We start from the raw sequence: 60,849 nt of genomic DNA on the forward strand, positions 1-60,849 counted from the left end.
AACATTTCAAAGCAAACATTTACAGCCTGGATTTAGCCCATAGGCGATGAATAGAAATTAACTACACTTAGTGTATATGCAGACAGTTAAATTCATCCCCAAAAGGAGTCAGCATTGTGTGTCTCAGACACAAATATTAAGCAGGTCTACTCTTTTGTTAACCAGAACTTAGATTATAAAACAGAATGCAAAGCACATAAATAAAATTAAAGACTTGCAAGAAGTGTAATTTGAGAAACTAGCTTTCCTCTGCTCCCTCATATACATATTTAGGCAATTTGCAAATCCCTTGGCTGATTGAGAGATGTAATCACTGCCTAGTGCTGCACGCTTGCACACACTCCTCACTATGTAGTCCTTGTGACTGAGGAAAACAATCTCTGGAGAAAGAGGTCAAAGATCTCCGGGGTAACAAGTTCAGCTTCAGCTACACTGGGGGGGGGAAAAAAAAAAAATACCCAGTTAAATCCTGACTGAGTAGCATGCCTCAGATGACAAAAAGCAGTCTGGGTATATAAATATTTACAGTTCAACTGCCTTCACATATTTACAGCACTTGCAGCTGTTTGAGATGTCATCACCCAAGAGCTGTAGCTGCAACTGTTGGACTATTGTGTGTCAATGATCTCACAGTCCATTTCACCTCGAGGTGGCACCAATGACTGCTCCACTCAGAAGTTATACCTCAAACTGGTGTATTGATTCCACTCAAGTTCAGTTTACGAGCGGCTGTGGGACATCAGGGACTAACGAGGCAAAGAAGGCCTTGAAAAAAACCCAGGCTGTTGAGACTAGGGGGATTCGCTGTGGCTCTGCCAAATCTGCCATCTGGGAAGGGGGATGGTCACTGTCCCCCTCCTCCACTGTATCAGCCTCCCTAGCAGGGACATCCACCTGCCAGAAACAAGATGGGGTGGGGAAAAGAGAGAAATCTATTAGCTTTCAGAGCCTTTGCACACAACATATGGGCCTATTTTTGGTTTCAGTCTTAAACTCTGCTGAAATTCTATTAATGACCAAAACAAGCATATATTCATTGAAGTCAGACAAATTCTGACAGAGGACACTTTTGATAAATGAGTAAATGAAACATTTTGAATCATGTTAAAATGCTATAACACTGCAGATTTTGCAAAGATGGTGGCACTCCAACAATGTATGTTCTTTTGGACAACTCTTCATTTTTTGCCAGCGTTTACTTGAGTGAGTTTACCTGTTCTTGTTCTCCGTTCTGGGGGTTCTGGACAGCCTCCGGGGCTTCATCACGTGGATGCAGGACTGGAGGCCCCCTACGTCGGAAAGGAAACCAGCCAGCTGTGTGCCTGTAACCCAAGAGCATGCGAGTGTCAGTGGGGATAAAAACCACACACATTCAGAAGGAAAGTTACTGGAAGACCTAATCAGCAGTGGAAGGAAACCTTGATCTGCCAAATACATTCCTCCAGGTTAAACACTGAAACCTGTGTCAGGAACAAGCGACCTCTCTGTCCCCCTCCTTGCTTGGGAACCCCTAGCCCTTGACACAGAACAGAATGTCATCCTATCTCATACACGCTCCTGACATGGGTCTCCCACAGAAGTATTACAACCACAGATAAGGAGATCCTAGCAGGAGGGAGCACACACTCCTCTGCAGAGGAGTAGCACAATTGAGGTGTGTTAATCAGTAAACAGCAAAGCCCTTGAACTAAATATGATATAGGATATCAAGGCCATATCTGCAGGAAAACCATGTACTTCCCCCTCTCATTAAAGAAAACACCACACTCACATGCAGACTGACAAGCAGTTGGACACAAGATTAAATTCTGAGGGGTGGTGAAAAAGAACAGGTTGCTAGTCTCTCTCCCTCTCTTCAGTTATATACTCTACTGATCAGCTTGGCAGCCCAGAATTCCTTTAGTTTACAATTTGCAGTTTAATAAAGCTCAAAAAGGGAACAGTGTGTAACTGTGAAAATAGACAACTTTGGTTTGTGAAGACAGCTTTCCTGGCAATCTTTACAGAACAATTAACAGCTCCTCTGACCCCCAGAACATTTTGCTCTTGAACAGTGTGGTGAAAAACACAAAGATGTTCAGTTTATTCATTTTATCCTGAAAGTTTCAGCAGCACTGTAATGAAATAACCCAATTCACTCTAAATGAAAAACATTTAAGAAAAAATTGATAATCAAACCAGATGGGTCATCAATGAATGCTACACCCACATGCAATAACTTCACACTTACAGGTACATGAAGATCAGACTGCTCATCACAAGGATGAATCGGCTGATGCTGGAGTAGAAGTACACGATGCTCAGTAACACAGAAAAGCGGGCAGCCGTGTACAGCCAGTCCAGCCAATCTCGCTCCACATCCTCCTCTTCTTCCATCACCGGTCCACCCTGGGCATTCATGCGCAAGTTCTGATTGTCACCTCCAGGGTTTACCAACTGAGGGGCTGCAACATCCTGATTGGCAGGAAGGTCAGGAAGGGCCACAGGGGCAGCAGCAGGTTGGGTGTCAACAGGCAGGGACTGAGTGGCACTGGGGCTCACAGGAGTCCTGCCAGATGCAGCAGCAGCAAGGGCTGCATGGCTACAGGGTAAGCAGAAAATTTGAGAATATAAAGCCACATTTACAGTGCAATTCAGAAAACATGTCCTATAAAGCAGACATTTTCTTGGCAAATTCATTTTTGCTGTGTAATTTTAACACAGTAAGTAAGTGTGAAAAATTTCCACTAGAATCCTATGTCACCATAAAACCTAATAGAATTGCAAAAACTAATTAAGACTGACATGATTTGGTGTACACCATATTAAGACCAAAGCAAAGGCTTTTTTCATAAGGTAGAAAAATCTATACCTGAAGTATGATTAAGAATTTCCAGAACACTAAATAAAAGGGGAATAAAACAGATGGATGCACACTGAACGACTACCTGCAACTGCCCTGTCCACTATGTATATAAAAGTAAAGTACTTACTAGTGCATGTAGTACTGCTGGGCATATACCTGCTGCAACCACAGCAGCTGCTGGGGACTGTACAGGGAGTAGGTTGGGAACACCGGATGAGTCACTGCTGCCTCGAGCCTGCAGCGAGAAAGACGATCGTAATCACCATCAAAATGCTCAGAGTAGAAGCACACAGTTACTAAACAACTCCGATGGAAGCGAGTTGTTTTTAATTTAGTAAAAAGCAAGCAAATGCTTTGCACCTTAATGTCTCTCTGTGACTACTTACCCTGGGGAAGTGGCCTGGGTTGAGGGCTGGTCCGCTGGACATCGTCTGTTCCTGAGCCTGTCCCCTGGGAGCACGGTGGGAGTCTCCACGACACCTCTAGGTGTGCATCCAGTTACTGATGGGGAGGGGCCCGCTGTGTGATCGTTACCTGCTGTCACCTGAACATGAGACAACAGGAAGTCTTAACACCCACACACCAGCAACAGCCCCAACCTACTTTTTTTTTTTTTTTTTTAAAAAACCAGTATTTTCCCTTCCCAGTTTTAAAAGACCACACAGCCTTAATCAAAAGACAACCTGTGTCAGTTGCCTATTCTACCAAGATACCACTGACAAAGAGGAAAAACCAGGACAGAACCACAGCACAAAACATTTTTTTGGGTTCCCCTCCATAGTCAAAAGACTTGTTTGAGTGGCTACTGCCCACGGCGTGCGACGCAGAGCGCTCGATCCACAGCGCTGACGTCGCCGGGATTCGGACACAGAAGCCGTAAAGGAGGGTCTTACCCTGGGCACGGTCCCCTGCTGACCTCCAGGCTGCGGTTTAAAAGCACACACCAAGTGAAGGGTGGGTGTGGTGTTTGACTGGAAGGAACAGAATGAGCAAATGGTGAAGGGCATCATCATCCGTGACGTACAGTAAAGACAATCGCGGGCCACCAAGACCGACTTTCGCTGCGGCCGCGAGACGAGAGCAGCGGTACCTTTGCGAACACGTCGCTGAGGACTTGGGGATCCTGCAGAAGCTTCCCGCAGTAGATGAGCCTCTGCTCCTTCTCAGCCTGCAATGCAATGGAGGGAAGGGTGAGACGAGCTGCGGGAACACCGCGGACCTTCTGGAAACGATCATTTTATCTTTTATTTTCACGACGACAACAGACTGAAGCTGCGCTGCAGAAAGCGGAAGTGGGAAACCGAGAGGAGGGCAACGGGAGCAGCCATTTCCGCCCGCCTAAACTAGCACACAAAAACAAAAGTATTTAAAACATGTTAAAGTAAATAGTTGCAAAGTGAGCGCTAGGGGTGACTTAACCTACCTAGGAGTAAGGACACTACTACTAGAGACAAGAGAGACGTAAAGGAGGAAACTCAGCTACTCACGGGCCGGCTCGGGTACACCCGGGACAGGTGGCTCTTCAGCTCCTTCACGGTCCAGCTCGAGGAAACCCCACCGACGGTCTGATCCTCGCAGATTCCGGTCGGGCTTTTAACGATGAGAGTGAGCGCGATTTGTTCACGGCTACCTGTGTCTTGCATTTCTACTGCGCAGTCGCTTCCGCACCACACTTCCTGCTCTGTGTCTGCGTGTGTTCTGTGTGTTCTGTGTGTTCCGTGTGCCCGCAAAAACAACCCGGAGCCGTTCAGCTGTTTACAAACGTCAAGTGTTTTTTAAATTAAATAAAATAAAATAAAAAAAAAAAAAAGAGAATCGTTTCGCTTACAAGTTTATATTGAACAAAGTGTTAATAAAGGAGACTAAAGGTTGTGATTTATCCGCTAAATCACACGGTCTTAAGCCTCCGAGTACTGTAGACAGACGTCAACTGCGAAGAAGTTTCCGCGATCCGCGAAATAAATTCCGGGAGGGGGTTGTTTCTGAACACGCTGTGGCGGCCTCTCATTGGCCCGTCGGCGCAGCTCCATTAACGTGGACGCTCAGCAGGACAAAACACCACTGCGCAGACTCCGCAAACCGCAATGACGCAATAGCGTCGCGAGATTGAGAAGCTGTCTTTCGAGTTCTGGTTTGTTCTTTGTGGTTTCTGTGCAAGTTTATAGAGAAGTGTACAGTAACAGGGTAAACAGTGGCGTGTTTGGTTCTGGAGTGACCAGTGTGGAGTTAGACTGAGAGAAAGATGACATGATATCGAAAGAAAAACTCTTTACTAGTTTTTTGTAGCTTATAGGGATGTACTTCTGTCAGTACACACACAAGTCAACTACTATTCATTTGAATCTTAGTAGTTTCAGAATGTGGTCTTAAACTTTAATAATAAGGCTTCGAACATATTTAAGGTCTTGTTGTTTTGACCATCCAGGCCCTGATAATCTGGTTACCGTGTTTGTCCAGTTGTAACTTCTGTCAGTTTGACTTGATTGAGTAATTTATTGACAGCGCATACCGTGTTTTTCAGCTGTTTTCAAAGGAACATTGACATTGTGTCCCATTGTAGTCATGGTGATTACAAGTTATTAAATGTAGGTGTTTCCCCAGCTATGTGTTCTTTTGTACTGTAGTCCGAGTGTGATTTAAATTATATAATAAACAAATTCAGGCTGCTACTGTTCTAAAGCTCAATACCTGTAGCTACTGATATTTCATTACCACAGATGTATTAGTCCTTTTTATTAAATTACATATAAGCATATAACCATCAAAATACTGAGTATGTTAAAATACGGTACTTTATGTACTCATTCAAACGTACTTTGTGTTCTGCTGTAATTAAATCAAAGCTCAACTCCAACACCTACTCATCACCCTCTCTACAAATAAATACAGATTGCAGTAGACAGCAGTGGCTTCTCACAGTGTTATTCACAAGCATAGATATAGCAACACTAAATCTGACATCCCATTTAATGAAACAGCTAAATGCATTCCATATAGGCTTTGTAATACTTTATGCAGCATTATAAAACCAAGGTGGAAGTGGTTTTTAGCTTTTACATTTGAAAATATTTGGATAATCACACGTTCAACTAATTTAACACAAGCATATCAAATATAAATATGCAATATTGGATATGATGGCCACTTCATATTCTAGACAATGCAACATACACAGTGCTCATAAACATAATAGAAATATTTCTCTCTGTCACTGAAAGACAGAAGGAGATTGGCAACTTTAAAATCTTTAAGAATCCCATTATCTTAAAAGAAATCAAACTGCTGGTTAAATGCAAAACTGCAAACAATCCAGATAAATGCACCAATACCAGGCAATTTTATGTCATGACAATTGTAAAGCATTATTACGACCATTGTTTTATTTCATTGATACCATGAGTAACATCCTCAAAGTGCTAAACATTTCTCACACTAAAATCAACAGACAGAAGAAAAACTGAGCAGACATGGGCTACTGGCAGTAGAAAGTAAGTACATTCTCCTGGTTTCCTCTGACCAGCAGGACAGGGGGTCGGAGGTCACAAGACAGGATGTCCAGCCAGGCCATGTAGAGGGCGCTGGGACACGCCCCCCTCCGTCCCACAGGCATAGTTCTGATAGAGAGACAAAGATAGAGCCTTCTTTAGACAAGTGCGCCACTGCGGTTGTTTCTTCTTAGACTGATCTGGACATGGGCCAAACCCAGAATTACACAGATAATGTTTTGCTATGCAGATTAAACTGTTTTCATCCTCCTTTCTAGGAAATGAAATGAGCAGTTCTTTTACCCTTAGTACAGCCCAGATTTCCCTGTTTCTGTGTGCTGAGTCTATAGCAATTTGCTTCTCTCTAAATGAGGTGGTGCCAGCCACTGACAAGTAGATGGGCGCTCCTCCATCTCACACCCTGGTGATGTACTCTTTTTTTTAAAACACAGGGGCGACCACAGCCAAAATATGAGTGACCCGCCCCACCGCTGGTTGCTCCAGTTGAATGCTGCCATTCGGTGCTTTCACTCATATGTCCATTAGAGAGGGTCTTATTTTAAAGTGTTTCCAATTTTTTGGAATAGCTGCAACTTACGTTATAATCAGTGCTGCATCTCTGGAGTAATCCAGTAAAATTTCATTCAGACGGATCTGTCGAAGGGACTGCAAAAACAGACATTTTTATAAAAGCAATTTGAAAAGTTTTTAGAATCTAATAAAATCCATAACAAGCAAGTAAAATGTCATTATTTCTGAGTCTTATCAGCTTATGGTAAAATGAACAGTACCATGATACACTAAATGATGCCGTCTTAGATACTACATCATATGATACTGTATTCAGAACTGCTCAGCATTGCGATGCTGGTCCTATTGTTCTCACTACTGTTCATTGCTGGTATGTTTTCTGTCTCCAGAAAAGAGCATAAGCGTTGTGCAGAACATGAGAAACAAGAGAAACAAAGTCACCTTGGCCTTGTTTCTCTCCAAGTCCTCATCAGATACCGTCCAGGGGCAGCTCTCGCTGAGCAAGCCGTCTGATTGCTCGTCCTTGTGCTTGGCGCTCAGCTTGTAAGGTGCCAATAGCTCCTCGAACCTCTTTACACTGATCAGCAAAGTGGGGGGAAAGAGACAGACAATGTGTTATACTACAATGTCAGAACAGACAGACCTCACTGCATGCATACATATGACTTGGGGCTGCATTGGTGTTGGACTTTCAAGTGAGACATATAACACATTTGTTAAGTTCATTTTATATGTACTTGTTGACTGTATATTGTTTGTCTGTTCTTCCTGCAGAGAGCAGCTAAGGCACAAGAGCATGGCGAAGAGAAATCGGTGCCTTACTGTTCAGGCCGTGGTTTCTCATTAATGTCAGTGAGCACCTGGACTTCATGGAAACCAAGACGGAACTTGTTCAAGAGGGCCAGCATCCTGGAAGAAATAGAAGAAACACAACTGGATTCCTGTGCTATAATAACAAAGACACAAAACTTTTAGCAAGACACAGTGAATATCAAATATTCGCGTCCACGTCCTGTCCTGTGTATTTATTCATTGTCTTGTTCTCCTGTTCTGTGTTGCACCATGGTCTCCGGAGAAATGACATTTCATTCCACTGCGTACAAACTATATAGAGGAATGGCAATATAAACAACTTGGACTTGAAAAGAAAAAGGATGATCTAAACAGCCTCATAATTGGCATTTGGTGTATTATCTGTGTGGATCTGCAGAGATTACTCACTCCTTCTTCTGCTCATCCATCTGCTGGATGTCGCCCCCGACAAATACTCGCACCTTACACCTCCCCCAGCGCTTCTTCCGGGTCAGGAGGTACGGGAGAAGCAGTGTGAGGCCTGCAAGGATACTAGAGTGAGCACCCCCTCTCATCATCACTTCTAATTGACATTCCTCAGACGTTCATCACGTTGCACTGATATTAGCATGACCCAAGTTACACAGGCTGTCTCCTCCGGGCCTCAATTGCGTACGCATTTCATGACGCCTCTCAGGTGTGGCAGGGGCTAACCTCCATCATCGGAGAGCCAGTACACGTCAATGGTCTTCTTTCCTTGCCTGGATTGGAACACGGTACGGAGCTGGGGTATGGTGTCTGAGATGTCGGTGTCCACTGTAACAGATATTGCACAAAAGGTCAATCTGAGGCACGTTTTATAAAGAGGTGAGCTTGCTTGGGTCAGGGGTTAGGATTAAGGCAACCTGAGCTGAGAGACGGGTACCCTGGAGTCAGTGATCTGTTACATACGTGTTTTCCCTTCTTGGGGCATCGACAGGCCTCCGTTGCTATGGCCCTGCTCAATGCTCATCTCAAACCCAGGGTTCACTGCAGGAGAGGAACACCAGGGCTTTTAGAAGACAACGAATGAACACGCATGGTGATTTTAACGAATGCTGTTGAGTTCCTCACCATGCGTTTGCATGGTTGAAGACATGTCCAGGCCCTCTTTCATGCGCAAGATACACACCCCGAACTGCAGGTCAAAGGCATCACTGGGAAAAAGCACAGAGAGACAGACAGACCCAGAAAATCCCACCCTCAATAACATAGAAATGGATGTGGGGGAAAGATGCTAAAAGAGTTACTGGAAAGACCACGCGAGGTTCCTGGTTGAACCTCTGTTTACATGAAAAACAAGCAACATGCTGGTTAAAGTAAAGGTTTTACGCTAATGTGTTCTCCAGGTTGTGATAACCTCAGTATGTGTAAATAACTATTATCACAGCAGGAAAGGCTGCAGCCCAGACTTACTGTATAATGCCAATATAATTCTCCAGACAGCATGGCCGGTCCTTCCGCCAGTTCTTTTTGAACCCCAGCACCAGCACGTTGGGCTTGATCCGACCCAACCCTGTTGCCTGCGTGGGGAGCACAAGGCACGGATCATAGCCACTGTTTATTCACAACAGTCATGCCTCTCATTGTGGATAAGTGGGGAAAAAACCATAAATGCTAGTATAACACTGTACATAACCTTAACGGGTGGGGGGTGTGCATGCAAACATTAGTGCTGAAATACACCTAATGTGTCTGAAACAGTACTGGTGTATAATTCCACTGAAAACTGCTGCTAATTTATTTGCTCCCCCAAACACCAGGACCTGCTCTGGGAGCCAAACCAGCAACCTTCAGGATCCAGCCTCGTGTTTTTAACCAAACAAGTTGTGAATAATAGGGGACCAGGTACCTGCAGGAGCATCTGCACTCCTGAGCGCAGGTCATCTGCGACCACACCGCGGTAAAAAGACTTGACCTGCCGTTTGTTCAGCCACGTCACATGACTACTGCTGCATGCTGCCTCTGTGGCTGCGGTAGAGGGGCCGCCCTAGGAGAGACGGAGGGAATGGAAGGAATGGAGTGGACGAGGGCAGAACAAAGAAAGTGTGCGTACCTGATTGTGTTTGTTTGCTGAGGATAGTCTCAACTGGGCTCTCTTCCAGAACTGTTTCTTCCATGCGAAAAAGTTTGAATCCAGGCAACTTTGGGGAAACTTCTAGAAGCTCGCAAGAGCAGCATTTCCATGGATTTTCAAGTCTGTGTTTCAGCGATTAGCTCATTTCCCTAATCCCTAGCAAACGCTACGCAGAGCAAATCGAGCAGCTCACAGTGACCACGTTCCCGCACATCATCAGGCTCAGGTTCTTGGTGAAGGTGCTGACAAAGTCCACCATGGCAGGCCTGGAGCTGGGTGGGCCACTGAGGACCAGGCACTGTGGCCTGGGGCAAAGAGAGACATGCTGGTTAGGTGTCCCTCTCGGAGCGATAAAGACAAAAGCCATCTCGTATCCAGCTGCACCTTTTACCTGTAGTTCTTAATGTGGTCTTCAATGTGGTTGAGGCCCACTGAGTGAGACAGCGCCATGTTATAAGAACTGGCCTGCACTGAAGAACCCCAGTTCACATCTGCGATTGAGCGACAAAACGTCCAGTTTCAACACAATTCGTACAATAAGAAAAACAATGAAGACAAAGCACTTACAATCAGTAAACAAAATCCACGACAATAATGTATAACATGAGCCAGAAAAAGTCACAGTAACAGCTACGTGAAAGGGCACTCACTGGGTTTTTTGTACAGCACATACGCCAGCAGGAAGAGAATGATGCCGATGGCAATGAGTGCTGCCCACCAGGTCAGCAAGAACATGATGACCACGGACACTATGGCGCCCACCAGCGATGTCCACTTGCTGTAGTAGCGGAAGGACGGACGCCAGCCTGCAGGCAACAGCAGCCTCTAAGTTTGTGCGTCTCTGTGCGTGTCCTGCTGCACGTTTGTGCTTTCAATAATTGTGTACAGAGAAACAATAGTAATTTCTATTGTTCTAGTTATGCACTGGAGGGGGGGTGTGGTGGCGCAGGGGGTTGGACCGGGTCCTGTTCTTTGGTGGGTCTGGGGTTCGAGTCCCACTTGGGGTGCCTTGCGACGGACTGGTGTCCCGTCCTGGGTGTGTCTCCTCCCCCTCCAGCCCTTCGCCCTGTGTTGCCGGGTTAAGCTCCGGCTCCCCGTGACCCCGTATGGGTTAGGCAGCTTCAGACGGTGTGTGTGTGTGTGTGTGTGTGTGTGTGTGTGTAGTTATCCGGTTTAGTTGGAGTGTGTGTGTGTGTGCAGTTTACTGTATGTTAAGTCAGATGTTTAGCCGGTGTTTTGCAAATAAATGAAACACCTGCATTTTCTATGCATTGCATTTCTTAATTATGTAAATGTTGCGTAATATGCAGCTGGACGTTTGGTTGCAGCACTTGTATTGAAGGGGTTGGCTCTTCGGGATCTGAGCCAATGATGTGACGGCTGTTCTGCGTAGCTGCAGACGGCTGTCTGTCTGTCTGAGACGCTTTCCTGTCGAGAATCTACCTGGGGAGTTTGTGACAGAGGCGTGGAAGCAGCTGAAGTTGATGAGGGCGTAGGAGCACAGGAAGAAGTTGGAAATGATCGGAGCAATGGTGTTCAGCTCAGCTGTGTGGGAGAGATATATTTGTGAATTACATCATCTTCATCCCTGGACACCAAGAGACCGCACAGCCCGAGTTAGGCTTATCTCTCGCAGACATGGTGTGCGTGTCTCACGCTTTACTGATGCCTACAGGCAAAACATATTATGGATTTTAGACCAGTTACAGGAGGACTTTTACCACCCCATGACATACTCACATGGTGTGGGAAGTTTTTTAACATTTTATTTAACTTTCCAGTATAGAGGATACATTTATGCATTGCACTTGGGTGAAAAATGCCAAAAGCACCTAAACAAACACTACACAGATTAAATGTAGTGGGAAGTTTAGCTACACATTTTAAATGTCCTTTGGCAATATGGTGCAGTATGGTATTTTGCCAAGCTGCCCCGAGCTCAAGACATCAATCAATGCGGCCTACCAATGAGAATGAAGCAGACGGCGATGATGTAAGCCAGCAGGTAGCCTCTGATTGGCTCATCGTTCTTCCCATATCCTTTCCCAAAGAAGCCAATTCCTGGATACAGGTTGTCTTTGCAGAGGCACTGTCAGTTTTGTAGGTCAAGAGGGTAGGTCAAGAGAAGGGTTAATAGCAGCTAATATGTGTTTCAAATTAGGTTTCACGCTCTGCTACCTTCCTCGTAGCAGAAATGAAGTACAGCCTAAACTACCTTGCGTTTCTGACACAGAAAAAAGGCGTATGTCAGACGTACACATTCACGCACACTAAGACGGCTGCTCGCTGCCATCCTCCTGCTCACACCCACAACAGCACGTACCGAACAGACGCACTCACACAAGCACCTGCAGCAATTAAGCATAAACCGAAAAACAGCTAGTTCTCTATATATAGAAACACATTTGCATGTTGCTCATCCGAAGCTCCTAATGTCATCAGTGGAGTTTAATGTGTGAATCTTAAAGAGTCTTAAAACAGAGACACAGGGTGCAAAAATGTGTGCGTATGTGTGTGTCTGTGTGTTTGTGCTGCGGGTGGGGCTAAGTTTGAGGGACGACAGAGAACAGGGTACCTGGAAGACTTTGGGGGCCGAGACAAGGCAAGCGAGGGCCGAGGACAGAGTGGCTCCAAAGATGCCAGCAGTGATGAGGGGCCCAAAGGCTGATACCATGCTCATGCTCTGAGCAGAAAAAGGCAAAAGGAGAAACAGAGAGAAGAAGAAATAGGCAAAAGGAGGGCTTGGAACCACATACAAAGATGATGTAGAAGGGCAGCTGTCAAAAAGTGCAGAAGTGTAGGGAGTCAAGGTAATTAGTAAGTCCTCAGTTCACAAAGTAACAAAAACATTATCTAACATGACTTCTGCTGACAAATACAAAACAGTGCAGTTCTGTTGAGTCTCAGTAGGATTTTCATATTCATTTCTCATGAAAACTCTCGTTACTTTTTGTTATTATTGTTAAGATCAAAATTATAACCAAAACACAACTGGGGATATTTCTTAGTAAAATTGAAATGACTATATATTAGTCATGTAGCTACGTTACTTTTCATTAATATAACTACATATCCATCATGATGATGAAAGTGCTGAAGTTTTAAGTGCAGGCATCATTCATAGTATATGTGCAGAGATTACCTGGTAATAGTTAATGATGCCATAGGTGCAGGTCCTGTTGTTGATGCATTCGCTGAAATCCCAGTCATAGCGGCATGCTAATCCTACGCAGCTGGTAGAATTGGAGATGGCTAAACTGTCATTTAAGTTCCCCGATGCGTCACGGACAACACAAGACCCTGAAATACATGTACAAATGTATACAAAAAATTCTGCAGGATACAGATATATAATATCAATATGTAGTTTGTAGAATAAGCATAGTCAGAACTTGACATACAAAATGTTATTCAATTACAAACAGTGTTATAATTTTATATATTGTATGTTACAAATCAGTTACAATTAAGTATTGCTTGAAAACAATATCAAATATTCAGTGCCATGTTTTTACATCAGTAAAGCAAAATAAAAAACACAATTATCTCTGTACTTTTTTCTCCAGGTAAAACACCTTTTTTACCAAAAGACTGAGTGAAAAAACTGCATTATTAAGAAATAGCAGGACCTCTAATCTCAGATTGACGAATACCTTGATACTCACCAATGGTAACACAGATGATGAGGTAAGACATTGTTGTCCAGAAAATTGCCAAGAGGGTTCCTCTAGGAATAGCAACAGCCGGGTCCTGGAGAACCGGTGAAGAGTCACAATACAGTGACATGTAAAGAGTTAAACACACAGCTACTGCTACAGTTTTACTGGCCTTAGTCTGCCATGAAGACTACATATGGACCTCATGAAATGCCTTCTGCAATAAAAGATAGAACGTAGTGGAATACTCCCATAACGAGAACCAGACTAAACCTGCCTTAAGGTCTCCGGAGATGTTGGCACCAGCCAGAATGCCTGTGGCTGAGGGGAAGAAGATGGAGAACATGCTGAAGAAGCTGCCTTCTGCTCCTCGCCATCCAGGTACGAAGTTGGCGGCAAAAATGTCAGCTGGAGAACAAAGACATGGGGACACGTAAATACAACATGAGGTTGTTCTGGAAGCCAACCTTATGCATTCCAATGGAAATATACATCATTGTTTAAAAAAGTTTTTTCGTTTTCCCAAGGACATTCTAGATTACTGTACCCTCTTTAATTCTCTACATAAAGCTGGTCATGTATATACTATTTGTGGGTACGCACAGAGATCTAACCTTTGTAACTGAAGAAACCCTTGGATTGCTTCTGGGGTGTGGCTGGGATGATGGTGCCCACAATGTAGCTAGCAAAGGAGACCATGATAACCAGGAAGAAGAGGACTTGGGCCTGCAGTGAAACACAGTAACTATCAGTGCTGAGTTAAGAATTGCAAACACATGTACAAAACAAAACTTCACATGTGATATGGCACAACAGCTCAACTCTCAGCTGGCAACATACCTTCAGAGCTCCAGATTCACAGCACAATTCGACTGTACATGACAACTCAGTGCATGAAAGGTGGATCATGGATTTCCTGTTATCAGAAGATCTGAAATGTTTCATTGGATCGCTTTCCTAAGGGCCCTTAGTCCTGAGACCAAACTGACCTTGGACTCCCATTCCATGCCAGCCAGTGAGATGGCCAGAAGGCAGGTGACCGTGATCACCCCGATGATGCGGATGTCGTTAAGGCGGTCAACCATCATCGCGCCATTCTCCTGTGGAGCCAGGGGGTTGAGGAGTGGAGATGAGAAGGGTTTAGCAATGTGAGGAAAGCAGCTAAGAAGCGAACTCCAACCTAGAGCTCTTCATCCCCTCTGTGCCACCAAGTAATTTGTCTGCGAGACCCTGTTTTCCAGCAATAACAGTATACAACTGATGTGATTTATGAAAGTTATCACTATAGCTTCCACAACTGATGTATTTAATGCAGATTACCAAACTTCAGTGTTCTTAATGAAGGCAGTCAGACTCACTTGCATGAGTACTTGGACGGTCTCAGCGAAACCCACTGTGTGCATGGCTACAGCCACTGCATTGGCAAAGGCAAAAATGAGCCCAATGGAGCCACCAAGCTCAGGGCCCAAGCTGCGAGAGATTAGGAAGTATGTGCCGCCTACAGGAGTTTGAAGGGACAAGGTTCAAAAAGGTTGCAGGTCTTGCCATGCATTTACACTACTCACAGTGACAACAAGTCTATCAAGTCTGCTCTAAATCACATGAGCAGGGGGATCGGTTACTCAGATATTGCTTCAAGATGACCTTTAACCTTGAGAAATGGATGGAAGGTACCTCCTTTGACCTTGCCATTGGTGGCAATGGCAGAGGTGGACAAGCCTGTGATGCCAGTGATGCAGGAGGAGAGTAGAATGATGATCCAGGTAAGTCCTGGGTGAAGGGGGATAAGGAGCTCAGCACACATTTACTGTAACAGGTCTACTGCAATAATAAACTTTGTCATGTTTCAAACCGAATATAATTATACCAGTAGTGTTTTGGGCACTTATCGGCCGTTACAACAATTATGTCTGACCTTTGGACTTAGTCTCAGCCATTACCAAACATAGTCTAAGAAAAATGTTTCATGTCTTTAGTGAAGGCCATGATGTTGCAGTGCAATCTTAACTCCATGTTTCCTACGGTACTCCTGCATATTTACAATGGCAGAGGCATGACGAAAAACCCTAAACATTTCTTCACGGGAAAGGAATTCTTCAATACAACAGATATTATCTAGGGAGCTACAGATTCCAATACATCTGCGCAGCTGCACAAGCTGATTCCTTTGCTGGTAGAGTTGGGGTGCACTGGGAGTGCCAAAATGCCAGCTGGCTGGGGGCTCAAGAGACAAGAGCATAATTCTGCTCCATTGTAAATTATATATGCTATACTGTCAATTTATATTTCTTGACTTGAACATGTGCCCAAGAACTGAACTGGCTGGACCCGTGTTGCCCGTGGAAACTCACTATGATTAGCGGAGGAGTACGGCCGTTCTTGCAAGGCAAGTATGGTGGCTTTCAGCGAAACAGTAGAACAGCAATATACAAATGATAATTCTACAGGCTTCACAATCACACAGAAATATTCAAACTAAGATGGTCCACATGCATCCGTTATCAAACAACAATGACATTTAATTATTTCTTTCTGTTTATTTTTATATTTAAACTTCTGTTCCGGGGATTCTGAAGTGTGTCCTGGACTTTGTGATTGTGTGGTGTAAGGTTTTTAAAAAAAAAAAAAAAAAAGCACATAAACATGGATAGCTTTGCACTTTGCGGTTAAAGCGTATGGGCTATACTTCTGTCATCTGAAAACAAACATTGATATTCAGTAATAACTATTCCACACACTTCCTTCCAGGGTGTGGTTTGTGGTCTGAGTTTTCTGTGCACTATGTTGTACAGATGAAGTAGAGTGAGTCCCACATTCCAGTGGTGCACTTTACTGCATGTACTGTTATGTAGAACACGGCCAACGTACCTATTCCTGCCTGCGCGGTGATCCAGGGCAGCCGTAGATAGAGGATCACGCCCCAGATGTTGAGCATGCATCGGACCTACGGGGGCAAGCAGGAGAGGGATAGGCTGATGTTGCCACAATGACAGCATGCAACTTGCTTTTGTTTACTTTGAGTTTTACATCACTTTATAGAAAGGAATTTGCTAAATGAATAAATGTAAAAGCGAGGAGCGTATGCTGGAAATGGTGCCGAGACCAGTGCGAGCACGGCAGTGTCGTTCTGCTATGCTCGGCTCGCTGATTAAATGACAGTAGTCCCTGAGAAGAAGGCGAAGATGATGTCTTACCATAACCCCTTGCACCCACCCAAACCGGGTCGGCTCAACTGGCGGCTCCGTTTCCTCCTCATCCTCCGAGCTGTCCCCATGGGGTATGCCATTGGCCTCCTCGTACAGTGGAGGTGCTAACCCATCCTCCTGGATGGTGGGAAGACAGAACCTTCTAACGGCACACTTAAGGCTATGTTTGGTATGTTTAACACGAGGTCATTAGTAGGAATCAAATTTTTTTTTTTTTTTTTGTTATGAAGACTGAAGATTAAAGAGATTTATAAAGATAAAAAAAATCACATACTTCGCATTCACCAAAAGCCTGCATTTAAAAACAAAGTGTATGATACTGTGATAGTAACAAATAAAATAAAATGCATTTTCCGACTGAAAAAAAGTTAAATGTGGTATTATGCAAAATAAACCAACATATCCTGGGTGAAAATTTAAAATATTATATAATAAAAAGGAAAGTGAGGAACTACTACTTTAAAAAAACACTCCAGAAACTTAGACACGTGAGAGACGTCCTTCCTCTCACCTGAAGGATGGAGTGAAGCTGGAAGAGAGAAGGTCTCGCCTTGCGGGACCTGCCGTGCACTTCGGTGTTACTGTAGAACTGATAGTTTGGTGGAGTGTCCAGCGTGTTGTATCCAGAGAATGCTTCCGACCGGGTGGAGGCCACACTGTTCACATCGCCATTGTAATAGTACTTATCACCGCCATCAAAATGAAATTTACTCTCTTTTTCACTGCCGACCGGTGACACTGTGTATTTTCCGCTTCGAGCAGACAGAGCTGCCGCGTCCATCCCTGGGGCTTCCGACATCCCAAAGCCGATGGCAGGACCAGGCTCGAATAAATGGCAGAGCCATGTGCTCCACGTGGGCTTTATATATGCATATGAACCGGGAGGAACCGCTTTTGCAGTTACAAGAGAAACACAAGTTTTTGTTAAAGATCAGGTCCCTAATTGCCACCTTGGGCCATTGAGCAAGATCCCTGCGTGTAAACACCCTGATTACATTCGGTATGGGAGATCTCTGTCCAGATAGTATTAACCGAAAACCACAAGGACACAAGGACACAGCCAGTAGAAGGGCCTCGGAAAGTGTTTGTCATTTGTACAAGCACATGTTAAACAACAACCTTTGAATTCCTGTTGCTAACGTCAGACATACAGTACCAGTCAAAAGTTTGAGCACACCTGGCCAGCTTGGACAAATCTTGTATGGGACGAACTGGACAGATGAGCAAAAGCAGAGTGACTTACAGGTGTCCTGAGAAGATATGATGGCTCATTTCTTGATCAAACTTATTAGATACCTCATGAAAGCACTAGTTAACAGCAGAGACAGCTCATCTGGTTAACACTGGTCTTCACCAAACTGTTGACTTGGATATAGGAAAGCTCCCTGATGAACAATTAAAGCCAGGTTAAATGCCAAAAAATAAAACGTATATACATATAAATGAAGTCTAAAGGGGTTCAGTGATACAGCAGGCTTAGCTGGGTCCTGCTACGTGGTGGGTCTGGGGTTCAAGTCCTGCTTGTGGTGCCTTGTGGCGGACTGGCGTCCCGGCGTCCCGTCCAGGGTGCGTTACCTCCTCCTCCGACCCCGTGTTGTCGGGTGAGGCTCTGGTTTGCTGCGACCCCGCTTGAGAGAAGCGGTTTCAGAGAGTGTGTGTATGAAGTCCTCCTATAGGCGGCAGACTTAATTTTGTAATTTAAATTTCTCTGTCAAGAAACTATGAGTGTCGGATAGTTCAAGCTTTTTTGCATTAGTACTTTGTGTTAAACGAAGCTGTAAACTTTTGTGTTAATGAATCATTATATATGGGCCTATGTAGCCTTATCCCATATTTACAGTGCAAGTAATTACATGTGTGTAATCAATGCTGCAATTATTGTCTTACTAATATGAATCTCACAATAGCAAAATGCAAGTTGATTGTACCCACTGAGTACTCTGACATCTAGCAGTGGCCTCCTTTTTACATAAATAAAAACACAAAATATTTTTAAATAATTTATTAAATTGTTAATTAAAAATAAATTGTTTCAAGTAACATTTATTTTTAAAAGAATTTCACTGTAGTTAACCTTGCTGAGTCACACAGTGGGTGACCAACACTGTTCTGAAATAGACATGTTTCCTACAGATGACCTTGACCCGCCTGTGGCCCGGTATTTGAAAGTACTCTGGTTCTCCATTAACTTTTGCAGCCCCATGTGCTCCAAAACACATGACCCCAGAGTCCTGGCAGAGTGGCCTCCAGGTTTCACTGAGTCTCCTTGCATAACACCGAAAAGTAATAAAATGCCTGTACGTGTTTTTCACTTCTATAATTACGAACAAGATTTAAAAAAAAAAAAAAAACAAAAAAAAAAACAAAGCCTTCTTTGAGACCCCTTTATATACCAAACAGGTTCATTTCATGGTACAACACAGCATTTCTCTCTGTCAAATGTATTTACTATCAATAAATCAAGGGTTCCATCTATCTTAGGGTTATGCTTCAATTAGAAACACAAGTGTTATAACCGAGACAAAAAACAAACATACTGGAGAAACAATATAAATCTGAGATTTTTCACTTTAGAGATGCAATTAAATTCTGGAATCAATCAGTCACAGAAAACTGAGCAGAAGTTTTTTTCCCCACTTTATTTAATAGCCAAGGATCATTCAGACACATATACACTGCTTTGCAGAAACTACCTCACCTAATTACTATAAATGAAATGAAAATGATGCACATTATATGTATATTATATATTTAAACTGCTTTAATACATGCTTGATTTTTGGATTAATAACATTCCTGCATGTTTTTTTCCCCTCATTTTATATCAGGTGATGGTGTGGTACACCTGTACGTTGTCTTGTAGACAGTGGTATGGTGCAACCCTGGTGTTGTGAAATAGCCGGGTTCTAGCAGGTGTGTGGCATCGGCCTGATTCACAACACCAGCTGCAGCACACACACCCAGCGCTGGGACCCTGGATGAGTCCCTGTGGTCTCCATGGCAACATAGGAACAAACTAGTTCTCTAGTAAGACATGGAGATGAAATGTATGGCTATGATTTGTCTGTGTCTTGGAGACAACAAAAGCTGAGACTTACTTGCAATGAAACTTTTGTTTCATATTCTGGGGTCAGTAGGGTTGCTATGGCAACAGGGCAGGATACATCGACCTGTGGCAAGGCATGGGGTGAGAGTAGTGAAGTGAGAAGAGTATAGTAGACAGAGTCCATCTCCAATTGTAATGTTAGGGCACCACAGCACAATGCTGACTTGCAAACACACTATCCATACTCCATCCTTGCTTCACTACTGCCATCTGTGTTTACACAGTCTGAGGGCATGCCTCTATCATCAAACCATCTGGTGGTAGGAACACCAGTCCAGTCCAATCCATAACTCACAGACACAGAACTAAGTTTGAACTTGAACAAAGACTGATGTCGTCCCAGTTAACATCAGCAGAACAGCACATCAACCTGCTGCCTCCATTGTGTAAGATGCTTCATCAGGCATCCATATCCAGGCGCAACACACATGGTATTCCATAGCATAAAAAGAACATACTGAAGATGCAAAGGAATATAGAACCCATTCTATTTCAGGAAAAATGAGACCTAAAAAATACATTAATGCATCCTGAAGACCAACAGGGAAAAAATGTTTAACAATGTGTAAAATGGGCATTACAGAAGAAACTGTAGGAGTTATTTCCAGGCAAATGGATGTCTATTCTTGTACCGTCAAAAGTTGAACTTTGGAAAATTCTGCTCTTGTCAAATAGATTAAATAAAAGACCAGCTTACAAAGGCATTAATGAATTAATGTCAGAAGGATAAACGTGTTCAGTATATTGTAGGACAGGGAGAGACAGAGGCAAACGAAAATGCACAACTGCAGCAGTACCATGGGGACTTTTATGGATTACCTAAATAAGATGAAGAGAGCAACAGTGAATGCGCCCAACCCCATCCCAGCTTCACCCTTTGCCCAGGGCCATTCTGTAGATCACCCACCTGCATCGAGCCAGAGTGCCACTTGGTCTGACCCGGAGAAACAGCGCATAGGAATGTTAGCACACCCCCCATAAAATCGCATGCTCTGAAGGTCCAACACCAAAAACGGAAGCTTCTGTTTTATTAAACACTTAGTTAGATTGAAACAGGTGACACGCTGCTATAGTTCTACAGCTCAGGTTACTTTTTTGGAACAGTAAGCACAGTGGAGCTACTAGGAACCCTCTGTATAACATTATGAATACCTGGACGCCACTTCCCAGAATCCCAGAAGTTGCCGCATATGTACTGTAGAAAGTGCTCCGCTCTTGACACCATTCTTCTCCGATGACATTTTTCAACATCAAAGGCATTAATAAATTAATGTTAGAAATATCGTGAAATATTGAAAAGCTTGGTTCCAGAAAGGTTCTGTTAGGTGAATGTCAGCAGAAAAACCACTAGTGCTGCTTGGATGAGACTGGAGGCACCCGGGTAATCCTGACAAATACTAGCTGGTGAAACACGTGTTTAAGTGTAAAAGTGGTCAACTTTTTAGAAAGTTGTTCCAACACCATCAAATGATCAGATTATTTTTTTTTTTTTTACATTGTAGAGAGTGACAGTTCAAACACAATGCCAGTCACCCAGCATGAATGAAATATGGACTGCATTATTCATATGGCATTTATAGGCCATGCTGTGAGTTATTTATGAGGAGCTCTTCCCATTGCTTGCGACTCCTTCCTACCTTCCTTTTGGTGCCTTTTTCCCCCCCCACTTAAAAAAGAAAGCTCCTTCTCAATTAAGTGGATGATATAGAAACATAATAGACTAGTGTTTTGAAGCACGCTCACATTTTGTGGTTAAAAAACTCATTAAAGGCCGATTACTAAATTAAAATGCACAGAGAAATAGTTTTGGTAAAATGACAAAACTGCAGGTTGTACAAGTATTGCAGCGCCCCCTAGTGGTCTGCACATTATGGACACAGGACTGACACCTGTTTCCTCACTGCATGAGGAAGGTCAGGAATTGTAGTAAAAATAAAAACCAGTAAACTGCTCCGCTGGAACACTTTCTGTTCCTTGTAAAGTAGTTTGGGAAAATCCCGCATGTGCCATCTTATTTTATGTTAGGTGCCCTTGAACTACTTAAGCACTCAGCTTTGAGAGAATTTTATAATAATAATAATAATTAAAAAAAAACACCATTTACTATAGAATTAAGAAAGCTGCATGCATCAGCTATTCATAACCAATGCTCTGAGCCTTGTTCCTGCTTCAGCCCAAAAAAAAATACAAAGCTGTGACTCGTAGTCCAGGTGAAAAGAGTGACGAAGAATTTAAACACAAACGTAATGTGAAAAAGGCATGCTTTTCCTTACGTACATCATGGATTGCTTGGACAAACTTTTTTTACATTCACATTTTAAACAAGTATCTGAACATTTTGATATACCCTGTCAACAAAAATCAAGATCGGTGTTTTGCTATTAGGGGGGCACAGTGGAGCAGCAGGTTTGGCCTGTGCCCGCTCTCTGGTGGGTCTGGGGTTTGGGTCCCGCTTGAGGCGCCCTGCGACAGACTGGCGTCCCGTCCTGGGTGTGTCCCGTCCCCCTCCGGCTCACCGCGACCCCACTTGGGACAAGCGGGATCAGACAATGTGCGTATGTATGTGTGTTTTGCTATTATAATACCTATGGAGAAGGAGGTACAGTCTTTGCAGTACTTGAGTATTACAGAATGACTGCTGAGACTTGATCCACTCAATCTGAAACATGGCAAAGCCAATTACAGATACTGAAACTATACAGAACCCAATTAAACAGCTGTCTGCCTCATACATACTGAAGATGAGCAGAAGATCTTAGAGAGCAATGTTTCATACTTCTCGCTCAGTTTTTTCGTTGCTTGTGCAAGACTTTTCAATCATTATGATGTAATCCAGATATGTCAGATGCTCCTAACTATTCCTGATCACCATCGTTCCCTTCAGTCACAAATGTAAGTTTTTTGTGATTATACCTGTGCCTAAGTAAGGGTCTGCTGTCTTCATTCGCTTTCTTTTTCCACTTCCAAATTTGCTCATCCTTGTGGATGTCCTCCTTTTGCAGCCCCCTCGCTCCTCCTCTCCTAAGCTCCAGCAGCCTCTGGACAGGATGCTCAGGCACGCATTTCCGTCCAACATGCCAACACCAAACTGTGGGATCAGGTGTAAGTGAAAAGGAACACATGAAGCATGGCTGCATTATTCATGTGGCATTTATGAGGCCACACTGCAAGTTATTTATGAAGAGCTGTTATCTGTTAAAGAAACAAGCTGAATGATGGTAGATTCACAGCCTGGACTCAGACATCTATGGCATTACTGTGGATGTACAATGCTTCTTTCATCTCCAGTGCATGCATCACACTGTTCTGTCTGTCCATATTGTTGTGCCTTTCAGCACGTTCTTATGAGCACAAGATGCGATTGTGCAGAGAAGCTGTCCTGCTACACTCTGCTAACCCATCTTTGAACCACCACCTTGCATAACATGACCCATTTTTCCCCCCAAGATGCTTGTAAAGCTGTACAGTACATGTGCCCTCACTGAAGGTCAGACGAAGACATGCCTCGTCCGTGAGAGATAGGGAATATCCACGACTTTCCCTACATTTTCACAGGGTACTACGGCAATACTTTCATTTCACCTTCAGTGAACTACAATTTATGATAATTTTAACAGAAAATGTACTTCTGTAGATTATCAAAGTGATTTTGGTCATTGCAGATCACAGCTGAGCTATAATGACTGAAAAATCTGAAAGTAATGCGTGTAATATGTGTTTGCAGGGAGCTAGACTGACAAGATGATTTAATCGGCATCTAGAGATGGGTTTTAAAAGACAAAAACCCAAAATTAAAAAGCTAAAAACTATTTGTACGGAATTTTGCAATATTTAGTCTAAGTAAATTGTCAGGCTACCAATTATGACATTGACTGGACATACTGAATTCTGTGACTGTCCTAAATACGACTGAGCGTAAAGCTTCAGCAGAGGTAGTACACTTCAGCAGATTTCTGGAGCGAATGTGTAGCTAACTTCAGTCCCAAAAGAAGTTTGCCAAAAAGCTTTATGATGTAGGAAAAATTAGTTGTTTCATGAGCCTTTCCTTGGGATACAGATCTTAGCCTCAACCACACATTCTCAGCATAACATGCACAAGAGAGACCTGAGTCAACGTTGCAGAAGAAACAATGCAGGTGTCCTGTATGATCATGAAAAATTAAAAACAGGAAGACTCCTGCTCTGACAGTTACTTGCTGCTGATCATTTTAAAAGGTAATATAGTTTTGACAGAAGCATTCCAGCATAAGCCCTGTGTGCATATGCAAGACCCTTCCTTCCCCCCTCTTCATAAAATCCTAACGGCAGGTTATCCTGAGGAGTATTGTTTTGCTGCCTGAATGTCTGAAGGGAAGACAACGGTAAGTGTTTCTCTGGTTGTCATGTGTAAATGCATGCATAACAGTGATGTGACACGTGCATGTATGCGGGATGGATGCAGGAACTAACCTGAGCGCTCTAAGCCAATGCTGTACGACTTCTGACTTCCTGAAACCAAACATGTGCAAGCTAGAAGAAAAAGAAAAAGGAAGACAAGAGAGACTGGATGTGACAGTCCACGAGTAAAACAACAAGGCCCACAGATTAAACAAATGTTTTCTACAGGTTTATAAATCAGCTGTTAGGAAGGCAATAAATAATGGAGGAATACAAATGGCTACAGGATTCTGCTGATTGATTCGGGAAGACAATGAGAGAAGCTTCAAACTGGGCCTTGCCCTTTGGGCAGTGTGGAAACATGCTAGCACAGGAAATAGACACTAAGTGGGTCTGGGCTCTCGACTGCTCCCGATTTAGAAGGAAACCCGATTAAAATCTCAGGGCCATCTATTTTCCGTCTCACCCGGGGATTGCTTCATAATTGCAAAATTTATAATTAAACCTGTTCTGAACTTTAGCAGATTAAAAAAAAGCAGAATATTAGTCTAATGACAATGGTTTCTGAATTTTCTAAACATATAAAATCTTCCTGTGGAAAGCTTCTTTATGGGGAACATTAATATCAGTGAGACGTCTTCATTAAAAGAAAAAGGAATCAAAAACACTCATGTTGTGCTTCATACGGGCTATATGGTTTTTAGTTCTTTGACAGCTAGTTAACACAAGAAAAAGTAAACTGACACAGTGCTTTGGCTAGTTTAGGCAGAAGAGAGTCAATATTAGGCCAAGGCCAGTGCGCCTATATTTAGATAACTATTGATCAATGGAAAGTGTGCAGTGAAAGAAGATGGGTATTGATCAAAGACAGCAGCCTGGTGTCACTTTCCGTCTCACTGTATAGTCAATTCCATGCCGTGGAAGAAGGTTGATGACGAAAGGTATCCACCTACCTGGAATGGACCACTCTGTCCCATCAAAACCCATCCTGCAAGAAGACCAGGAAGTTTGCTGAGAGTAAAGGGCACAGTGAATGGAGAGCAGGTTGTGGCCCGTGGTTCAATGTATGGTGGATACAGGGTATTTCTCAGCGTGAAAGGAATGAAGAAATAGATGTGGCCTTGGAACATACATACATGATACGTGGTGAGCAACAGGGCCAAGAGCATTTCACATAAGATATAAACTGATGCGCTCCAGAGTTTGTGCCACAAGGGCCGTGTTAAGAAAATGGAGGCAGGGGGCGAGCTGCACGGTGACACAGAGAAACTCACTGTGAAGCACACTTCCCCGGTGGCTGACACACAGTTATCAATTGCACACAGATGGCAGAAGGTTAAACTCCAACCATCTCCCTTTCCACTCCGCTGCAACCTGTACTGCCGCAGCACTTGCGGGATCAGAGCCTTCACACGCTCCCCGTGTTCCCTGGCAAGCAAACAAAACAGAGGCCGTTTAAAGAAAAAAGAAAAAAAAAATAACCACACACATGAAAAATCCCACCTGCAAAAAGAAACTCATGCCGAGAAATCAGTTACATAAATAAGAGCACTCGGAGAATATTAATATGGTAATGACATAACGGGAGCATTCAGCTTAATGTATTCCATATGTGTCTTCTCCCTCCTCCACTTCGCTGCCTATCTCCCATACAGTAACAAACACACACACAAACCATCTGCACACACACCAGCTTCAGTGCACACACAATGATGATCAGCTCAGTGCAGCTCATCAGTTCATGTAGCCAAAGACGGACTAGCTGCCCTTTCCTCTTCCTGCACTCACCATATAGTGCCTATGAACTGACGCTGTTATTTTGGAGTTTATGCTTGCGTCTGGGAGGCTGATATCTTTGCAGGACACTGTAATGCTTATGACCCATGTTTACACTGTTGTAGGAGCACAGCTTCCTGCATCGGTGGAGTAGAAGACGAGCGCTGCTAGTTGTAATCTTGCTGCAGCTGTGCCGACTGAGGAATACTGCAGTGCCAAGTCCTAGCTGCTCCAGGCAGCCATGATCGCTGGACGCACCAAATGTAGCTGCCCTGACACCTTGACAAAAAAAAAAAAAAAAAGACAGACAACAGGTTAAAAAAAAAAAATGAAGAGTAATGTAATTTAGCAAAGTCCCCAGATTCTTTACAATAATTTGCATGTGACACATAAGTGAAGCTTGACCAACGATAAGCTAAAAGTCAATTACTGTATGTTTTTTCCTTGGTAGTGCTTATATTCTATTGTACAATATATTTTTCTGTTTAAACCAATTTTATACAATAAACCCCAGGCTGGTTTTTAGTTTTCTTCTTTTTTTATTTTCAAAAGACCGAAGACCATATTAGTAAATATTACAGCATAAGGAAGACATCTCTCTTGTTTTTCTTCTCAGAGTGACAATGGCGCTTTGAGGATGAACCTGCAAAATGGATAAAGACGAAAACGAATTGATCAAACAAATAGAGACCACATCATGAGACAAGACTGTGGTCAACCTTAAAGGGACCGGACTCCATCAACACACACAGCGAGACAAAACAACCCCGCTACGCTATAACAATAAATACTCAAAGCAAACATAAAATACACCGCAAAAACACACAAACACACATGTAGCAAATCCGTCCGGGCAAAACATACAAAGGGCTGCAATTTGAACACGCAGGACAAACTCAGCTCTCAAACACGTGCACACACAGTATAAACACAATATTCACACACAACCGCAGTACTTAAGGAGAGACACAGGAAGAGGGAACTATGTCAATGCACAGACACACACACACACAGAATGACCACACCCTTGGACACCCTGGGCTACTCTACACATACACAAACCCCATTTCACGAACACACAAATGGAGCAGCTTCACCTATTGCGTATATACACAAATACTGCTACCCAGACATTCACAAAAGCAACCACGTCCGTCCAACATTGGTACACAAGTTGACCGCACCTATCTGACACACAATTCGGCTGCACTACTCAGATGCACATATAGAGAGTAACTGCAACACTACAACACACACCGAATGACCGCACCCTTTGTAACACTAAGGCAGAGCAAGCGCATCATGCCAATACTTACGCGACACATGAACATACAGAGACCACACCCTACAGGCACCCAAAGACTGACTGCACCGTGCAAAGAAACCGCAAACTACATACATAGAGCCGCATGCATACACACAGAGCAAGCGACCCACTCGAACACCCACACACAGTACTTGCAGCAATCTACACCATCGCAGGCATACATGTCGAGGAACCTCTCCACACAACACACCCCAACGGCGACAGCACTGCAGAAGCACACGCAAACAACCGCACAACTCTGACATACATGGAGAAAGGCAAATACAACATGACGAAAACAGACACAGCAACACAGACAGCAACTCCACTGCCTCACAGCTACAAAAGCACAGAGATCACACCCCCTTACCACACACACAGCTGATCAACTCAGACACTTAGAATATTCAGTTTCACCCCTGCAAATACTAGATTCCAGCAGCAAAACAGAGATATGCCATGAGAAAACTCCGATATCCTAAAATCACTGCCGAACTAAACTATCTCGTAATATCCGTCTCACATACATGCAGCATCAGAGCGACACACTAGACTGGCGCCGTGTCAAGGCACCAGGCACAGAGAGCATACTAGCATCTAAACATATTCTCACACACATCGCACCATGAGCTCAGCTGTGGAGACACACACGGAGCTAGTGTCACCGACACCAACGCCACTCGTGCGCACCCTGCAGTACACCGCTTGCCTTCCCCCTCGAAGAAAACCTTAGAAAAAGGAGGAAGAGCATGCTTGCAAGAAGGGCAACGTCCTCCATGCTTGCAGGAAGAAAACCCAAGCAATGAATGGCAGGCAAGCAGACAGCCCCTTCCAAACCCAACCTAGAGGGTGGGGCAAGCTGAGAATTATGGGCCTGATGCCTCCACCCAAGTCTCGGAGCTGTGGTCAAGGCCTTGGAGGAACTTTCATCTGAATCCCACCTGAGGCCAACTGAGGTTTACACAAACATCCATGAAGAGAACCACCCCTCAACCTGAGGCTGAGGCCAAGGACGCGGCATTTAACTTACACCTCCCATCCATCGTCGTGCTCATGCCGCTCATTCATGCTATAGATTTCTGCAGTAGAATCTGGAGGATACCCGTGGAGTGGAAATGCATGGCAGGCGGACAGCCCCTCCCCCAAAGCCTCTGCCTCTGTCCACATGCCCATCCCCCAGCACCATGGGCTCAACCCCCGCTCCTATTAATTGCATCAGATTACGCCTATGGAGCCCGACTTGACAGCTTTGATAGACATCTATCAATTATGCTTTTTCCCCCCCCTCCCTCAGGAGCAGGCAACTAGATGGGTAAGACGTGGGGGGGGGGGGGGGGGGGGGGTGAAAGGAGACGCCATTTAAATTGACATTTGAATCCCAGCCTTTTCTCCTGAAGGACCTGTGAACTAAAGTGTCATCGAACCCAGAATTACAATGATGCACCCATGGTGGGGACGTTCATGCCATTTCATTTTCCTCTTCATTATTGCCGTCATTGTGGTTCATTCTCCAGGTGAAGTCTCCAGGAAGATAAATGTTTTCTAAGGGTTCAGACCTTCCAAAAACAGACTCTACCCAGCTGACATCCCTGGGCATCAAAGATGCTATTTTCATCCCTAAAGGTGAAAATATTTGCTGTAAATGATTCTAAGACTTTTGTAAAATCCAGTGAATAAGTAATTTCTTGCAATTTAGGAAAAAAGATCAATGCTAATAATTCAGTAGTGAGGTCACTAAAATTATTTCTAAAGCTCTAGAGTTTCTATACATTTCCACAATTCTTGAATTTGTCATCTCAACTAGGGTCTTGGGTAAAATGCACAGAGTTAAAATGTTTATTTTTCATTTCATTCTATGGCATTTTGCAGCAACCAAATACATGTATTTCACAGCATCCCATTTGATTCCAAAACCAGTAATTACACTCTTACAGAACGAAAAAGGGAAATTAACTCGCTATTATGAACCCTGGTTCTCCAGAAAATTCCAAATGTTGTGCTGCCCTTGCAGTGCTTCAGGTTCCGACAGAGAAACAGCAGACGATTAAAAAACGGAACACTCGTTAGCAGGAATTCGATGATTGCTCTAAAAGCAGAAGTTCATGGTGAAGCAGCAGATCATGCACACATATGTGTATGTTCTACATATTCCATTATTTTAGGTTCTACTGTACAACTCTGTCTAGTTCTAAAACAAGCTCACCATACAGAAATACCATACAGTGGTCCTTATTCGAGCTTAATCCAAAAGATGTTGTAAATGATGGAATTAACCTGATTACAAAAAGATATTAAAAAACAAACAGTTATCTGCATAAGTGTAGGAACACATACAACAGCAAATGGTCTCATGTCAGTTTAGAATTTTTAGCCAAAAGCTTTTCAAATTCACATTGTACATACAATACTGGCCACATCACGGAGTAATTAAAGGGGGGGGTTAATAAATGAGTACAGAACCAAGTACATGACAAGAGAGCTGGTTGAATTTCCAAAGTGTCGATAAAGGTCTATAGCAAAAGTGTACAATACCAGTTGAGGGTATTTGGATAAAATGCAGGGAAGGGAGCTCTGAAGATGGTCTACCGTTGAACCGTCCAACCGTCTTTTTCCTCCGCTTACTTCCGAACAATGAACAAGATGAGGAAACCCCACCCTTTCCCCTGACTTCCAGGGCAGCTGTGGAAAGCCATGAGCGTTCATCATCCTCAAGACCATCACCCTGATACAGCCAGGTAACAGCCGGCAGCAGCGTGCAGGAGAGATGTAGGGGAAGGAGGCAGGGAGACAGAGGCAAGCAAACAGTTTAAAATAGAGTATAACCCTGTGGATGGAAAGAGGCGGCGAGAAGGTACTCACGCTGCAGCTCGAAGGGTGCTGCTCACCGCTCTGCCTGCCGGCAAGTGACAGGAAGGAGGGAAGGAGAGAAAGAGAAAGGAAAGCAGATAGGAGGAGAGGGAGGCAGTGAGCCGTGCACTGGGTGAAGTTACCTTCCTCCAGGGCTTCGGCGAGTACTAAAGCAGTCTTCGTCAGCGTCCCGTTCACCAGGGGGTCAGAGCAGGGTGGTGGTGAGGTGCACACCAGGCCGGGCCAAGCCACAACCGACCTAGGGGTCCGACAGACTCCCTGCTCTGGCCCGGGCCCGCTGCTACAACCGGGCTGCTGGTACTGGGTTTGGGTGCCCCTGCTCCCCCTCCAGCTACAACCCACCCCATGTGGGTCACCAGCCTGAACCCACCAAGAACTGTGCCACGCGACGGGTTACTGTGGGCTGTTTTATTGTTGGAGGATTGTACCATGTCAACCCTCCCACTCAGGGGGGGTTAGCAATAAGTAGGAGTGACTTCTCAACATAATTTCTTTCTCTCTGTCTGGCAACCCCCCCCCCGTTCTGCTGCCTCCCTCAACCACTGCCTCCTCTTCTTTCCATCTCACTCTCACTTTTTCCTTTCTAGACATATCTCTTTCCTTTCCTCCTTCCACATTTTCCCCCCATTCCTTACGCAATGCAATTATTATAATGGATTTTTTTCTCCCTTGATGGTTTCTGACATCCTGTCCTGAAATTGGGCTAATAATCCTTTTAGGAGTCATGTTTACTTAATGAACAGAGTGCTGCGGCCGCATCAGCGCTGCTTGGGCTGCTCAGACAATGTGGAGCTATTTTCCCCCAGCCCAGAGCAGCGGCAGCGGCAGCAACCTTTATTAGCATACAGCCACACTGGATGTACAGCTGCTCTAGCAGCAAGAGAGAAAGAGAGAGAGAGGCAGGAAAGGAAAGAGACAAAGAGAGGGGGAGAAAGGAGAAGAGGGAGAGATAGGCAATGAGAAGGAGTCAGAGAGTGAGAGAGAGAGAGAGAGAGGGGGAAAGATCCGGTCCTCAGGCAGTGTTCTCTCTCCTCCGCCATCTTACTGCACCACCATCATCCCTCTCTCGCTCCCTGTCCCTCCCTTCCTCCATCTCTCCATCGCTTTCTCGTTGTCTCAGTGCTCAACCACGCTGCTTCTTGTGGAGTGTGGAAGTATGGCGAACCTCAGATGTGCTGCAGACACACAGTCACCCACCTACACACTCAAACGCAGAGGAAGAGAAAAAGACAAGACGCAGACAGGCAAAGACACACTTCCACACGCAGTCTTTGACACATGCACACACGGCATGGAACACTGCTGCCCACACTGTGTGGCGCATACTCTATGAAGACACGCAGCCCCAGACGCTACTCAACACACAGGCAGTCTGACACACGCATACGAGTACAGTTTGAGAGACACCTGGACACGCAGTCTGTGACTTGCACACATACACACATGCACAACCGCAGATATTCCTCAACGCACACACATTGTGACACATGTATAAAGTCTGAAACACACATACAATCTGAGATACGCCTGCGCACACACAGAAATAGCCCAACATCTGCAACTCGAGCAGGAGCACAATGCATCCCACATCATCTCTGTTCACTCTTTTGTCCACAGACCATGAGCAAGTGCACAGATGCAGCTGATACAGAAATACACTGGAGTAATAAAGCGCCATACACTGCCATCAGATAACATGCTCATCATTGTAACAGAACAAAGGGCAAGGCTGCAAAATACAGGGGGCTTCCATGTGGGTTCCTCTGGTTCTTGTTCTGGAGCCCAGGGAGGTCGATAACCACGCAGAGAGCTAAAGGAGCCTTTAGAAATGACAACAGTGAGGAGCACTGTTGGCTTTTAAACCACTGTCTAAAAAACAGAGCATGAACTCAGAAGCTGCAGCAGCAAGTAAGGTGACTGCTGGACAAAGAGAAAAGCTCCACAGTCCTCTGGGAGACAGGACAACGCAGCAGATGAGAGCCATGTTGTGTATATCCATAGCACGGTAAAATGTTTCCTTTCACTGAACCGCCGTGTTAACCAAGGGGTCAGTGGAGAAACATAACACTCCAATATCCCTACAGTAAGTGCAGTAAACACACCCCCCCAGTACAAACCAGTTTCCCATATCTTCCTCTGACACAGTGATCACTTACCCATCTTACCAGGCCTGTTTCTGGGTCAAGGTTAGAACTAGACGAACGCTGGCCTCGTACTGACCTAGTTTGTCATTCTCAGTCAAATGCGGTAAAGCTCCAGGACTAAGAAGAGGGCAAGACAGTGTCAGGCATGAGTACAACATAGGCGCTCCAACTTCACATCCATTCATGAAACATTTTTCATTCATTCAGCTCTGTCACGGTCTATGCATTGACTATGGATGGAAGAACTGTCAAAAGCAGGATGAGCCTACAGCCCAGTGTTAAAAGAACATCAATGGGGAAAAAGAAAAAAGAAAAAAAAAAAAAAAACACACACACACACACACACAAATGCTGTGATCCATAAGAGAATACCACTAACAGTGTCTTCCACGGAAAGTAAAACAACTGACAGATTTATAACCAACCTGCAGTGGGCCAAGGCACTACTGACAAATGTCATGCTGGCTTAAGCGTGACAAGGTTTGAGTGACAGGATGAACCAAACATTTTAAGCACAAATACATATGAAACCATATCACATATGACTGCATGTGGCCATTAAGTAATGCACAGCTCACTTCAAACTCCTGTAAGGAAATAAAACATACAGAAAGGACCCACAAAAACATATAATCAGGCACACGCGCACAGATACATACATGTATGCATATACACAAAGACACACCTACACAGATGCAGACAGACACACACACACAAAGCCAGCGGAAGTCTGGAGACCAGTGGGCCCAGCTTTAGCCCACTAAAGAGTCAGCCTGTGCCAGGCGCTGAGTGCTCTTCCAGTAAGACGACCTCCCTGCCCTCCGCACATCCGCAGTGGGGGCCGGGGCCAGGCCCATCCTGACCAGCTAGGGGGTGGGGAGGGAGAGACAGTGCAGGGAGATGGGGGAGGGAGTGTGGGAGCGAGCGAGAGGAGCCATCAGCAAATGCGTGACCAGACAGAGCTCGGACCGGTACCATGGACTCACCATTGCCTTCACTGGGAGAAGCCATATCATATCATCACAGGCCTGTGACCTGCTTTATTACATTTAATACAGCAAATGATCAGCTACATTTTTTATTGAAGCAACAGATAGACAACATAACATAAACCAATCTTTGTCATATTGCACCTAGATGTACTTATTTTAAATCTGTCATACTTCCCCGAAATCATCTCTAATGTGAGTATTATGGGACTATTTATGCATGAAAAGATCATTCAGTATGACATACAATCCCAGTGAAGTGCAGCACACAGATGCATAACCCTGTGCCTAAGACCACATGTATGCACGAGGCAGCTGTAGAGAGATATGTGTCACGCCTGCTCCCTGCTCCCTCACAGAGCAAGTGGGCAGACACCCCTTACAGAAACACAACATGGACTCTGGCCCTTGTGGACTGAAAAAGAATCTAGAACGCTTCAAATACACAGAGCAAATTTCAGTTGGATTGTCGTTGCGACCGGTCTATGCTGAGCTGTAAAACAGTAGCATTTTCACAGTCCTGTTTTTGTGATGCTTGCAGATATAATGGCAGCAGGTGGCAGAGTGGTTAGAGCTGCTGCAATTAGTCTCTGAATCCCAGATTTGAAACCCAGCTATAGTGCCACTGATTAAGGTACTTATCCTAAAATGCGCTTGTAAAAAATACCCAGCTGTAAAAATAGGTTAATGAGCACTCATGAGTAGCTTAACGCAAGTTGCTTTGGGGAAAAAACATCAGCTAAATTAATCGATGTAAATGTACTGAGGGCCATATGAATGTACTGGGCAGCAGGTAATGGTTGATCTAAAGTCCATCCCAATCTTACAGCCATTGAACTGAAAGCAGAGCATGTAACTTTAATTGCTCTTCGGCTGGATTCCGGTTTGGATTCCGCATTCCAACCCTGCAGAGGAAACGCTGCACCAAACGAAGCTGCCACGCATACGGAGTTGTCAATCACAGCCATTTTATAACAATTGGTCTGCCAGGGGCCCGCAGCACACACGGGGATTCAAATGACTGACAGGCTATCACAGTGGCTTTCCACGCCTCAAACAAAGAAGGAAAACAAGCACTCTCTCCCCTCCCACGTGCACCCAGTCACCCGCCCACCCACGCGCTGTCGCTCACATGCCCTCCCCGGTGCATACGTACGCCGGCCGTGGGTCTGGGTCTGAGCGGGGGACATCAGCAGTTCAGCAGCACGGGTTGGTGGCAGCTGTGGGCCCACCATTAACTCATTAGCATGTGTTTTCCATCCCCCGTCACAAACACACAAAGAAACAACAGCAAGGCAACAAAATCTATATTTCTCTCTTCTCATCCTTCACCCAAAGCGGCTGCCCCACCTCGCCTTTGCTCACTAGTAGTGCAGAAAAATGACAGCGCGACATTAAACATTGTCCGAGGAAAATCGTGTTACTGTGTACAAAGACTTATATTTTATCTCTAAAGTTCAGAGCATTAAGCACTAAGTGTTCTAAACTTACCCATTTTAATGCTACTGACCAGGTTAACTGACTACTTACAGGAAAATGATTTCCAATAATCTAATATTTTATGCTGACACACGACTGTATTATAATGTACTGTTCCAGTTATTTAAAAAATTTGAGTAATAATTACGGTAAACAAAGATCTAAAGCACTCGATGGCACCGTCACATTTTTCAAGCAGGCCATTTTACAGTCATGCTCACTGCTGTTTGTGGACAATTTCACAGGCATCTCTGAGGGCACTCGGAACCTATTTTTGCATAACCCAGTTACAGACCCATTTCCTACAGCGATTCTGGCTGCTATACTCTACAACATTACTAACAGTGACTATGCCTGCTCTCGAAATAAAGAGGTTCATGACAAATTTTACAGTGTTACTTCTACACAATTCGGGCACTTATGGAACAGATTTCCTAGTACATTCTGTTGCCAAGACAAAGCAACAGGAAAAGTAACACTTTGCATTTCAATAAGCACTAAACTACTCGCAAAGCAGAAAAATTCAACATGGTCTTTCCGTACATTTAACTTTCAGCTATCATGAGGCCACCAAAATGCTTTAACAGTATTATTTAATGTTTGTTGAATAAAGAATTTTTTTAAAAAAGAAATCATAGGCCTCGTGGCAAATTGGGCAGTACAGCAAGTAACGCTGCTGTCTCACAGCGCCCAGGTGGTGCGAGAGGACACGGGTTCGATCCCCGCTCAGTCTGTGTGGAGTTTGCATGTTCTCCTCGTGTCTGTGTGGGTTTCCTCCGGGTGCTCCGGTTTCCTCCCACAGTCCAAAGACATGCTGTTCAGGTTCCCCCATAGTGTGTGAGTGACAGAGAGTGTGTGTTTCACTGATGTATGGATGAGTGACCCAGTGCAAGTAGTGTATCTAGCAATGTAAGTCACCTTGGTGAATAAGGTGTGCGGGCTGATAACACTACACAGAGTTCGTTGGAAATTGCTTTGGAGAAAAGTGTCTGCTAAATAAATAAATGTATTTTATTTAAGACTTAAATGTGAACATTGTACATTCTTCACTACAGGTTAATACTGATTTAATGTTTCTGCTGATAGTACCCTTTGCTTGTGTCAAAGAAATGTTTAATCTCGCATTATTTTGTTATTATTGTGCACAGATATGTTGTGTTTGTTGTCAGCTTTATCCCCACTTCTATCTGCTGCTGTGGCTTCCCTGTAAAGATCAAACTGGTTTGCATTTTCACTTAATTAGTAATCAACTTAATAAGAATCACAGTGACATCCGAATTTTAAACATCTAAAATTTTTCTGGATTCACTGTAATGAACTAGAAGACTGTAGTTTGATGTGTAGGTCATTTCTGCAGTCTGTGAGACACACCTCCCAATTGGTGATGTCCACAATGTCCAACGCTTACTCACAGCAAGGTTACATCACTGCAGACTTCTGAAAATGACCTATTGAGAAATGACATATGGCCATATAGATGTCAAGGAGAAAACAAGCATCACCTCATTGTTGAGAAGCTACTGGAAACCCACATATATTCTCCTGCATTCTGTCCAGTATCCCTGTTTCAAAAGATTAAAGAAGCATACATCAGGCAGATCACCAGCACACGGCATAAAGGCGACCACAAAAAACAATGAAGTCCTGTTTTCCTTGCAGGTCGATATGGAGTATGCAGCAATACTACAGTCGGTATCTGTTTATCTTGTTCGAAAGCCTTTATAATCAAGGAGAGCATTAATAATTTTATATGGTTAAAAATAATTTTCCAAGATGAGCATCTGATAGCCCTAAAAAGTCTAATAATATTTCACAAATCCATGTTAAAGCACTGTATTTAATAAATAAAATTCTCACACTATTATCATAGGAAAAGCATCATGCAATTTGTGACATTTCACTATGACACAGCAAAATAACTTGGAGACACTTTACATTGTGTAGCTTACCTCCACACTACAGACTATGGGGTGAGATTACTGTGCCACCCTGTGGCACAAGAACAATTCTGGAGAGTCAAAGAGCCTTAAAATGGTTCAACTACTTTCCCAAATTAGCTATAAAAACTGCAATTAGGTATAAGCAATGAAATTCTTAACCATAGCCCCCCGTAACAAATTACAAGCTTCATTGTGCTATAAAAACCAAGATATAACAGCCTGTTACACAAAAGGATAACTGATGCTGTGATACAGAAAAGTGGGACTTGAACCAAGCTCCATGAGTACAAGAGTCTAGAGGAACTCTCACCACTACACCACCTGCAGTAAAGCTTTACATTTGTTTAAAATATTCAAGTCACAGCAGTGTAATACTGGGGGCCTTGGACAGACACAGCAGCTCTTTTGCAGCAAGCCAGGTTTACTTCATGCCAAGACTTACTCCACCTCAGTGAACATCACCTGTGGGAATTATGAGATACCATGGTGAGATGAGGAGAAAAGAATTACTGTGCTCTAGCACTACCAGCTCCCTTTACAATACTCCAGGGCAACAAAGTCCCTCCCCAATATGTCCCCAGTGAGGCGATACTAATCATGAGCCTTCGATGCCTGCGACAGCATGAACTGCTTAAATAGCAGGGATAAAAGGGTTTGCAAGGTGCCCTGAAACAATAAGACAATAATATTTATGGGGTCAGTGCACTAAAGGTCACATATTAACACCAGTTCAAGGTCAAAATGCAACACCGCAACCAACGCTAATCGCTGACAGCAGCTCACGCTGGTGCTCGCCTCCCACGTGCAGGCGGAAGGCGAGACACGCGTCACATCCGGCGGGACTGCACGAGCCGCAGCCTGAGTGGGGAAGCACGAGGGAGCGGTTGGCGCGTGACTGCACACAACAATGGAATAAAACGTTTCTTAAGGTGATCAGTTTAAAGGGCCTCTGTTTATAGTCTGACATACAAACTAAGCATAAACTGTAAACACGAGCGGTTAAATGCTTCAGCCATATTATAATATACAGTGGCGCAGAGCACCGTGAGTTATGATGGGGCGAAGAAAGACGCACAGGCAGCGTTCATCGCGAACATATTAGAACACTGACACACAGAAAAGTAATGCTCTCGGTTTAAGTACCCCGTTTCCCCAAGAACCTACGCTTCCAGCCAACCTTCCCAGCCAGCTTAGCGCCGCCACTTTCTCATAACACAACCGAACACGGTCACCCCATCATTTTTACCCTTAAGTCCCCCCAGTGGTTGCGCACCTACTTTACTAATTTTTCCCATAATGCAACTATTTTACATTAAACACATTTCCCGCTAAAACACACAATAACGCGGGTCGTTACAAATTAATTATACCCAGAATTTTTTAATTCACCACAAACGAAATCACTCACAGTTCTTACGGGACATTTAACTACAGCTGTAAAATAAACATTCGATCAACTACGTACACAAAGAAATTCAATATAAACACAGTTAGTACCTTGACGAAAACATGGTCGTACAACAAGGCAAGGTTAGGTGAAGCAGGCTGACACATCTCGATTCGTCCCTCCACGGGTCACACGATCCTGAAGGCCATGAGACGGAGTGTGCAGACTTCCTCACGAGGCACAGCTGAGCAGGCCCACGGCTGAGCTAGTTTATCAAAGAATTCATAAACTGGAGCGGTTTATGTAGCCTAACCTGGCTGCACCCACTGGGCCAACCTTTGGCTTTGGGCTATACCGATTACACACGCTTTCATTCAAGACGTGACATATAAAATGAAATACTAAATTAATGTAACAGCTACAAATACACAGTTTATCACTAACATACTTTATAATAAATATTTCAAGTAGCGCAACCATTTGAAACAGCTAACTTAAAATCCATCTCATTTAAATGTAAACGCATCTGTTTAGCGTCGTGGCACATCAGCGAGCACAACGTTCCGGTACAAAACCGGAAGTTGATTATCCTCTGAAACGCACTCATTATTGAATTCCTGTTTTCTCGCGTTGGCTGTTGACGATGGGGAGCACGCGACCACGTTGCGCGCGGACCCTCCGTTGTGTAATTCAGTACTGGGTGCATACTGGTGAAACACAGGAGGTCCGGGGTAAACAAGTAATGACGTTTTCAAGCTCTTTGTCATATATTCATTGTTATCTAACCGAATTTAATTTGTATACTGTACACTGGACCTCTGTGTACATCCTGGCTTGGAAATTGTACACCAAAAACTAGTAAATGAAAACTGCCTAAAATCTACCTTACTTGTTGTGTGAGATAGTTATTATTGCTGTTGTTATGCGTTGTTTGATTTGTTACATGTTACATAAATATTGAATAAGCGTAAGACATGTATGCATTTAATCGGAATTTTTACAAACATGTTCTTTTACGTTTTTAAAATGAGAACTGAATTAATAAAAGTCGGAAAAATCGATAAATCATGAACCATAAGCCGACTAATTGTATTGTAAAAAAATTGAACTGTACTTTTGCTGCTAATATGTTTTTATCTATAGTATTCATTATTGTAATATCTTCTGTTTTTTAATAATTGTGGGTACTGTTTTGTTTAGCAATTGCTGTGTACTGTCTTATGCTGTTTGCACGCGTGCACCTGTAGTCCTGTGTAAGTAGCTTTGTTTGTGTTGTTTTATGTAGCACTATGGTCCTGGAGGAACGTTGTTTCGTTTAACTGTATACTGTACCAGCTGTGTATGGTTGAAATGACAATAAAGCCACTTTCTGACTTTGGATCTACAGAATTGGTGGTGTTATTCCTGAGCGAAAGCTCTAGAGGCGCTATTTAAAAACAAAATCCCAAAGAAGAGTCGGGTATTTCTATGGTAGTTGAACTTTACACACTGAAGCGATATTATCTTTATTAGTTATTGAAATGTAAAAGTTAAAAGAAAATGAAACTGGGACAAAAACAAAGAAAAAGTGAGACTAAATCCCAGAATGCTGTCCGTCCGACACGTCCTTTTGTAGTGCGCGACGAGCACGCGGCGCAGTGACGTCATTCGCCGCCTGCAGGGGTGCGAAGCGGGAGCGCACTCTCTCTTGTTTGTAATTCTGCCATTAAAGAAATATATTTGCCGCAGCCGAGGTATCCGGTAAGTAATGGTTCATTTAAAAGTCTTATTTAAGCGGTTATAAGGCCAAAAAAGGTTTGCGTTATTGCAGCATTAACCAACCATACAAGCAGAAAAACTTTCGGAACTAGATCATCGGATGTGCTATTTTAAAACGAAAAATCATGATTGGAAATAATCATGCACTGCAGTGCAAAAAACCAAATATAGGCCGTATTTGCACCGATTTCGACATGGAGAAGTGTACATTTGGAAATGTCGTTTTTTTTGCTTAGGAATCGTAAATGTAAACAGCAGTGGCATAGAGCAAACCAGGATTGTTAGGCAAGCTGGAGGGATTTAACCAGCCGCGCGACGTTGCTAAGCAACAGGTGTTCGAGCTCGCGCTCCAGCTCGCCCTCAGCCACAGCAGCGACTATCTCGGCTCCATAAGCGCTTTATAACGTTAATCTGTCGCATTTACGGTAGATCCAGGGAGAGATCACGATTACCGAAACATCTTTTAGTCTAAACGAATGTTACCTTGTTATAAACAAAGTACAGAAGTTGCACATTTCCACAAATATTTGTGCAACCGATGTGGTCACATCAGACTGATCAGTTATTAAATGAAACAATGTAGCACCAAATCTGCGGGACATATGCCTGCTTGTATTCGCTACAGTGCTCAGAAACAACTGTTCAATGTCCCATGCCTTTACTGTACAGTTTGTAGCATCTTATAATGAATTGGGTAGTCCATCCCATTGCTGTCGCCCCAAAAACTGCATCCGGTATGAACCAGAATGTTAGCAGTGTGCAGTCCTTGTAATCTGAATGAGGAGTTATTCCAAAACAGTATAAACAGTGAAGATCCCTGTAAAATTCACACTGCATTTGTAACTCCCCTTGATGGGACTGACTGTGACTGTTTGCAGCAATGCGGGGAATAAAGAGTATGGTGGGCGCCCAGTGTTTTACACTAAAACACAGTAACCACATAGTGAGAAAAGCTGAGGTGCAGTGTGCGCTCTGTCCACGTGATGCAACCCTCTCCTGTGCTGTACGTCACTGCTACGTTGGCGTCTTCTCCAGAAGCGTGCTGCCATGCTGGTGCCCATCTTCACCCTGAAGCTGAACCACAAGATCAACCCGCGCATGGTCACAGTGGGCAAGTTCGATGGGGTGCACCCGTGTCTAGCTGCAGCCACACAGGCAGGGAAGGTAAGATACCGATCCACCTCCCTGTTGGAGATGCCTTGTGAAGCCATTCTTTTTCCACAAATAATTTTCATACTGCTGCTGGTCTGACTGTCAGTGCTGTATTATTTATCTTTATTGCAGCTGTTGCTATATTCTTTAGCAGAAACTTAACACACACATCATCTGAAACCGCTTGTCCCAAGTGGGGTCGCGGGGAGCCGGAACCTAACCCGGCAACACAGTGCGTGAGACACACCCAGGATGGGACGCCAGTCTGTCGCAAGGCACCCCAAGCGGGACTTGAACTCCAGATCCACCGGAGAACAGGACCCGGTCCAACCCACTGCGTCACCACACCCCCCAGCAGAAACTTGTTTAACTTAAATCATCATCTTATTTAAGAATGTCCTTAGCCACCATTATCCTAATTAATCCATGTAAACGGAACAAATATCGAAAAACAGTAACAAAAATACTTAGTCCGTTTTATTTTTATGGGGAAAGATTTCACAGTTTGTTCAAAGCCCATCCCATGTTAAATCCAAAATTGTCATAAATGACCGCTAAAATTACAAGGAAAAAGTGTGGCATTTTAAAATAGAATAAATGAATTGTGTACATGGACTGGCCTGAGGAAGACGAAGGCTGTATGCCACGTTTAAATGAATTAACAATTAGAAAACTGAACCACAGTGGTGCAACACAGGATGCAAACACATCGGAAAGCAAGTGAGAATGTAATGTGGATGATTGCAACTGAGAGAGTGGGTACATGGTTCCCACAATGCAGTGCATGTCACAGTCTCTCACATAGCCGCTTGGCATGATTTTTAAACATGCTCTCGTTTTATCATGCTGGAGTAAATATCATTGACTGGATACATGAAAATGAACACAGATAACAATAAGTGGCATCCATAATTGTAAAACCAGGATACCGTGGGGCCGAGTAACAAGGGGATGAGTGTACTGTATATGGAAAGTGCTTACCCTATACAGTATAAGGGAACTTCTGATCACTTACATTAATTTCAGAGTTATGTCAGAGTCCACGATAGCTGTCCCCATGTCAGGTAGTAGTGTTGGGAATGTTTTGTTCTGCAGGTGTTCATCCATAATCCCCACACACGAGCCCAACGGCAGGCCGCCCATCGGCTGAGCCAGAGCGCCCACGACTCGGATATATCCCTGCTCAACATCAACCAGGCTGTCAGCTGCCTGGTCGCTGGCTCGCTGGAACCCGGCCAGGTGGGCGATGCGCTCCTCGTGGGCTCCCAGACAAACCTGCTGGCGTACGACGTACACAACAATGCTGACGTCTTCTACAAGGAGGTGGGGCTGTGCACCAGAGTCTGGGGGCTGCCTTCCCCATGTGTCGTGTGTTGGCATCAACATCGCGCTTGTCTGAGCCATTTGCCAGGGAAAAAGAAAGTCATCGATAACGTTCAGCGATTGAATAACAAGCTGGTGTCCATCAGTTTAAAGAGTTGGATCAGCCGCTGTGTTTCTATAGTCTTCCAGTGTCATGATTACAGTGATGCTGCAGATCATTTGTTCCTCAACACTGACTCTGGACCTAGGTGGCAGATGGGGCCAATGCCATTGTGTTGGGGAAACTGGGGGACATCCCCTCCCCCCTTGCAATCATTGGGGGCAACTGTGCTCTGCAGGGATTCGACCATGAAGGAAACGACCAGTTTTGGACGGTATGGATCAAGACAGAATCTTTTGTGTCCTAGTTCTGTGTTAAAAAATTTCTTTATTTTTTTTTTTTTTTTACTTCAGAGGTTGACTGATGTATTTTTTTCCTTAAAGGTCACAGGGGACAATGTGAGGTCATTGATGCTCTGTGATTTCACTGGAGATGGAAAAAACGAGGTTTGTGATGATCAAAAATCTGAGAGACGTTATCGCTGGTTTGTGATGGGTTGTAGATTTTTAATGAGCACTTTGCCTCAACAGCTTCTTGTTGGATCTGAGGATTTTGATATTCGAGTTTTCAAAGAGGATGAATTGGTGTGTGAGATGGCAGAAAATGAGGTACTAAGCTCACCAAATGACTGTTGAATGTTTCTGATTAATATTAGAGCATTGTGGTAATATTTTTAAAAGTTGCAAAGTCATGAGAGTCGTGTGTGTGTGTTAGCGAGTCAGATTCGGTCCATACGCTCCTGTCTGGAAGTTGACTGTTCCTTCTCTCCATCCTGCAGACGGTCACCTCTCTCTGCCACATGCACGGCAGCAGGTTTGGCTATGCTCTGGCCAACGGCACGGTTGGCGTGTATGATCGCACTGCCCGCTACTGGAGAATTAAGGTACTTACACTTCTGATGTTAGTATAACTTTGTTTCTACAAACTAGCACTGTAGAAAACCACACACTACACTCAGTCATCATCAGTAACCGCTTGTCCATGTCAGGGTTGCGGTGATAAGGAAGTTATCCTGGAAGCACAGGGCTTTAAGGCTGAGCAGGGTTCATCCTGAAGGGGACGCCACATTCATTCATTCACACATTCCCATGCTACGGGCAGAGCCAGTTTCATAATCTGAAACACACCATCTTTGTACTGTGGGAGGAAACCCATCTAAACGTGGAGAGAATATGTAAACTCTGCACAGACTGAGCAGGACTTAAACCTATGCTTGAACAGCCCGGGCGTTATGAAACAGCACCACTACCTGCTTCATGGCTGTGTTGCACTAAAAATATTTAAGAGCTATTGTTCTCACCCTGGGGGGGGCGCGGTGGCGCAGTGGGTTGGACTGGGTCGGACCAGGTCCTGCTCTCCAGTGGGTCTGGGGTTCGAATCCCGCTTGGGGTGCCTTGCGATGGACTGGCATCCCATCCTGGGTGTGTCCCCTCCCCCTCCGGCCTTACGCCCTGTGTTGCCGGGTAGGCTCCGGTTCCCCGCAACCCCGTATGGGACAGGAGGTTCAGATATTGTGTGTGTGTGTGTGTGTGTGTGTGTGTGTGTGTGTGTGTGTGTGTGTGTGTGTGTGTGTGTTCTCACCCTCAGTATCCTTCATACAGTGGCCATTTGTTATTGATACAGACTTGTTGTGTGGTGTCTTTGCAGTCTAAGAACCATGCGATGAGCATTCATGCATTCGACCTGAATGCCGATGGTGTCGTGGAGCTGATCACAGGCTGGTCTAATGGAAAGGTCAGCCCTGCCTCCTGTTTTAAAGGTCCATTCATCAAGGGCGAGTTCGGTTACCTCTCATCGTAACAGCAGCGGAGCAGTTTTTAGCGTACTCTAATTGTCCCCGAACTCTACATCACGTTGAATATTGGCGCAGACTGGTCCGTGGCAAGGCTGCAACCACCCTCCTTTCATGTGCAGATTGATGCCCGCAGCGACCGCACTGGTGAGGTCATCTTTAAGGACAACTTCTCATCTTCCATTGCTGGGGTGGTGGAGGGTGACTACCGCATGGATGGCCAAGTCCAGCTCATCTGTACCTCTGTGGATGGAGAAGGTAAGATAATGACCACAGCTGGTGCCTACCTGCCAGTTATTCAGTGTTTAAGGAGTCCACACCTGTACAGTGGCTTCAGTGCTACTGTATGTAAAAATGGTTCCTACTGTTCCCTACTGTGGGGCACCAGGCAGTGTAGTAGTCAGAGCCATTGCCTCGACGTTACAGGGCCTGGGTTCAAATCCCCACCCCTACTGTAGTAGGTAGATAGAAACTTTACTGGCCTCCACAGGAAACTGCACCATAAAAATAACTGCAACAATGATAATGAAAATAATAATAATAATAATACCTTGGAGCTAGGTACTTACTGTAGCCTGAAGTGATCCAGTAAAAACTACCCAAATATAAATGGATAAATAACTAAGTAACTTTGTGTGCAAGCCTCACATTGCAAATTGTCACCTAAATTAAATAATAATCATAATTTTAATTTGGCCTCTCTGGCAAGGGAGAAGTTAGGAAGCCATTTGTTTGATTGCCTATAAAAGGCTGTTAGTTGTATCTCTTGCTCTGTGTACGTCTCCCAGTACGGGGCTACCTGCCGGCCAGTAAGGAGATGAAGGGGAACCTGATGGACACAAGCGTAGAGCAGGATCTCATCCGTGAGTTGAGCCAACGCAGGCAGAACCTGCTGCTGGAGCTGCACAACTATGAGGAGAATGCTAAGGTGGTCCTTGCAGTATTAGATACTTGTACATAATCATAAACACAACATGCCTATGATTGTGGAAAAAAAAAAAAAAGGAAAACATCACGACTGCATCTTCTGCTTCCCATGTCAGGTGGTCGCAGGTGCTCCCAGTACTGAAGGGGATGCTCAGATGGGAGTCATCCCAGCCAACACGCAGCTCCAGACTGCTCTCTGTGTTAAAGCTGCCACAGAGGCCCAGAAAGCCCACATTGAGCTGAACATCTCCACCCCTAACGGTAATGCTCCGTGAAGCAAACTGTCCACTCGTTCAAGTTCCACTAGCGAGATATATTTAAAACGTGGCAATCAGAATGAGATGCTACAATTGCGTTCCTGCAAAAATTGTACAGTAAAAGAATAATCGAAGTTTAAGGCCAACTACTCTCCACTCCCACTGGCATTTATCTCCACATTTAACCAGAAATAGATAAACCAGTTGTGCAGATGTGTTGAAGTGTATTGTTACTTGTGGTGGCATGCAAACATCAGGTCCAGCCATGCGCGGACACACACACACACGCATTGCGGTTTGCAGCATCAGAGGATTTTTCTCTGTATAGTAGCAGTTGTCCGTGTCACGTTGTTATCATCACGTTTGTTGACTAGAGCCGCAGTCCCCACGGGCCTCCTCCAACTACCTGTTGTGCTTCTAGAGACCATCATCCGAGCCGTGCTCATTTTCGCGGAGGGCATCTTCGAGGGGGAGAGTCACGTAGTGCATCCCAGTGTCCAGAACCTGTCCGGCTGTGTCCGCGTACCCATAATCCCGCCAAAGGACATCCCTGTAGACTTGCACATCAAGGCCTTTGTGGGTGGGAGGAATAGGTATGGAGTGTATTCAGCTTCATGTCACTCCTCAGGATATAGGGCAACGAATACTTTTTAAACTAGCGGTAGTGGGTGATTGACTAGTACAATTTTTTTTTGACTTACTAAGAGCTACTATGGTCATGACCGACCCCTCCTCCTTCTAGCACACAGTTCCACGTGTTCGAGATCACGAGGCAGCTGCCACGCTTCTCCATGTATGACCTGCACGTGGACCCTGCGGCGCCCCAGCCTACTGGCATAGTGTGTTTCGGCATCAATGACCGGCCACAGAGGGTCAGCTTTCCCCTGTATGCATGTCCTCCTGAGCCTAACTGTGTTTCTCCATTAACTCACACTTTCCCAGTCTCTCTGCCCCGTTTTCTCACTCACGCATGCCTTCGTCTGTGTGCTGGTGTGACTCTTAGGCCTCTGTCTCTCCAGGTGGTCATGTGGTTGAATCAGAACTTCCTGCTGCCAGAAGGTATAGACGCTCCAGATGTGAAGTTCACCTGCCTTCGTGGAGGAGGACTGTTGAGCATCAGCATGCAGCCCAGTGGGGAGGTAGTCTGTGTGTGTGTGTGTGTGTGTGTGTGTGTGTGTGTGTGTGTGTGTGTGTGTGAATATGTTTCTACAACAGTTTAACCAGCAGCTGAGCCCCTGTTTCTACGATGAGCCGTTGTGTTACTGAATGCACAGGGATATACTGACATCTGCCCAGCGATGGTTCAATATATGTCTGATGTGCAAAATTATCTCCACTGTGGATATTAAGAGTTTCATTGTTTATAGCCAGAAAATCCATTTTTAAAAGAAGCAAATGAGAAGGATAAAAAATATTTACATGTACTCATTTAGCAGACACTTTTATGATTTCACATTTACATTGCATAATGATTATTAATTTGTATTTAGCAAACAACTTTACCCAAGGTGACTTACGGTACTTTATACCCTGCACTAAAGTCATTACAGTCATTCACTCATTTATACAGCAGAGCAGTGTAACACACACAAGAGAATTGAGAAAGAAAAAAAAAAATCCACCATTAATGCTACCTCTTCATATTGGTTCGGTGCTGCTAATGTGGACTTTTCACTTGTCTGCTTTCAGATCACACTGAAGACGGATGACATTGACCTGGCAGGAGACCTGATCCAGTCTCTGGCCTCCTTCCTGGCCATTGAGGACCTGCAGGCTGAAGCTGACTTCCCAGCGTACTTCGAGGAGCTGCGAGTGACTCTGACTGAGGTGAGCACAGTTACACCAACCATTCTGATTGTGTAAAACGGGTGTTGGCCGATTTTCTTTTTTTTTCTATTTTTTATTATTATTATTATTATTATTATTTTTTTTTTTATTAAACACAGCCTTTTTACCTGTTTAACTGTTCCAAATCAAATGAGGAACAAGGAGGAACAAGTCCTTCTCTTTCCTTGTTCGTAAGGATCAGTCTCATGGTGATGTCTGTGGTGAATTTCAGTTACTTAGCCTTAAACAAGCTGTCAGTCTTCAATACCATTTTGAAAAACAAAGTATATCAAGTTTCATATTTTTAGAGATAATTAATTTTAATATATATAACATTCTACTAAAAATCACACTGCCGTAATGTATATGGATTTAAAACGTCTATAGTCAAATGAATATACTTTTTAAATAACTATTACAACAGCTCAAACTGAAATCTTGTTAAAAATATGAAAAAATGCATAATTTTTTTTAAATCTCATTCCGTTATAAACAATAGAAATACTTTAAGCAAATGTATTGGTTTCACACACGTTTCTCATTGCCATTACATGTATTCAAGTGGCAGTCATAGTTAAAGACAAGGTTTAAATGAAGTTTAATTTTTCTGTGATGCCTCATCAAGAAGTGAAGATTAAAGATGAAGACACAATGACTTGATCTTTTTCAGACCGTAAAATGCCATCATTTTCTCTGTAAGCCCTACGTATGGGTTCTCTTTACTGTAACAGGATCTTGTTGAAAATCTTCAAAGTTAAAATGATTAATCATTTTGAAAGATGTTAACGGGCCTGAAAGGATGTTAGCAGAATTTTTAGGACACCATCATGGTGCCACCATTGTGAGCAAAAATGCTTATGACTCTCCTGAACTGAACAGATAATTTTCTCATGTGGTTTGGTTTGAATTTCATGAGACCGTCCTATAAGTGTTTCCATCTTACCACTGCATGTGTTTCAGGTGGATGAATTCCACTCAGTGCACCAGAAGCTGACAGCGGCCATGGCGGATCACTCCAACCATATTCGCACTATGCTGGTGCAGGCGGAGGATGCGCGGCTCATGGGAGACATGTAAGTTTCAGGTGGAACAGCTGCCTGGTTTCATTCTCCAGTTCTGCTTCTAATTTCCTTTTCTTCTGGTCTTGTTAGGAGAACCATGAAGAAGCGCTATATGGAACTTTATGACCTCAATAGGGATCTGATTAATGAGTATAAAATCCGGTGCAACAACCACAACGCCCTTATCGCCTGCCTCAAGTCTGTTAACCAGGCCATCCAGCGGGCAGGACAGCTGCGAGGTGAGTGGGCAGCTGGCCGAGGAAGGTCGCGCACATGACCGGGGTCGTAAGTTGGCACTGATAGGAGAGTGCTGCGATCCCACTGAAGGCCAGGACACTCAGCAACTGAGCCAGTAAGCAGGAGGCATCAGGTGGTATAGTGGGTAGAACCGCCATCTTTGGATTTGAAGGAGCCGGGTTCGAATCCCACCTCTTGGCCGAATACCCATTATCAATGGACTTACTCTGAATAGCTCTATTAAAAATTTCCCAGCTGTATAAATGGGTAAAATCATTGCGAGCAGCTTAACATACAGTAGTAAGCTGCTTTGAAGAAAAGCATCAGCGAAATTAATACATGTAAATGTAAACTGCGTGACCATGTGCTGGAGAATGTGACGCACGTTAACATGTCTAGTTAATTCAGACATTGGCTCGCTGCATCACCTGTGCCTGTCCCTCATAAACACACACTTCCACTTGCTTTCTGCTGTAACCTGTGTGCTCTCCGTCCCTCAGTGGGGAAGCCCAAATCCCAGGTGATCGCAGCATGCCGGAATGCCATCAAGAACAACAACGTCAACGCCCTTTTCAAGATCATGAGAGCGGGAACGGCGTCTTCCTGAGGAAAGCCCACCGCCGGAGGCTCTGAAATACACCCCTGGGCTAGAGAATTGGCCCAGCCCTAAGGTGACCCCGTTGCTGGCGCTGGAGGAGAGACTGGACAGAACATTTCAATAAGATCATGGCCACTGTCCCCTTGGGACTCTTCTCTTCATCATAAGGGTGCCTCTGTGAGACACCGAGCCCCTGGGGGCTCCGGCGGCCATCAAGGTAGCAGTTAGAGGAGCAGCTGAGTGATCCTAACAGCCGGTGGTCGTATGTGTGTGTCCTGGCAGAACAATCGCCGTTTTGACCGTGTATGTATGTATTTGTGTGTGTATAAATACATACACACACACAGAGTGCTGGAATATTATAACACATTTCCTGTGGGTGTTTTTGGAAGTTGTAAATAGGATCTTTGTTCTTGTGTGTGCATATGAAACTAGTTGTAATAAAATGTTATTCTGTACCAAGTGTTCTGTCTCCTCCCTCTCTTTATTTACTGTTACGTGGTTTCACAGATGGGCTGTAAATATATTTTGTTTACGTGCATGATGGTCACCACTCCTAACTCGACTTAGTATCAATTAGTTTAATAAGGAGACTTAGAATTTTCATACTTAAGAACTATCTCAGTATCTGAAATATTAAATGTGGGGAACGTGTTTATTTGCGATGAAATTAGTTATTTCATACGGAATTTGCTGAAGATTTTTTTTTTAAATCGACAAATTGCTAATTTAGGGACATTTGCTAGGAATTCGTTTAATTATTATGGTGCGAAAAGAATTGTGTAAATATGTTATCTCAGTTCTACGAATAAGGTCACTTTTATGGAGCGAGAAACCGAACGACGAGCGATTTGTCGAAGAGTCTCCTCACGATGCGCGTTTCCGCCGCTTCAGTCTTGTCACGCGGCGCGCTCCCGTCGGCGCCTCCTGCTTCGCTGGCATCTGGCTCGCGCGCGGACTCCACCTCGGCGGCTCCGCAGCTCTTAAAGGGAAACGCAGCGGATCCCGAGCTTGACGGAAGCCACGCGGGAATCCAGGTACACTCCTCGCGCGTGGGTCTTTTTTTTTTTTGTTTCTCCCCTCTCTCTCTTTTGACCATTGACTTTATTTAAAAGTTAACCAAAGTTTTGTGGGCTCGCGGGCAGCGCGCAGACAGCGCACTCAGACGGGGCTGTTTAAATGGAGTCCAGATGTGCTGCAGCTGTGAGCGAGAGCTGCTCCGCGGGCTTGCGCTCACAGTCACTCTGTAACGCACTTCGAACCACAACATGAATCATGCGCTGACATAATATATATGAATATCTCATAATGTGTGTTTTGAACACTGTCTCTATGCCATATGCACCTAAGTGTCCTAGTTTGAATGAATGCCTTACCTTTGGAGCGTGCAGAAGGACAGTTTGAGTTTCGGAGATGGTCCAATGACTGTGCGAAGGGGTCGGTCACTTCAGAAGGAAGCGCCTTTGAAGATGTAATGCTTCCACAGAGGGGATCATGTCAAAACTTCAGGGGAGGATATTAAAGGAGGCTGTTGTGTAAGAGGGAGCGCAGAGCCAGGGCCTCTTGCTCCGCGGTCACCGAATGTGCTTGGAGCGCACCTCCCTCGGCTAACTTACTGCAGTGCTTTTGCCATCTTTCAAGGACCGTGGGTGAACCACGGAGAGACTTTGGGCTGATCTGGTGCTGCTGGTCTGACCAGGAGTGTGGGCACGGACCAGGGACATTTGACTGTCTCTGCAGCACGGGCTCAGGTACGGCTTTGTCAGGTCTGCACTTGCATCGAGCTCGGCTCTTAAGTGCAATTTCATCTTATTAAATACTTCTGTGCTCTTGGTATCAAACTTGAAGATGTTCATAGTTTTAATGTGGTGTTGACGTCTTTGGTCCCGTTCGTGCGTAAGGTACATTGAGGAGCAGGAACTGCTTGAACGGGAGACTAGGCATGGCTGGGGTAGCGGAGTGTGCGTTGTACACTTTTATTACAGTACTGACTTGCGCCTCCTTAATTGTTCCCAGGCCAAGACCAACATGTCAGTGTCTGTTTGAAAGCGGGACAAGGGCTGAATTCTGTAACAGCACTACGAAGCAGCAGAAAAAGTTAACTGGAGAGACAGGGTAAATACTACTTATTGTTGTGGGGAAATCGACTGCCCGAAACCCAAAGGTCTGAAGATTTTTTTAAGCTACGTCAGCGCAATGAAGTTAATGTAATAAAACAGCTAGAATAGTTTGGTGTAAAAACTCAACATGCAGATATCATCACTGGGAAAGTAAGAGTTCAGCTGTGAAGAGGCCATCTTTCTCAAGACAGTGAGTGAGAAGGGAAAAAAAAGCAATAGGTTTACCTTTAATATAATGAGGAGGATCCACCTGAAAGGAGATGTGTTGTGCACCTTGCTGCTGCTGGTGCTGCTCTGCCTGGTGCTCTATGCTCAGCATGATCTCCAGCTCATCTGGGGCCCTTGGCCCACAGTGGCGAAAGCCACCAGCTCACAGGCCCTTCTGAAGACACAGCCAAAGAATCAGGGAATAAGGCAAATTCCTTCCAGGACCCCAGCCACCCAAGCCCCCCAAGCCCCCTGTCAGCCCCATCCTTCCCCTCCTGCCTCCACACCACAAGGATCCCCCTCGACCGGGAAGGCCATGGTGACCCAACCTCCCTTTGACTTCCAGCGGTACCTGCGGAACAAAGACTGCAGGGACTTCAAACTGCTGATCAACCAGCCTGCTAAGTGCTCTGGAGGGCAAGCAGGGACCCTATTCTTGCTCATTGCAGTCAAGTCAGTGGTGGCCGATTTTGAAAAGCGCCAGGTGGTGCGCCGTACCTGGGGTCGGGAGCTTACTTTTCAGAATGGTGCACAGGTAAGGACGATTTTCCTGCTTGGCATTCCCCAAAACCGAACCCAGCTCCCCCTGTGGGAGCAGCTGCTGGCATATGAGAGCCAAGCCTTCCAGGACATCCTGCTGTGGGATTTTGAGGACACCTTCTTCAACCTGACTCTAAAGGAGACACACTTTCTCAAATGGGTGGACTGCTGCTGCTCGGATGTCAAATTCATATTCAAAGGCGATGCAGATGTCTATGTCAATGTGGAAAACATCTTGGAGATGTTGTGGGGCCAGGAGCCTGGCAGAGACCTCTTTGTCGGTGACATCATCGTTCATGCCCGGCCCATCCGCAGGCGTTCCAGCAAGTACTTCATTCCTGAGATAGTGTATGGCCAGGGCATCTACCCATCGTATGCTGGAGGTGGGGGCTTTGTCATGTCTGGCTTCACAGCACGCCGGCTGCATCAGGCCTGCCAGGAGGTGGAGCTCTTCCCCATCGATGATGTCTTCTTAGGGATGTGCTTGCTGAGGATCGGCCTCCAGCCAGTACGCCACGAGGGCTTTCGGACCTTTGGCATCGTGCGGCCCTCCGCTGCACCGCACTTACAGGTCTTCGACCCGTGTTTCTACCGTGAACTGATGGTGGTTCACAGCCTGACCGTTCCTCAGATCTGGCTCATGTGGAATCTTCTCCACGATCCCCACTTGCGTTGCCACGCCCAACCAACCCAGACTAAGAGTCTTTTTCGATGGAGGGGGAAGACACAAACTACACCTAAGAGCAAGGACAACCAGGACTACTCAATACAAGCATTTGCAAGACACTGAAAACTTGAATTTAAGACAAATATAATCTCAAATTTAGTGAACTGACTGCTTAGTTGTCACAAATTAGAAACTGACAAAGCAACATTATTCCTTATGAAGGTGGATTTTTGTAAGCAAGCTGCAGCTGAAACACGGCACGACAGACTGAAATGTGCTGCATCAGTGGCACGAAAGACGAACCCTTCGCAGCGCCATGGAAGGAAAGAGCAGTGCAAGCTACAACAGCACTCAAAGCCAAAGTCACAAGAGACGAATCCAAGTCTGTCTGCACTGAGGAAGCACAGATTTTATGCCCTGGAATGTTGTGTGCACTGTAAATCAGCCTGTTAACTTTACATTAGTTTTTAAAATGAGCAACACTGTAGATGACAACTGATTAGTAATGATAGCCTGCTGGATTTATAATGATTAAAACTGAGTTGTGTTTTCTATTAGAAATCTTTGGTTCTGCTGTCACTCTTTTAAATACTTCAGTTGACATTTTACAATTAAAAAAACAAGTAATAGAGTATTGTGATAGGAATCAAAATGACCATGCACAAACACTGAAAATGTTCGTGTTGGAGAATGTTTTTCCCCCCAAATGCATTTTGTCAATTCTCATCTTTATTTATTATATTCTGTTTTTTCATTTTATTCTTAACAGTCTAACAGGATTATTAAGAAATAAAGTATGAGCAGTTAAATGGCAAATATAGTGGTTCAATTGAAGAGATTGGCTTTTTCCAGACAATTTTCTCACAAATTTACAATACAACACCTCTGAAAAATTGTGAGAACTCTGATATATTCAATGTTATTTTTACAGTCAGGAGAACTATGAAAGCACTAAAAGTGTCATTCTACACAAGCAAAAATATAATGCCACAATCCAGTAACTTTGATTCACAATTTTAATCAAGGCTAGCCCCATTTCCAGAAATGGGTTACACTGTACTGAAAGCACAAAATAATTAGGCTGGGAGGAATAAACACATACAATACAGAGAATATATCTTTTATATAAACATAGCTCTGAATCAGACATCCAGGTTATTCATTCCCAGTCACAATGTTCATTCCAACACAAAAAAGCAAAATCAGAGGGAGGGGTAAGTCAGCCATACTCACATTGCTCCTCAATTTCTGTCAAACCCATCTCAATGCCCTGTTATAGATAGACCGTGTCCCCAAGAAGCAAGGCGGTGAACCACTGCTGCTGCCGTTTCCAGATGCTGAGGTTTCATGGGGCCCAGCCAAAAGCCAAACGCATGCTTCTACTCTCAATGACTTATCTAAGCTCTACAGATCCAAATATAATTTTGAAAAGGGACAAGCAATTTCCTCACAATAACATCAAGAAAACATTTGGAACCAAGACAAATTTATGCAAATATTGAACATGACAAGGTTATACTAAGAAAAACCAAATGAACTGAACTCTTAAAGTTGGTTTAAATATAAGCTAATTTCACTGTATAGGACTTGCATTGTTTAGAATTAAAAGAATTTAAAGAATTAAAAGGAAGAGTCTCAAATCTGGACCACCCTCACCTGAGCAACAGCCCTTAAATTGTAATTTCTTCCTCTTTCTTGGTCTGAAGTATTGGATTTTTTTGAGCACAAGAACTATGGTGGTCTGAAATGATGGTTCATGCTCACTGTACACAATGCATTTCAGAAATCTGATACACAACTCAGTACAGGGTAGGCAGATTTCTGTTAACTTGGAGCAAAAATAAGCAATACAACAGTGCAGTCTTCCATTACAACCCTTAAACAACAAAATGTAACAGGAGGCAAAATGTTCAGGTAAGTCTGCATTAAACACTGAAAAGTCAAAGCTGGTGGTGTCTGTATGAAATGGACCAGGACATGAATTACAGAGGCCAGGAAGACAACCAGCTGAAGTACAGGTATATATCTGTGCTCTGTACCATACTGTACCTGAATGCTGTACCCCTAGGTAAAACTGCTCATCCTGGGTCCTGAAGGGTCACCTAACAGTGTTTGCAAAGGGGTTGTTCCACCCAAGCATTTCCCAGTGCCATCTTCAGCTAAAGTTTCATTTTGCTGTTCCCCTTCCTGTTTTGTGTACTAATAGGATAAAGTGTTAGTGGGGAACCCTGCTGAACGGTGGCCCAACAGAACCAGGCAGCACTGCTGCATGTCTCCATTACAGGTGCGCATCCCAGACACCAATCAACCTGGAGAGAAAATTCCACCAGCAGCATGCCATGCGGAATCTTCATGGCATCTGCACTTTAAACAATATGCTTATATCGTACAAGCTCTTTTATAATGATGAATAAAGGTAAATAGCACAGTATTTACAAATCTGTACACACATTAAATTACACAATGGCTATGTGCAGCTTAGTCATGCTACACAACGGATCAGAAAATTTGAGTAAAAATAGAATTGAGACAATTTGTTCTTTAAAAATGCATTCCTTTAAAAGCATAAAGCAATGAGATTTTTTAAAGTTGTATTTAAGAGGAAAATATAGAAATAACTATTTGTGGGAGTTTTAAGGTTTGCAAGGACTTAAATGACATCTGGGAATGTTAACTTATTTGATTTAAAAAAAAATTAGTTTTCTATGATAAATTGGACAATGGATTATTCTTTGGCTAATATTTTGGCATCAAGAAAAGAAGCTGAAAGGGTCAAAAACATATTCATATAGCAGAGAAGAAGAATGAGTCTGGTAAGTAGTTCAGAGGGACAGGAGGAGGATTGGGGTGGACCTGTTATTTTCCTTTCAGGGGCTTCAGAGCAATTATTCTACGAGAACCGTTAAAAGCCATTCCTAGAAACAAAAGTTCCATAGTGGAAATGACAGTTGTCAAGTAAATAAAGTGTACATTTTAGTGCAAAAGTTAAAACCAATGTTTTTCATTCCTGTTCATTTAATAATAATGATAATAATAATAAAAACTGAACAAAAAGGAAAAATATGATTTGTGATTGCTATGCCTCCCATAACGCAAGGTGGCAGGTGAGAATGTGCTCTGCAGACACAGCCATAGGAGATGGCACCTGTGTGCACATATAGCAATGCAAATGTGTGCATTGAGGCCAAGCTAAACACATCTCGAACCTCTGTCAACACCAGGCAAAACAACAGGCAAATTTGTGCTTATACTCATTCACCATCCTCCAAAATGAGTTGAACTTCTGCGCCTAAGAACATTTTAAGTTGTGCAAGCATGTATCACTGCATTTGCAAGTAAGTGTGTGGTGAGTCTGCTTGCATTGCAATGTGCACACAACATACACACCTAAGACCTAACCTCTCCCTAATGGAAAGACCATCTCCTTCAAGGGCACAGTTTATGGTATAACATGTATGAGAATGTCTTGAAGACGTGACCATGGGGTGGTCAGAATATGTCAAATGCATGTCTTTCTATGACTGTTTCAGTTTCTGCTGTGTGAAGTGACAGGAGCAATTACGTGTGCCCTATGACATTACAACACTATTGTGTGTGTGTGTGTGTGTGTGTGTGTGTGTGTGTGTGTGTGTGTGTGTGTGTGTGTGTGTGTGTGAGAATCCCCTCAGCCATGAGCTTTTGAAGTAGTGTACAGGTAACAGAGATGCTAACTGGCAGGTTAGGAGCTCAAGAAAGTGGACGGTTGAGGGAGCAGCAGGCCGGACTTTCTGGGGTGGTGAGAGTTGTAGGATTCAAAGGTTGCCTTAAGGCTTTTAACAGCCCCTGCTGGAGAGCCTGGAACTGGAATGCAGAGACCTGCGGTATGTGTCCCTGGCATAACAATGGCAAAAGGCCAAGGCACACTGTACTTTACTGTAGTCTGGGGTGCTGCTCTAGCACTGGGTGGTGTTCAGAATGGAGAAGCAGGGTAGGACGGTCAACACAGTTTGGGGCGGCTCACTGGCTAAGGGCCCCACCTCGGGATTGGCTGTTGGGCCGGGGGCTTCCATACAGGGTCACGGAAGCAATGTGGTTGTTCTGCATCACCTAGAAAGCCAAAGGGACCGTGTATGTGGTCAACACCTTTTCTCTAAACCAAATGAGCTATAAAATGCCATTATGCAAATGTATTATCACCTACTGAAACATGCACCTATATATATGCGTTTATCAATGATCATGCAGCAAATGGAAAACACCCCAAGTGAGCACGTCAATTAAACTTACATGACTAAACCAGCATAATGAGCTGTACACACAGCAGGCTGTGGTCACTGGCTTACCTCAAAAATCATTCTCTGCAGTCCAAAGCAGAAAGTAGAACCGAAGGGATTTGTGTTGTTTGCGGATGACGACCTGAACAGAAACAAAAACAAATGAGTGCTCTTTCCGACCCAAATGGAACTGGTTTTAAAAACAAAAATACAAGCATAGCCATTTCAGGTCTCCTAATATCTGATCCTAGGGGGAATGCCTGCTTTGTGAAAATGTTTAAATTCTGCTGTGGTTTTTAAGTGAGGTTTAACCTTCCTGGATAAATTTCAGATATAATCTCAACAGTAATGTGCACAGTAAGTTTCAGGTTATACTGGTGACTCAGGTTTAGTCACCTCTATATAAAGTTTTTTTCCACCCACAGCTGATCTTTGAGGGGGTTAGGGTCAAAAGCAACATCTGGAACCAAACTGATGTGCTTGTATCCTCTTACATTTAAATTTATTCATTTAGCAGACACTTTTCTCCAAAGCAAAGTACATCTCACAGAAAAACACAAAAAGACTGCATTAAATCCAACAGAAAGAGACTTAGATAGAGATGCGTGATTCTAAAGGACAGTTCATTTGTTACATTGCACCGTATGAACCAACGTACATGGGTAGCTGCATAAAGGTTTATCTGTTATTTAATGGTTATGATCACATAGTTATTGAGCATAAACATTTACATATTAACATGCACTTAAGAGATCATGGGAAAAGTCAGTCCGGAAGAGGTGGGGACTTGCCTGTGAAGCACAACAGGCTTCTCCATGGGATGTCCCAGTAGCTCCTGAATATGATCCCACTGGCAGAAAAAAACAGGACTGTTTTATTATGGTCTGTATCAGGAAGAGACACACAGACAAGCAATTCCATCCTGTCCACTAAGACAATACATAACATTCTTCAAAACAGATGTACATTCTTTCTTCTGGACAGCACTAAAATCTAATTATAATTGCTGGATCTTAAACACAACAAATAAATATAGTTGTTAAAATTTGTGAACAAAACACAAAGTCCTTCAATGCAGCGCTAGTCTGAAGCTTTTACCTTGCTGTAAGTGGTCAGGGTACAATCCTCACACTGGGCTTCAGCACCTTCTGAAAACCACAAACACAAGAAGTAGCTGAATCAAGTAGCAGGTGAATCAAATAAAGAATGGGAGAAGACAAAACATGGTCATCACATATCTATCACAAAGGTCCAGTAACTGACCACAGTCCCTCTACAGAAAGGATATCTAACTCCCATTCTTGCAGACTAGACACCTATTCTTTCAGTCCTTGCCATGTTGCCTATTACGTTTGCTGAGATGTACTTTTGCTGAGATGTACGTTGCTTTGGACAAAAGCGTCTGCTAAATTAATAAATGTAAATGTATTACAAATGCACATTTTTCAATTTAATTAGATTTTAAAAAACTTAAGTACATTTTGTATAAAAAAAAATATACATTTTCCATTTTAATGGTTTTGTAAGGAAATTACCCAATTAGTATCTCACAAGCATATCTACCTACTAAAGCCTGTAGAAATTAGTGTTGAGCAATATTCTGCAGCAACTACAGTATATCTGTGCTTACCTGTCTTAATGAAAAGTGGGATTTTGAAATCGCACCGATGATATCTAAAAAAGTAGAAAGTGGAGAGAAATTGGGCTAATGGCTTCGTAAGAAAAAAAAAATATATATAGGAACTTACTTTCACTGCAAGAGTACGGGAAAGAATTCAGAATGCATTACTTTCCATATAGGGGGTTTCAACCATCTGGGAGAGGTCATCAGCAGGTCAGAACTGCAGATATATAAAGTCAAACTGAAGAAACGCTTACATGTTGAAATTGTAATGACCCGGATAATTGGTGTGCAGAACAAACTTCTTCACTAGGTGTGTAGTGGCATCAAAGAGTATATCCTGAAAAATCCAAAAAGATCAATTATACAGTACTTGTATAACAATTCAATTCTATATTTATCTGCCAATCTGAAATGACCCTGACTGATCTGTAAACTCTCAGCAGAAAAACAATTTTTCTAAGATTTCAGAATTTTTCCCACTGATGTTTGTCTGGCACACATATAATTAACAAAACTGAAGAGAACGGGAAGCCTCAATTCGAACCAACTTACGTTGTAATTAAAATATTTTGTATAATTATAATACACTACATCACACTATATATAATTCACAAAAATATTTTGGACAGTGTTCTGTCACTGAGGTCACGTGGTCTGTTTTCAGTCAGTTTTGACAGACAATATGTTATGTGTTCTAAGGCAGCCACACTGAGGAGGGTGCTATAATAAAGTAAGTTTGACTGAAGGTGCCATTTTATTTAACATTTCCCCTAGACCAAGAAAAAAAAAAAAACTGTATGTTTTCATATTTAAATATTCTATGCAACCAGAGTGGAGCTCCCTGGCTGTCGGGTACTAAAAAAATGTACCTTCACTGTCCTGATGAACAACAAACTACCACTTCACTCATGACCCATATGACCCATATGACCCATATGACCCATATGACCCATATGACCCATATGACCCATATGACCAATGCCTGGGTCTTTCAACTTCTGTCTAAATCTAGGAAAAGCCCAAGTTGGCAACACTGATACCCACCACTCCTAAAGTGAAGTAGTTGAAGAAGTAGTCATTGCATTTTGAGGGAACCTGCTTATGAGGGGATGGGGAGTGAATCTTCATCTGTGAAAAGATAAGGAAAATTGAAATCCAGAAACAAAAAAACACCACAAGTGGATGTAAGACATGGATCACTACAGACAAAAACTACGAAAAGGAGAGTGAAAGGCGTCGAGGAGATGAGCGATGATACCTTGTCCTCTGACTTATAAAAGACTTTATGGGGTGAGCCAAGAGCACTGAGGACATCTTGACACGAGTCTCCAAAGTAAATGCTGCTCTCAAGTGTGCGAACCTTGGCATCTGCCATCACCCCCAGGCCACATCCTGACCAATAAATCAGAGAGAAACACATACACACACGTGCATGTATCCAGACGGGATACACATATCCATAGGTACAGATGCAAGTAAATTAAGACTGTTCCAGAGGTTACTTTTCTTATTTTATTTAGACTCAGTACCTGCTGTGAGTAAGCGGAGTCTCAAGCCTAGAGGACCTGCCCCATCCCGTAGCACATCAACAGATTCTGCATACACGTTGCCAAAGAAACATGCCACAGGCATTGCTGGAGCCCTGAAACACCCAACAAAACTCTGAACTTCAGTTCAGACCTTGTACAACAGAAAAACCCATCACCCTAATGTAAAAAATTTTAATGAACAAGTGAATGGTTCAGAGGAATTATTAAGGTTCCCTTGGCTGTGCAATAATGAGTTTAAGGACAGTTTATAGCTTGTTCTTATGTAATCAACAACATAGCATTATCTTGCGTACGTGTCAAACACTGTCAAATACCATCTTAAAACCAGTTTGTTAGTTGGCATGTTAAATGGTTCAAAGAAACAAACTATATAAAACTACAGCACTGACTACAACTATATAAATTCAATTCCTAATAGGGAATCCATTGAAAAACATTGCAGAAAGAGATCAAACAGGATTTATAACTAGCATCAAAGCTCTCTGTAGTTACAATTTAGATTCTAAATCAAAAACCGTATTAAGGCTTTATGAAACTAAGATCCCAGTATAATTTGCCACCGTTTTTGGATGGCAACATAGTCCACAAACAACAGTGTCAATATGCTGAGCTCTCCCCACTGAGCACTTCCAAGGGCAGCTCGCTCCAACACTACTGGTACAAGGTAACCCCTCTTACTTGGTATCCTGAAGGCTGTTTCCGGTGTAGATGTACATGCGTTTCACTGTAGCTCCATGGGGAATCTGCAGGGAGGCCAAGCCATGGGCAAAGTTAGGCTGTCAAGGCAAAACAGCTAAAGCTAGTTGGTTGTGTGCAATACACTTTAAACTTGCAGAACCCAAGACTCTCTGTG

At 43.8% G+C, this 60,849-nt stretch overlaps 5 protein-coding genes and 1 long non-coding RNA gene across 8 annotated transcripts in view; 2 read left to right on the forward strand and 4 right to left on the reverse strand.

The window, feature by feature from the left end:
* Positions 1–440: 440 nt before the first annotated feature.
* On the reverse strand, positions 441–4,788 carry herpud1 (homocysteine-inducible, endoplasmic reticulum stress-inducible, ubiquitin-like domain member 1). Its single transcript, XM_018726588.2, has 8 exons — positions 4,333–4,788; positions 3,936–4,013; positions 3,739–3,816; positions 3,232–3,389; positions 2,973–3,080; positions 2,231–2,581; positions 1,214–1,322; positions 441–894 (listed from the first exon to the last, which is right to left on the reverse strand). Exons 1-8 carry the CDS (start codon positions 4,486–4,488, stop codon positions 715–717), a joined length of 1,218 nt encoding a protein of 405 aa, XP_018582104.2. The 5' UTR covers positions 4,489–4,788; the 3' UTR covers positions 441–714.
* A 1,464-nt stretch (positions 4,789–6,252) lies between these two features.
* On the reverse strand, positions 6,253–17,430 carry slc12a3 (solute carrier family 12 member 3). Its single transcript, XM_018726666.2, has 26 exons — positions 17,143–17,430; positions 16,620–16,748; positions 16,294–16,369; positions 15,100–15,195; positions 14,784–14,923; positions 14,415–14,525; positions 14,040–14,151; positions 13,703–13,833; positions 13,435–13,519; positions 12,912–13,069; positions 12,345–12,452; positions 11,735–11,858; positions 11,213–11,314; positions 10,420–10,575; positions 10,161–10,260; positions 9,963–10,074; positions 9,545–9,682; positions 9,109–9,215; positions 8,767–8,849; positions 8,605–8,682; positions 8,368–8,469; positions 8,083–8,194; positions 7,684–7,770; positions 7,303–7,438; positions 6,929–6,996; positions 6,253–6,459 (listed from the first exon to the last, which is right to left on the reverse strand). Exons 1-26 carry the CDS (start codon positions 17,428–17,430, stop codon positions 6,318–6,320), a joined length of 3,081 nt encoding a protein of 1,026 aa, XP_018582182.2. The 3' UTR covers positions 6,253–6,317.
* A 7,281-nt stretch (positions 17,431–24,711) lies between these two features.
* LOC108918972 (uncharacterized) lies at positions 24,712–38,376 on the reverse strand. The gene is made up of 4 exons (XR_001964879.2): positions 38,114–38,376; positions 25,903–26,169; positions 25,389–25,542; positions 24,712–25,234 (listed from the first exon to the last, which is right to left on the reverse strand). It is a non-coding gene; the product is annotated as an uncharacterized LOC108918972 (long non-coding RNA).
* A 1,158-nt stretch (positions 38,377–39,534) lies between these two features.
* bbs2 (Bardet-Biedl syndrome 2) lies at positions 39,535–49,490 on the forward strand. 2 transcript variants are annotated; one of them, XM_018726591.2, is made up of 18 exons: positions 39,535–39,743; positions 40,800–40,925; positions 42,009–42,236; positions 42,485–42,610; positions 42,720–42,782; positions 42,867–42,944; positions 43,115–43,219; positions 43,984–44,070; positions 44,251–44,386; positions 44,917–45,056; positions 45,172–45,316; positions 45,734–45,905; positions 46,055–46,184; positions 46,332–46,451; positions 47,002–47,139; positions 48,100–48,212; positions 48,291–48,439; positions 48,938–49,490. In XM_018726591.2, the coding sequence occupies exons 2-18, from the start codon at positions 40,809–40,811 to the stop codon at positions 49,042–49,044; spliced, it is 2,154 nt and encodes a 717-aa protein (XP_018582107.2). In that variant the 5' UTR covers positions 39,535–39,743; positions 40,800–40,808; the 3' UTR covers positions 49,045–49,490. The 2 variants fall into 2 exon arrangements, with proteins under 2 accessions (XP_018582107.2, XP_018582106.2); XM_018726590.2 differs by having other exon boundaries at positions 39,536–39,743; positions 40,797–40,925.
* A 1,825-nt stretch (positions 49,491–51,315) lies between these two features.
* Positions 51,316–53,266, forward strand: b3gnt9 (UDP-GlcNAc:betaGal beta-1,3-N-acetylglucosaminyltransferase 9). The gene has a single exon (XM_018726606.1). It carries the CDS (start codon positions 51,391–51,393, stop codon positions 52,690–52,692), a length of 1,302 nt encoding a protein of 433 aa, XP_018582122.1. The 5' UTR covers positions 51,316–51,390; the 3' UTR covers positions 52,693–53,266.
* Positions 53,267–55,172: 1,906 nt separating this feature from the next.
* phaf1 (phagosome assembly factor 1) overlaps positions 55,173–60,849 on the reverse strand; it is a 9,529-nt gene continuing 3,852 nt past the window's right edge. The window contains exons 7-16 of one of the 2 annotated variants that reach the window (XM_018726687.2): positions 60,675–60,739; positions 59,976–60,088; positions 59,705–59,838; positions 59,491–59,574; positions 58,701–58,783; positions 58,453–58,496; positions 57,921–57,970; positions 57,614–57,672; positions 56,892–56,964; positions 55,173–56,655 (exon numbers count right to left, since the gene is read on the reverse strand). In XM_018726687.2, the coding sequence (XP_018582203.1) occupies positions 56,566–56,655; positions 56,892–56,964; positions 57,614–57,672; positions 57,921–57,970; positions 58,453–58,496; positions 58,701–58,783; positions 59,491–59,574; positions 59,705–59,838; positions 59,976–60,088; positions 60,675–60,739 (795 nt within the window). In that variant the 3' untranslated portion in view covers positions 55,173–56,565. Of the gene's footprint in view, positions 56,656–56,891; positions 56,965–57,613; positions 57,673–57,920; positions 57,971–58,452; positions 58,497–58,700; positions 58,784–59,490; positions 59,575–59,704; positions 59,839–59,975; positions 60,089–60,674; positions 60,773–60,849 lie in introns of both variants that reach the window. The other variant, XM_018726686.2, reaches the window with a different exon arrangement.

Source organism: Scleropages formosus, chromosome 7, assembly GCF_900964775.1.
Source record: "Scleropages formosus chromosome 7, fSclFor1.1, whole genome shotgun sequence".
NCBI classification, from domain to species: Eukaryota; Metazoa; Chordata; class Actinopteri; order Osteoglossiformes; family Osteoglossidae; genus Scleropages; species Scleropages formosus.

Excerpts from the sequence above, each read along its gene's own strand:
- b3gnt9 (XM_018726606.1), top strand. The coding sequence starts at position 51,391 with ATGAGGAGGATCCACCTGAAAGGAGATGTGTTGTGCACCTTGCTGCTG.
- slc12a3 (XM_018726666.2), bottom strand. The coding sequence starts at position 17,430 with ATGTCGGAAGCCCCAGGGATGGACGCGGCAGCTCTGTCTGCTCGAAGC. Across the intron at positions 14,924-15,099 it reads CAATGGCAAGGTCAAAGGAG|GCGGCACATACTTCCTAATC; the intron begins GTACCTTCCATC and ends AAACTCCTGTAG. Across the intron at positions 9,683-9,962 it reads TGTGCGGGAACGTGGTCACT|GGCGGCCCCTCTACCGCAGC; the intron begins GTGAGCTGCTCG and ends CGTCTCTCCTAG.
- herpud1 (XM_018726588.2), bottom strand. The coding sequence starts at position 4,488 with ATGCAAGACACAGGTAGCCGTGAACAAATCGCGCTCACTCTCATCGTT. Across the intron at positions 3,390-3,738 it reads AGCAGGGGACCGTGCCCAGG|GTGACAGCAGGTAACGATCA; the intron begins GTAAGACCCTCC and ends TCTCATGTTCAG. Across the intron at positions 1,323-2,230 it reads AGTCTGATCTTCATGTACCT|GCACACAGCTGGCTGGTTTC; the intron begins GTAAGTGTGAAG and ends CTTGGGTTACAG.
- bbs2 (XM_018726591.2), top strand. The coding sequence starts at position 40,809 with ATGCTGGTGCCCATCTTCACCCTGAAGCTGAACCACAAGATCAACCCG. Across the intron at positions 45,906-46,054 it reads TTTGTGGGTGGGAGGAATAG|CACACAGTTCCACGTGTTCG; the intron begins GTATGGAGTGTA and ends TCCTCCTTCTAG. Across the intron at positions 46,452-47,001 it reads GCATGCAGCCCAGTGGGGAG|ATCACACTGAAGACGGATGA; the intron begins GTAGTCTGTGTG and ends GTCTGCTTTCAG.